General features: G+C 42.8%; 4 protein-coding genes and 2 non-coding genes across 10 annotated transcripts; 1 reads left to right on the top strand and 5 right to left on the bottom strand.

Moving 5' to 3' along the window:
- Positions 1-1,418: 1,418 nt before the first annotated feature.
- Positions 1,419-23,422, bottom strand: LOC110492278 (wee1-like protein kinase 1-B). Of its 2 annotated transcripts, none has more exons than XM_021566469.2 (9): positions 22,237-23,422; positions 20,952-21,175; positions 20,554-20,620; positions 20,192-20,364; positions 19,754-20,022; positions 18,513-18,700; positions 18,231-18,401; positions 4,505-4,650; positions 1,419-3,426 (listed from the first exon to the last, which is right to left on the bottom strand). In XM_021566469.2, the coding sequence occupies exons 1-9, from the start codon at positions 22,711-22,713 to the stop codon at positions 3,288-3,290; spliced, it is 1,854 nt and encodes a 617-aa protein (XP_021422144.2). In that variant the 5' UTR covers positions 22,714-23,422; the 3' UTR covers positions 1,419-3,287. The 2 variants fall into 2 exon arrangements, with proteins under 2 accessions (XP_021422144.2, XP_021422152.2); XM_021566477.2 differs by having other exon boundaries at positions 20,964-21,175; positions 22,237-23,419.
- Positions 23,423-29,971: 6,549 nt separating this feature from the next.
- c2h11orf16 (chromosome 2 C11orf16 homolog) lies at positions 29,972-38,131 on the top strand. The gene is made up of 8 exons (XM_021566455.2): positions 29,972-30,438; positions 30,739-30,958; positions 33,021-33,398; positions 34,938-35,059; positions 35,454-35,613; positions 35,855-36,107; positions 36,311-36,895; positions 37,072-38,131. Exons 2-8 carry the CDS (start codon positions 30,746-30,748, stop codon positions 37,287-37,289), a joined length of 1,929 nt encoding a protein of 642 aa, XP_021422130.2. The 5' UTR covers positions 29,972-30,438; positions 30,739-30,745; the 3' UTR covers positions 37,290-38,131.
- A 163-nt stretch (positions 38,132-38,294) lies between these two features.
- On the bottom strand, positions 38,295-39,886 carry akip1 (A kinase (PRKA) interacting protein 1). 4 transcript variants are annotated; one of them, XM_021566728.2, is made up of 5 exons: positions 39,769-39,886; positions 39,314-39,670; positions 39,096-39,182; positions 38,898-39,008; positions 38,295-38,729 (listed from the first exon to the last, which is right to left on the bottom strand). In XM_021566728.2, the coding sequence occupies exons 2-5, from the start codon at positions 39,461-39,463 to the stop codon at positions 38,586-38,588; spliced, it is 492 nt and encodes a 163-aa protein (XP_021422403.1). In that variant the 5' UTR covers positions 39,464-39,670; positions 39,769-39,886; the 3' UTR covers positions 38,295-38,585. The 4 variants fall into 4 exon arrangements, with proteins under 4 accessions (XP_021422403.1, XP_021422417.1, XP_021422410.1 ...); XM_021566742.2 differs by having other exon boundaries at positions 39,314-39,517; positions 39,769-39,883; XM_021566735.2 differs by having other exon boundaries at positions 39,314-39,532; positions 39,769-39,871.
- Positions 39,887-41,097: 1,211 nt separating this feature from the next.
- rpl27a (ribosomal protein L27a) lies at positions 41,098-43,954 on the bottom strand. The gene is made up of 5 exons (XM_021566755.2): positions 43,867-43,954; positions 43,228-43,291; positions 43,065-43,140; positions 42,247-42,421; positions 41,098-41,270 (listed from the first exon to the last, which is right to left on the bottom strand). The coding sequence occupies exons 1-5, from the start codon at positions 43,867-43,869 to the stop codon at positions 41,142-41,144; spliced, it is 447 nt and encodes a 148-aa protein (XP_021422430.1). The 5' UTR covers positions 43,870-43,954; the 3' UTR covers positions 41,098-41,141.
- LOC118944168 lies at positions 41,832-41,962 on the bottom strand. The gene has a single exon (XR_005039480.1). It is a non-coding gene; the product is annotated as a small nucleolar RNA SNORA3/SNORA45 family (small nucleolar RNA).
- LOC118944169 lies at positions 42,762-42,893 on the bottom strand. Its single transcript, XR_005039481.1, has one exon. It is a non-coding gene; the product is annotated as a small nucleolar RNA SNORA3/SNORA45 family (small nucleolar RNA).
- Positions 43,955-54,823: the final 10,869 nt, after the last annotated feature.

The following is a 54,823-nucleotide window of genomic DNA, read 5'->3' as shown; positions in this document are numbered from 1 at the left end:
GGGAAATGCCGCCCTCGTCAAACTGTCACTCTAGCAGGCTGCCCAATCCTGCCTAATGGGCAGGCCGGCCGTGGGGCCTAATCATATAATTATATTTAGAATCCCTATTAATTCAATGGTATCTCTTTGGGCCTAATCATAAATATTGGTCCTTTAACACTCCATGTTTTCATCCGATTGTCTAACAATCACTTCAGAGGGCTCCTTTACTAGGCTACCCGCACACGTTCATCCACTCACAACATACTGCACTGCAAGCCTCCAAACAAAGTGGTGAAAGAAAACAGATCTGTTTTGTTACGCAAAACACCAAAAAGTGTAAAGACATTTGGCGATTGTCATTAGGCCAGAATTAATGCCTCCACTGCTGCCTGCTCGCGTCTGTTTCAGCCGCTCATCTTAGCCTTGGCAAAATGCCAGTGTTCTTTCTATACTTTCCATAGAACAAACTTCCCATAGGCAACCAAAACGAATATGTCATGTATTTGTGTTATATTAAATATAGGGGGGTGAGTAAAATGTAGGCAAGCAACAAATATTTCAGAACTACTAGTCGAATAAGACATGGGAGATGACGAATTATGGCAGCGATTTATTTATAGTCTAATACACTTGAAACAAATAGCCAAACTATAAACTGCAGACATTACTAGTGCCTCCCCCGGAGTCAAACCAACAAAAAAGAAAATGAAACACAGCCTAGCGTGATCAGAAATCTCAACTAGCAAGCAAGTCGCAGCTATGAAGAATTGAGCACGTGCGCGTTAACGCTACGGGGGGGGCACATAACACCGGTACCGCATACCCCCACTACTTATTTTGCCAGGAATCTGTACCAGACCATACCATTCCTTACTTTCACCCCTGACTAAAGTTATGATAAAACATGTATTTTTTATCTTCTAATTGCGTTGGTAACCAGTTTATAATAGCAATAAGGCACCTCAGTCGTTTGTGGAATAGGCCCAATATACCACAGCTATGGGCAGTTCGTATACAAGGCCATGCCTGGATACCGCCCACAGCTGTGGAATATTGGCCATATACCACACCCCCTTGGGCCTTATTGCTTAATTATAAACCAGGTGGTTCGATCCATGACTGTATAACATGGTTATGCCAAACCTTTACTTTTGCAGTTCTAAATAAGTTGGCTTTATACAAGGGGTGGGTCAAATCCTGGATGCTGATTGGTTAAAACTGCATTCAAGCCCGTGTCTATTCAACAAGCCCTGTTAAGTCTGCTTAAGAAAAAGCCCTTACCCATGGTATATTGGCCATATACCACACCTCCGCAGACCTTATCGCTTAAATATACAATAGGCAAGACCATAGCTTACCATTTTCCTGTTCATGGTTTTATAGTACTTAAGGGGCATACACAGGTTTATGTAAAATAAAGTGAGATGAATAAAGAATGCATTTGATAAGAATTTATTAAAATAAAATACAGGCTATAAGTAATACCCTTTAGCAATGTTAAACAGGCTCCCTGCAGTGACAGTAAAATAAAAAGGCAATTCATTGTCACAAAACAGGTGAACCTACAGAACAATGATTGTTTTAATGCAACACAGGCAGGGTTGGCGGCTATAAATGTACCAGTTGTAATATTGGCAAATGAAAGTAAAACATTTTTTAAAACAGGTTTGATACACACACACTTTTCTTACATGTATTGCATGATCCATTTAGACTCAGAAGAGAAAAAAGTGAACATTTCTTCAAAAGTATATAATTATGGTACACAAAATATGATCACCTTAATAACAATGATTTAAAACCACCCCAATTGGAAAACAAAAAAACATCAACCCCCTTGAACACAGACAAACATGAATAGCAGCAGGTTGTGTGTGGCAAGTTCCCCCGTTGCCTTCAAAGTGCTCTTAATTAAAAGCGTGGTCAGATCCAGACCCTCGGATGGCTGACATCAGGCAGTAAGGTGCGCACATCTGTGGTCTGCTACATTCACACACTGAGAAGGGCTTCTCTGTGCCCCTCTCCAACAAAAAGCAAGACTAGGCTTTCAAGGAAGTGCAGGGACTACAGTGGAGAGCCTTGCCAATCTACTTAGACTTGGGGCTGACAAAGAACAGGTACAGTAAGGAACGAGAAGTCCACCACCAGGATTATTGGTAATTTGATTGAAAGGGCCAAGTCTTCCTACAGAACTGACTGTTTGACAAGTCAGTACTGATTGAGTACAACAAAGTCTCAGAGTTGGACAAGAAAGGCCCACCCACAGCATTGAGACAGGGTAAAGTCCCCTGTGACCATTGGAAATGAGGCCCATTTGGCTGTACAGTGGTCACCAACTGGGCGAACAACTGGTCGATCTCCAAGGCATTCCTAGTAGAGCGCCAAACATTTCTGTAAAAAAAAAACAGATAAAGCCCTGCGTTCCTATTTTTCTTTATTTGTTTTGCGCTGTTGGCAGTAGGTGCACTTGATTCAGCAGCCATAGAGCCGGGAAGGCGACGTGTTCCCATGTGTGAAAGGTAGAACTCCGCCTACCCGGCAGGCCCAGAGAACAAATCAACAGCACCTATAGGCCTACCGCTGGCCAAGCAGATAGCTCAGATCATTGTCTGCTGTTTCATCGAACCATACTGTAAAAATAAACCTTGAACGCACACCAAAGTTGATACTGTGAGATTCCGGAAGTTTTAAAACCATGACTAGAGAGAACGAATACATCAAAGAGCTGTTGTTTTTATGTTTAAGTTGTTATTCAGCACCGTCAACACTTCGTGCATTTTATGGCTTATAAAAATGTGGAACATTCTCCCTACTTCCATTCATGCTGCAATGAACGAGTGCAGCAAAGTGTTCTGATAAGCTTGCCAAATTTACGGCTTGTCTATTACCAGCATGATGATATACCACATTTAAAAATATATATAATTTCTAAATGGTCTGAGAACATTGGCAGGGCAATTCAAGCATAACCAATTTGCAGTGATAATGAATTGGGCCTATAGACTACTGCACAAACCTCATTGTTACAGAACTGTTTTCAATTGGTTAATGTTGCATAGGCTTAATACGTTTTTAAGTTAAAAAATAAATTAAATTAAAATTAAAAATAATAATAAATCTGCACGGAAAATCGCAGCTTGCATTTTGACCCAGAAAAGGTTGGTGACCACTGGCTTAATTAAGTAGAATCCTTGCCACTTTCTTCGAACAGAATACGTAGTCGGAACCTCAAGATTTTTGTTTTCAGTCCATGATCCAGCACCATTATTGCTCCCCACTCAGGGGGATCTGTGTTTGAGTCAGTCTCAGTAAATGTTCAGGCTCATTGAGCGGTTCATTTTCTTGCCGACGAGTCTGGAGGTTTTGGGGTTGGACTGGACAGTGGAGTGGGTCAGAACTTTCTCCTCAGCTGCAGTTTTGTCAATCTGGGCCTTCTTCAGCTCCCTGGGGAAAGCAATGTAGAACAGTTAGACAAACCCTGAATTAGGGATGCACATTTTTGTAAATTCTGCTGCAGACTAACCGACCCTTATTAACCGGTAAAAACATTTTCCAAACAGTAAAATTAGGTGACAAACAGAAAATACTATGCATGCATACAAGGAACTGACATGTTTCATTAAAAGAGTTTAATGGAAACGTGCAACAATAGCAAGCCCATCGTCTTACATTCAAAAGGCTATATAGCCTATTATTGAACATGCAACTCCTGTAATGAAGCAGCTAATAAAACTTCATTTTCAAACATTTGCCAAAATGCAATTGGCGGGAAAACACTGTTTTAAACAATTCTCCTAATGGGAGTTGTGTTAGAAACTTAGGACGGGGAATCCAATAGCAACAACTAGGATGGGTTGCTAATATGACTAGGATTGTGCCTTTGGCTTCTGGACAACGGGAAAAAAAAGTTGATATGAAAACCAATAGAACAGGAGAGAAATGCTGCTTAATGGCATGGGGAAGTCTTTATAAAATAATTCCCTCCACGTTGCTATGGTTGGATTTTGGCTAGGCTACTACGAAGCAAGGTAAGACGCGCCTCATTATTTGAAGTAAACCGTTCAGGTTTAAAACAATTATACTGCCTCAAGCTCTTACCAGTGGTGGGTGACACGCTGATAGCCGGCCTACCACTGACTATAGCCTATACACTCGAATGGAAAGCGCACTTTAATTATGAGTCGCGATTAAGAAATATAAATATTAGCTATTTTTAAATATCGTGGCAATCAAAAAAAACTGTTTAAAACGCGATTGCATTTAGAATTATGTTGCACACTGACTGGGCTTACGAAAAGCACGCTTTCACTCCAGTATACATCTTTTTTTGAGGGGCTGTTCTCACGCGGTCTGACAGGTTGTAGCCTATTCCGCACCTCAAACTTGCCTCTGTATGCCGATGTAAAAGCAAGAGCAAAAAACGAGCTAACCACTGCCTTTAGTGTGTTGACAGAAACAGCAACCTTCCAGGAAAAACATTCTGCTGCAGTCGATCGTTGTTTCAGTGCCTTTCTGTACTTACTTCTGAAGCTGGGCGTTCTTGGACTTCTCTGCGTCGAGTTCCACACGGAGCAGGTCGGCACTCATTCTAGCTGCCGTCAACAGCACCGGGTGCTTGAGGAGGTCAAAGGTGGACGGCCGCCTGGCGGGGTCAGGGTGGATCATCAGCTGCAAGGTGAAGGAGAAAAAAAACATGAGTACTAGCTAGCAATAATGAATAGGCTAACACAATCCAAGGGATGTTTGAGTGCACAGTTCAAATAAATAAAATTGTTATCCCATGCACCGAATACGACAGGTGTAGACTTGAACGTGAATGCTTACTTCAAATGAACTAGATCCCTTTCAATATCACACAGCTTCATCAGTTTGTCTTACACAAGGACAGTGAGCACCACTGAAGGGCAGTGGTACAGAAGTGTATAGGTAGAGAACGAATGATGTGGATTTTTTGGGGCTGATACCAATAGCAATTTCCGGGGGTCAAGGAGGCCGATATTTTATATCATTACATTTGAAGATTTTAATGACAACATTTCCCATGTACACAAGAAACATGGCTGTTCTCTGCGACTTTACTATTACACTTAGCTATTAGTAGAAAGTCATTATTCATGTTATTTATTACCTCTAAATATTAGTCTAGTATACAAATTAAGACATTTCAGATTGGAGGGTAATTAAATAAGATAGAGGATTCCAATTGACGCACTAAACCATTCAAGTCCAATGCTTCCCCCCCCACCCACCTTTCCGAGCAAATCGCATAACGTCACCAACGCTGCTGCGGTCATTCTCTGTGGCAATATGTTGTTCAAAGTGGATAAGGAGGACGCATTAAAATGAGAGAAATCATATACGACTGGAAAAATATGCTACTGAAAATATTAGGGTATAAGGCTATGCATCCAGTGGGATGAATCATGAAAGGAGCTGGTCTACGTTTCATTCAGTTGCACCCCAATTAACAAGAGGAAACACAAAACTGACACCCGTTGTCATTTCTCGCACATACGCTGAGCCTGCAACAATACCTTTGTTTCTATCGGATTAAAGAGATCAGACGCTAGGCTTGTTTTAGGAAACTTTCTGAATGGACATAGAGAATTAGTGAACTCATACACGCACACCCACCCACCAGAAAGGACCCATCAATCAAAGCCGCCTGCAGCGCATCCCACTCAGACACACAAGCATATCACATTTGTCCTTTCCCAAAATTGTATTAACCTTGCCTTAACTTCAAATTAGGGATGGGTGGTATACTGTATTTTACTGTAACTTGCATTGCCCAGTTTGAGATTTTACTTTACCTTCTATAACAGTATTTCATTGTTTGGTTTGTTAAATGTGAAAGACAACTCCGGCAGGTATAACGTCCGTTGTTATAGTTTAATTGTTTGCTACGAGTCATCTCCTTCTCCTCCTGCATGCCGTTAACCACAACAAGCCCTGCCGTCACTCAAGGAGAGAGCATTTCGACCATGGAGTCACAAGCACTCCTCATGCCTTTTGCACACCCTGTATATAGACTTTCTTTTCTCTACTGTGGCATTGGCTTGTTTGTTTACTCCATGTGTAACTCTGTGTTGTTGTCTGTGTCACACTGCTTTGCTTTATCTTGGCCAGGTCGCAGTTGCAAATGAGAACTTGTTCTCAACTAGCCTACCTGGTGAAATAAAAAATGTTTTTGTTGCCTTTCACTCTGCATGGTTAGATGGATGTAACAATGTTAGTGACATGCTGCTTTCCACAAGCATTCTATAAATGACCAGTTAGTGTATCTGCTAGTTTGTTTTTTCTTAACAAGGTGCTGCTAAAATAATTTGTTAACTGCTAATGCTAATTGTTATTTAGCTTGCTAAGTGTTTTTGCTTTGTCATTATGGGGTAGTGTGTAGATTCATTTTAGAACACTTTCATAAGCCATAAAACACACATTCCCCCAACAACCAGCTTTGCAGCTGCAATTAATTTGTGCATCCTGTTTCCATTGAACATCCTTGAAATGTTTCCCAATTGAATTTACCAATCAAGTTGTATTGGACATGATTTGGAAATGCACACACACACACCTCACTATATAAAAGGTCCCACAGTTCACAGTGCATGCCAGAACCAAGCCATGAAGTCAAAGTAATTGTCCGTAGAGCTCCGAGACAGTAGTGTGTGGAGGCACAGATCTGGGTAAGGGTACCAAAAAATGTCTGGAGCTTTGAAGGTCCAAGAACACAGCGCCCTCCATCATTCTTAAATGGAAGAAGTTTGGATCCACCAAGACTCTTCCTAGAGCTGAGCAATCAGAAGAGAAGGGCCTTGGTCAGGGAGGTGACCACAAACCCGATGGTCACTCTGACAGCGCTACAGAGTTCCTCTGTGGAAAACCTTCCAGAAGGACAACCATTTATGCAGCACTCCACCAAACAGGCCTTTATGGTAGAATGGACAGGTGGAAATTAGGCACATACAGCCCGCTTGGCATTTTCCGAAAAGCACCTAAAGGACTCTCAGACCATGAGAAACAGGATTCTCTGGTCTGATGAAACCAAGATTACGGACTACTGTGAAGCATGGTGGCGGCAGCATCATGCTGTGGGGATGTTTTCCAGCTGCAGGGACTGGGAGACTAGTCAGGATCGAGGGAAAGATGAACGGACCAAAGTACAGAGATATCATTGATATAAACCATCTCCAGAGCACTCAGGACCTCAGACTGGGGTGAAGGATCACCTTCCAACAGGACAACAATCCTAAGCACACAGGCAAGACAACGCAAGTCTCAATGTCCCAAGCGCTCTCACTTGAACCCGATCAAACATCTCTGGAGAGACCTTAAAATAGCTGTGCAGCGACACTCCCGATCTAACCTTACAGAGCTTGAGAAGATCTGCAGAGAAGAATGGGAGAAACTCCCCAAATAGAGGTGTGCCAAGCTTGTAGAGTCATATCCAAGAGACTTGAGGCTGTAATTGCTGCCAAAGGTTCTTCAACAAAGCACTGAGTAAAGGGACTTAATACTTTTTGCTTTGTCATTATTGGGTATTGTGTGTAGATAAATGAGGGGGATTTTTTTTTTTTTTCAATTTTCAAATAAGGCTGTAACGTAAAAAGTCAAAGGGTCTGAATACTTTCCAAATGCACTGTTTATATACACTACCGTTCGAAAGTTTGGGGTCACTTAGAAATGTCCTTGTTTTTGAAAGAAAATAAGTGTCCATTAAAATAACCTCAAATTGATTCAAAATAAGTGTAGACATTATTAATGTTGTAAATGACTACTGAAGCTGGAAACTGTAGATTTTTTATGGAATATCTACATAGGCGTACAGAGGCCCATTATCTGGTACCATCACTCCTGTGTTCCAATGGCACGTTGTGTTAGCTAATCCACGTTTATCATTTTAAAAAGGCTAATTGATCATTAGAAAACCCTTTTGCAATCATGTTAGCACAGCTTAAAACTGTTGTGCTAATTAAATAAGCAATAAAACTGGCCTTCTTTAGACTAGTTGAGTATCTGGAGCATCAGCGTTTGTGGGTTCGATTACAGGCTCAAAATGGCCAGAAACAAAGAACTTTCTTCTGAAACTCGTCAGTCTATTCTTGTTCTGAAAAATTAAGGCTATTCCATGCGAGAAATTGCCAAGAAACTGAAGATCTGTTACAACGCTGTGTACTACTCCTGTCACAGAACAGCGCAAACTGGCTCTAACCAGAATAGAAGGAGTGGGAGGCCCCGGTGCACAACTGAGCAAGAAGAAAAGTATATTAGAGTGTCTAGTTTGAGAAACAGATGCCTCACAAGTCCTCAACTGGCAGCTTCATTAAATAGTACCCGCAGAACACCAGTCTCAACGTCAACAGTGAAGAGCTGACTCCGGGATGCTGGCCTTCTAGGCAGAGTTGCAAAGAAAAATACTTTTCTCAGATTGGCCAATAGAAAAAGATTAAGATGAACCAAAGGGGCTTCCCGGGTGGCGCAGTGGTTAAGGGCGCTGTACTGCAGCGCCAGCTGTGCCATCAGAGTCCTGGGTTCGCGCCCAGGCTCTGTCGTAACCGGCCGCGACCGGGAGGTCCGTGGGGCGACGCACAATTGGCCTAGCGTCGCCCGGGTTAGGGAGGGCTTGGTCGGTAGGGGTGTCCTTGTCTCATCGCGCACCAGCGACTCCTGTGGCGGGCTGGGCGCAGTGTACGCTAGCCAAGGTGGCCAGGTGCATGGTGTTTCCTCCGGCGCATTGGTGCGGCTGGCTTCCGGGTTGGATGTGCGCTGTGTTAAAGAAGCAGCGGCTTGGTTGGTTGTGTATCGGAGGACGCATGACTTTCAACCTTCGTCTCTCCCGAGCCCGTACGGGAGTTGTAGCGATGAGACAAGATAGTAGCTACTACAACAATTGGATACTACGAAATTGGGGAGAAAAAGGGGTAAAATTCTAAAAAAAATTAAAAAATTTAAAAAAAGATGAACCAAAGAACAGACACTGGACAGAGGAACTCTTTTACTTGATCACCAGTATTTTCTAGTCAAATTTACTCCACAGACTTCCCCTTTACCTCCTGAGAAACCAGTAAACATTCCCCCGTTTCAAGTTAATTTGCCACTTCCTCTGCATCCATTTTGCTGTCACGTGTTCAGACTTTGTTACAACCAATTATTGATGTGATTATGATATGCTATGCTATAGGTCAGGCCCAATTGGTCATGTGCATGCGATGCATACATGTTTCATGTAAAGACAGCAAGGGTTGAGGGAATAGGGAATATTTTTCCTAAACAAAATTGGGGGATATCGCTAACATAACATTTCAGTCAGAAAAAGGCTGAAATTATGTTGCAGCTTCAGCAACACGGATGGCACATTAAACGCAGTTCAAGTTCTGTGGTGGTCGCTGCAGCAGGGAGGAGAGAGACAATGAGTGCTTGTCACACAGTCACTTGGTGTAAAAATATATATATTTTTTTTACAGTGCATTAAGGCTGAGCCCAGCACAATCAGATCAATTGCTGTCAGATGCCCTTATCATTTGTGTGTCTCAGGGCTTGATTTGATTAACATATAGGATGTGTACAGTTGAAGTCGGAAGTTTACATACACCTTAGCCAAATACATTTATACTCAGTTTCACAATTCCTGACATTTAATCGCAGTAAAAATTCCCTGTCTAAGGTCAGTTAGGATCACCACTTTATTTTAAGAATGTGAAATGTCAGAATAATAGTAGAGAGAATGATTTATTCCAGCTTTTATTTCTTTCATCACATTCCCAGTGGGTCAGAAGTTTACATACACTCAGTTAGAAATTGGTTGCATTGCCTTTAAAATTGGGTCAAACATTTTTCCACAAGCTTCCCACAATAAGTTGGGTGAATTTTGCACCATTCCTCCTGACAGAGCTGGTGTAAGGGAGTCCGGTTTGTAGGCCTCCTTGCTCGCACACGGTTTTTAAGCCCACAAATGTTCTATAGGCTTGAGGTCAGGGCTTTGTGATGGCCACTCCAATACCTTGACTTTGCTGTCCTTAAGCCATTTTGCCACAACTTTGGAAGTATGCTTGGGGTCATTGTCCATTTGGAAGACTCATTTGCGACGAAGCTTCAACTTCCTGACTGAGATGTTGCTTCAATATATCCACAATTTTCAATTCCTCATGAAGCCATCTATTTTGTGAAGTGCATCTGTGCCTCCTGCAGCAAAGCACCCCTACAACATGATGCTGCCACCCACGTGCTTCACAGTTGGGATGGTGTTCTTCGGCTTGCAAGCCTCCCCTTTTTCCTCCAAACATAACGATGGTCATTATGCCCAAACAGTTCTATTTTTGTTTCATCAGACCAGTGGACATTTCTCAAAAAAGTACGATCTTTGTCCGTATGTGCAGTTGCAAACCGTAGTCTGGCTTTTTTAATGGCGGTTTTGGAGCAGTGGCTTCTTCCTTACTGAGCGACATTTCATGTTATGTTGATATAGGACTCGTTTTACTGTGGATATAGATACTTTTGTACCTGTTTCCTCCAGCATCTTTACAAGGTCCTTTGCTGTTGTTCTGGGATTGATGTGCACTTTTTGCACCAAAGTACATTCATCTCTAGGAGACAGAAAGCATCTCCTCTCTGAGCGGTATGACGGCTGCGTGGTCCCATGGTGTTTATACTTGTTCATCTGTACAAACAATAGTACACGTGGTACCTTCAGGCGTTTGGAAATTGCTCCCAAGGATGAACCAGACTTGTGGAGGTCTACAATTTTATTTCTGAGGTCTTGGCTGATTTCTTTTGATTTTTCCATACATCCACAGGTACATCTCCAATTGACTCAAATGATGTCAATTAGCCTATCAGAAGCTTTTAAAGCCATGACATTTTCTGGAATTTTCCAAGCTGTTTAAAGGCACAGTCAACTTAGTGTACATAAACTTCTGACCCACTGGAATTGTGTTACAGTAAATAAGTGAAATAATCTGTCAAACAATTGTTGGAAAAAGTACTTGTGTCATGCACAAAATAGATGTCCTAACCGACTTGCCAAAAACTATAGTTTGTTAACAAGAAATTTGTGGAGTGGTTGAAAAACGAGTTAATGACTCTAACCTAAGGGTATGTAAACTTCTGACTTCAACTGTATAAATTAATTAAAAATATAAAACATTTCAACCGATCGATTGAACAGACGACCATCTTGGTCGACCAATATTTTTTTTGTCGGGGACAGCCCTAATGGAAATGATAATAAAAGTGCAAGAAATGCAGAAATTCATGTAAATGCATAAAATTACTTTTGTTTGGAATTGGATTGAATAGTACAAATTAGGGGTGACTAACATTTCATGGAGGGCCTAGTGTCTGCAGGTTTTAGTTTTTTCCCTTCAATTAAGACCTAGACACCCAGGTGAGGAGTTATTTTATGAATTAAAGGTCACTAATTACTAAATCAGGTACAAGTGAGGAGCGAAAACCCGCAGACACTTGGCCCTCCGTGGAATGAGATTTACACGTGGTATAAATAGAGAAAGCCCCGTTGAAATCACTTAAAATTGGGTCTCCTGAGTAGCGAGTAGGGGGCTGAGTGGCGGGCTAAGGCACTGCATTAGCGTTGCGGTGTCACTACGGCCTGGGGTTCAATCTCCGGGAGTCCCATAGAGCGGCGCACAATTGGCCCAGCATTGGCCGGGGGGGCCATTACTTGGCTCATCGCGCTCTAGCGACTTCCTGTGGTGGGCCAGGCACCTGCAGGCAAAATTTGGTAATCAGTTGAACAGCGTTTCCTCCGACACATTGGTGCAGCTGGCTTCCAGGTTAAGCGACCTGGTGTTAAGGAGCGCAGCTTGGCGGGTCATGTTTCGGAGGACGCATGTCTCGACCTTCTCCTCTCCCGAGCCCGTTAGGGATGCACCGATATGACATTTCTGGCTGATACCGATATCCAATATTTTTCTTGACAAAAAAAACCCTGATGCCGATATTTTTTTTAGCAGCCTTAAGCATTCTAGTACAGTTAAATAGTTGAAACACACACTGACCAAAAATTATTTTGTTGGCATTTACACATGTCCCCATTACCAGTAAAACATAATCAAAACCTATTTATTTCATTTTACTTGCTGTGCTGTTTTGATGTTCAGTCGTTTCAGCTCTGTCTGTCCGTGGCCACTTCCTCTGTGCACACTGTCACTAGGGCTGGGCGATATGGCCAAAATATATCACAGTACTTACATTTTGTGTGTTTTTAATTGAATAAAAAAGGATGGTATTTTTAGTTTTTGAATAATTACAGGTCTACATTTGCTTTATGAGTAGTGAGTGATCCTAGGGTGGCAACACATACATTAAGTGATTTCAATGAGTCTTTCTCCATTCTGATTGTTTTATACTGTTCAATTCAACCAAAACAAATTTCAGCACTTATCATTTCTGCATTTCCTGCACTCAATTGCAGTGGTGGAAAAAGTGCCCAATTTTCATACTTGAGTAAAAGATACTGTTAAGGGAATTTTTATCAATGATGACTAATTATGTATACATTTCAATCAGGACTGACGAATCAGAATACTATTATGTTACTGTATATGTATGAATTTTCTTTTTAATCTTAGTACTGTATATAATGTGTGCAAATATAATCAAGAATTAGAACAATGACTGTCTGTTCCTTGGTAGAAATGAATGAACTATATCTCCAGACTGGCTAGAATGCTTATCTACACTGGCTGACCTTGGCTCTAGGCGAGGCGGGAAGGCTTGAGAACTATAGAGCCTTTCTACCAGTGTCAAGAAGAGACGGAACATTTAGAAAACGCTGACGTCATTTTCAGTTTATAACCTGTGGTAAAATGTGTAAGGAGCAGTACTCTCGTGAATAAATGCTGCTTGACTTTAAGACTGGGTTCTGTCCATTTCTATAAAATAAGGGTCATACAAATCCTTATGAATTGACAGAGTGTTTAATTTTAATTGTGTGTTAAAACAGAGGAATTTAATTCCTATAACAGATACGTAAATAGAAAATGACTCAGGTAAAAGTGAAAGTCACCCAGTAAATACTACTTGAGTAAAAGGCTAAAAGTATTTGGTTTTTAAATATACTTAAGTATCAAAAGTAAATGTAATTGATCAAATGTACTTCAGCATCAAATAATTTCCAATTCCTTATATTAAGCAAACCAGATGGCACCATTTTCTTGTTTTTTATTTTATTTACAGATAGCCAGGGGCACACCAACACTCAGACACAATATACAAACAAAGCATTTGCGTTTAGTGAGTCCTCCAGATCAGAGGCAGTAGATGACCAGGGATCTTCGCTTGACAAGTGTGTGATTTGGACCATTTTCATATAACGAGTCCTTTTAGATGTCAGGGAAAATGGAGTAAAAATAACAATATTTTCTTTAGGAATGTAAAAGTTGTCAAAAATAAAAATAGTAAAGATACCAAAAAACACAACAAGTAAAAATACTTTCAAATACTACACACCACTGCTCATTTGAGAATTTCCACACTGCCACGTAGGGCTGCACGATATGGGGAAATAACCGAGGACTTCCTTTTAACCAAATGTTGCAATTGCTATTGGACTTGCGAATTAAAGCAACTGTTGAAATCATAGAAAAAAAATGACTATTCTAATTCTATGGTTAGAATATAATAGTGGGCACTTTGAACACTGTTGTTTGAGATGACAACTAGTTAAAATGGTGTCATTATAGAACGCTAGTATCAAATCAAATCAAATGTATTTATATAGCCCTTCGTACATCAGCTGATATCTCAAAGTGCTGTACAGAAACCCAGCCTAAAACCCCAAACAGCAAGCAATGCAGGTGTAGAAGCACGGTGGCTAGGAAAAACTCCCTAGAAAGGCCAAAACCTAGGAAGAAACCTAGAGAGGAACCATGCTATGTGGGGTGGCCAGTCCTCTTCTGGCTGTGCCGGGTGGAGATTATAACAGAACATGGCCAAGATGTTCAAATGTTCAGAAATGACCAGCATGGTCGAATAATAATAAGGCAGAACAGTTAAAACTGGAGTAGCAGCACGGTCAGGTGGACTGGGGACAACAAGGAGTCATCATGTCAGGTAGTCCTGGGGCATGGTCCTATAAATAGTAGATTTATATTAAGAAGCAAAGTGAAAACAGCATTGTCGTCATCAACATTGTTACATGTGCTGCATTGACCAGACTGAACGCAAGTGCCTCATGGTTGAGGAACATCAAATGCACTCCTTGATTGACAGGGGGCGTGGTTAGGTCTGTGTGGAAAGTGGCACGGCGAGAAAGAGCGGAGAGAGATGACTCAAGTAGTGAAGTAAACTATAAAAATGTATATTACACATGGCGTATCACATTTAACAAACCAAATATTCAAATAACAGTATAGAAGGTAAAGTAAAAACCCAAACCGGTCCCTTCATCAATACTGGTATATCATAATATACGATATCCCGCCCAGCCCTAAATGTCACTGTGTCCATTTCCATCTTGCCCAGCTGTGTAACATTTCACGTAAACTCGGTTTCTTGTCTACATTGAAGTAGAGGTCCATGTACCTAGAGTTGAGCATGGTGGCGACACAGAGGCTCAGAATGCAACCGAATCGCTTGTTCACAGCCTCTAGTACAGTACTTTTGCAAGTTAACCCCACGGTCTGTCAGCAGTTTTGTTGAGCAGGCATTTCAATTCCATGACAGAGGGGATCACGTCTGCTGTAGACGCAGTTGATGAACTTATTTCTCAATTCAGTTGTTCGAATAGAGCTAGGTGTGTGTTCATGGTTTCAATGAGAGTCCACTGGATTGTACTGATTGTTGCATAGTCGGCTGCGTACAAGCCAATTACTTGTTTTTGTTCCAGAAGGATCTCCATCATGTAACAAGTACTATTCCAACTGGTGGAAATGTCTTGCCTTTCCGTTTTCACTCGAAGCCGCTCCTGTATTGCTTGCAGGCTATGCTAGCGGTGAGTGTTAAAAACAAATGACCCACTATCTTCCTACCGGTTGCCACTGTGTCAGATGGGTCAAAACACCTTAGTTCACAGCCAAACGCAGCCAGTTGCAGTGTGTGTGCTATGCACGGCAAACTGGCATCTCCGCATTCTTCCAAAGCCTTTGTCATGTTAAGTGCATTATCACGTAGCACAGTGTGTACTTTGTTCTTGAAGATTTTCCTAGTTTCAAACATGCTCTCAAATGCCATTGAAATGGCAGCAGCGGTATGAGAACCAGCACATTCTTGAGCATGCAATAACGGCTTTGTCAGTCAAAGCTAATAGCAGTGACGCCCATAGCAAGTAGGTCATGGATGTGCGTTTCAACAATACTGTGTAACTCCAGAAGGGGAACATCTGAAAAAGTGTCTACTTGGTAGAGTGTACTGGGGCTCGACCAGTCGGCAAAAGCCAACATCATCCACGACAGAGAACAGTTGCAATGAAATCCATTATCTTGCCGTTAACGGATTTCGTCTTTGAGTTGTCTCGCGGGAAAATGTTCTTACTCTTTCAAATGACTGAACTTGTTGGAAGTGTGCGCTTAGTTTTTTTCTGCTTTTGTTCGAAGTCGCTGAACGTCTGGGGGTGATGCACTTTCAAATTACTAATTACTAGGTTTGTGGTATGGGTGGCAATGTTGACACAACATTTTCATTTGAGTGAGTTATCCGTGGCACCACTTACTGATAAGGGTGAACTTCGGCCTAACCTTTTTTTTCCCCCCCTCTGTATTTTAGGGTTGCCTATAGCACAGGTGGTCGCCTAGATTCCCTTTAGCAGGCCTATAATATATAGCCGAATATATTCAATTCAAACGTACACGTCGTTCTTCTTCACTGTTCCCTTTTTGCACAATCCACGCTGGCAAATCTCTTCAACGAGTAGCTTATACGGTGCTTTCAGAAAGTATTCAGACCCCTTGACTTTTCCACGTTGTTACGTTACAGCCTTATTCTAAAATGGATTACATATAGCCCGCCCCCCCCCTCAATCTACACACAACACCCCATAATGACAAACCAAAAACTGGTTTGTCCTTTAGGTGCCTTTTGGCAAACTCCAAGCAGGCTGTCATGTGCCTTTTACTGAGGAGTGGCTTCCGTCTGGCCACTACCACAAAGGCCTGATTTGTGGAGGGCTGCAGAGATGGTTGTCCTTCTGGAAGGTTCTCCCATCTCCACAGAGGATCTCTAGAGCTCTGTCAGAGTGACCATCGGGTTCTTGGTCACCTCCCTGAACAAGGCCCTTCACCGATTGCTCAGTTTGGCCCAGCCAGCTCTAGGGAAAAGTCTTGGTGGTTCCAAACTTCTTCCATTTAAGAATGATGGAGGCCAATGTGTTCTTGGGGACCTTCAATGCTGACATTTTTCAGTACCATTCCCCAGATCTGTGCCTCTAAAAACCTGTTTTTGCTTTGTCATTAAAGGGTGTTATGTGTAGATTGATGAGAAAAATGTATTTAATACATTATCAAATAAAGCTGTAACATAACAAAATATGGAAAAACTCAAGGGGTCTGAATACTTTCCTAATGAATATAGACAAACAGCAATATAGTTTGAAACTTATTTGTAATGTGATCACATTGGCCAAATTGATACAGTGCTGCATTGCAAACGTAAAAAATATGGACCTGTTAGTGGCAGTGTATCAGATCATTTATATTGGTCAACAACTTATTTTCACATGTGAAAAGACGGGCAAAAAAAATCTAATAAAAAACGTGTTCCCGAATAAATAATTGACGTATTGTGGCAGGACGATACTTCACAATTGGTGTGAACAGAGTTTTAAACAAGACATTCTAGTATTTATTTCGGACGAAAATAAGCCTTTTGTTTTCAAAGTTCATCAAAAAAATAAACCATGAAAGTCAGCCTATTTAAAACAGTTTTGACCCTTATTTCATTTCATGGCAGTCTCCATCCATAACCGTCAGTTACAGTTATTCAATTACCGTCACCGCCCTACATGGGTGCTCTAGTTCCTCAACGGCACAGCTAGGAGCTCAAAAAAAGTACCTTTATAGTTGAAGACTCTTCCTTGAGTCATAAAAGTGCATTGAAATTGCTTAAGAACTGTGCACACTTTGGAAAGAGGTGTGTGGCCAATTGGAGACACCAGTTAGTCCAATTCCTCAAACCCTTGTGATTTTTTGGTCTTACGTTGCGCCTACCCTACATTTTCCAGGAATAGTCTTATGTTAGTAAATTTATCCAGAGTATTTTCAGATTTCGTATCAGCAAATGCAGCAGTAAATGTAAAATGCACATAGAATCAACAGTATAATGTTTGGACTCGGTCTTGTGTCAGGTGAACTGTTGTGTCCTCACCTTTGGTCTAATAATGTTCCCATAATCCCCAAACTGTTCTCTTTCAATTGCTACCATCGTTATGCATATGCGTTTCATATTTCTTCTGTAAGAAACAATTCAATTTAGCCCTATCCATATAGGCCCATTCCCACAAGTGTAAAGGATTAATAAATACATTTTTAAAAGAAACAATAGATTTCACTTTGTTTTTACCAATCTAACTACATAACATAATGGTAAAGCTCTCGATAAACTGGGTAAATCAAGATGGCATAGGCCTACTCACAATACAGGTGAACGCATTTCAACAAGTGTGTGAGCATGCTTTGAGGTATTGAGCTTGTTTTGGCGTATTTCAGTGGAGTCTGTAGTGCTACAGATGACAAGCGATCCGTTGTCCTTCCATTTTGGGACTTGCATTAGCCTACTGATCAACAACATTTGTATAGAAGCAGCCTAATCTCTTCTTTCATAAAAAGGTGAACTGTCTCTAAAACTGGAGCAGACCGGTCACTCAAGGTACTCCTCTCACATGCAACAGTTCCTCAAGAAAGAGAAAGCAATTTAAACCAGTGAACGGTTTTGGACACAATCATCTTGCTTTGAATATTAAAACAAATAAACTTTTAGGAGGGTGAACTGCCGTTAGCTTCAGCTGTAAGCTAGCAGGCAAAGTTATGCTAGCTGAATGCAACCTATTTTGCTAGCTAGCAAAGTTATGCTAGCTGAATGCAACCTATTTTGCTAGCTAGCAAGACAGTTAAGACCTGTAGCCTGTATATGGACATTTTACCAAACAGTAAATCAATGATCACGTGTTATTATTCAAGTGTGCTTAAGCCAGGAGCTCCCAAACGCAAGCCAACCTATATGCAACAGTGCCCTCGCTCTAAATGGACTTCCGGCTGCGCAGGGCCGATTAGACTAGGAAAGGCTAATATAGTTCTTACCTTGAGTAGACTCAGGAATTGCTGAGAGAGAACTTGTGGGATGGGTGGAAGTTTTCCCTGACGGATCTGGTGCCACTTGTCCCCATTGCTGGGCATAGGCTCCGCCCCAGAGGCACTGATCACAGTCAGCGCCAGGGAAAAGACGTCTGCCTTTGTCAAGTTACTGTAGTCCTGGGAGAAAAGATTGACGTGATTAGGAAAGCTGTAGAGAACCATTTTAATGATCAAATACTACACTTTAGCCAGGGAGAATGTTAAGTTTCTCTTGGAGAGAACACTCACCTCTTGAAGGACTTCGTTTGCTAGGAACCTGCTGTCACCTTCCTCAACTTGAGGATTGTGTAACCTAGTCACGTGGCCAAGGTCACCTATTTTGTACACGACACTGGTGGCCAGTCCATCCTTTTCGTCCTCCTCGTCACACGCATCTACTACACTACCAACCGTCTTGCGTGAGATAAAAATATTGCCTGAAAGAGACAATACGCAAATTAGTTTTCTAACCAGGTTTCCATCCAACCTTTTTATGAGGGTAAAGTACATGGACACATTTTTTTTTTTAAATGACAAGGCCTGATGAAAACAGAACATTTCCCGGTAAAATTCCAAATGTCGACAAAATAAAATTACGCTAGAGAAGGTGGGATCTTGTCGGTAAAATGAATTATGCGAAGTAAACTTGGAGTCACACAATCACGTGTGGTTCTGCTACTATGACTCGTTGGGAAAAGCATGCAGTTTATTAGGCTACAGATTAAATAAAGGATGATGATCGTCACCGGGTGGTGAAAGTGCAAGGTGATGATCTTGATGGTCCTTTCCAATAAATATTAAGGGTCTTATTCCGGTGACAATCAGACGCTTGGCTGCCGTTTGACAAACAAAAATAACCTCGCTCTTTTGTCCCATCATAATAATAATAATCTCATGTAGTAAACTATGCGTGCTCTCTAGCCAACAGCGTGCAGATAGCACTGTTGGCTAGAAGCGCACGTACCAATACCAGAGTGGTCTCACTCGCTTTATAACGCAAAAAAAAACAACAGATTGTGACAAAACCATCAGTAGAATTGAAAATGTGATAAACCCATTTAACTTGTATTTTTTGTGTGTGTACATGGTAATGTAATGCCCAAAAAGTATTTATGTGCACTACATCATCACGCACAGCCTTTTATCTGAAACAAGTCAATTTGATGGAAACACATGTCTGGTGGGAAAACAAGTATATTGTTTTTATGCGGATTTTGGAATAATCTCCTGAAAATCTGTTGCCAATTGGACAGAAACTAGCCAATGACTAAGACATAAACACGTCAAACAAATTGCATTAAGCATTGAATTAGGGATGTGTTTCACAAGATTTCCTGCTGTAAAAAAAATGTAACTTGAAAACAATTTGACACGAGCAAGAGCAGTGTGCTGGTTTCTCTTATTTGCTGTTAAAAAGTTAAACAATTTGTTGTACTTCCAATTCACCTCCTGATACAAAAGGTTCATGCTTTCCCCTCAGTGGTACTTACTAGGCTTGATGTCCATGTGGACCAGCGAGGAAGAGTGGATGTACTTGAGGCCGCGCGTCACCTGCAGCAGAAGGCCCTTCAGCTCCAGCTCCGACAGGAAGCCGAACCGCCGGTAGTTCTTGGCCGTGACGTCCGAGAGGGTGCCGGCGTTGCAGTACTCATTCTGGATGAGCATGCGGTCATCCTCAGCCCAGGCCGAGTAGTAGCGCACCACGTGAGGGTGCTGGCCCAGCACGGCGTGGGCGTACACCTCCCGGAGGGCATTCTGCCTATGGTGGGAGGAGGGAAGTACAGATGTGGGAAGATTGAGCATTTCTTCAAGTTTGATGTTTACCGTGCCTGTTAAGACTGTGGATATGACATCTCGCTACTGCCAGCTTTAAGTCTCGAGACGGACTTCAGCAAGTGTCCATGTGCAATAGATCAACTCCAACTTACTCATCCACAGAGCCGACCAGGGGCTTCTTTGAACACTTGATAGCGTACACGCAGCCATCCAGTCTTTTCACACACTTGAAGACTGCACCATACTCCCCACAGCCGATCTTCTCCAGCTCGTGGAACTCTGAGGCATACCTGGAATTCATGTCGCTCTCCATCATGGTTATTCTCTGAGGATAGAGAGTGAATAGAAAATCATATTAATCCAAATAATATATAGTTACACCATGTTATCGTTATCTCACAATAGACTATTTAACTGCATACGTGCAAATGCACATTAGGTTGAGAGCTTTGCTGATGGGATAAAATAACATGACCACAATGCTGTAAAGAATTCAGGACAAGAAAATAACTACCTTTGGTGGGAAAAGGACCTCTTCCTCTGTTTCAGCATCACTCACCTCCATGTCCTCACCACAGGAGCTGAATAAGACGAGACAAAGAGCTTGTTAGCGCACATTCTACACACCAACAGCAGAGTTCATTAGTGACCATGATGGGTTCTTGGTTTCCTGCCAGACTTTTGCCGTACTCATGATTGTCAACGGATTTAACGAACCAGGCTAGAAATAACAATGGGCTACAATCTGTGTGTCCCGACATACAAACAAACACATGCAGGTATCACGTAATAAGATAAAATCATAAGTGTTAAATTATTGTCTGTTGAAAATTGGACTAAGTTATATTGCTAGATAATCCAATAATTAGTTGGGAAAAAATAAAGTCAGTCCTACATTCTAACAATGCTTACTGAGTGACATACTCGTTACAGTGTGCCCTCTTTCTGCTGTTCCTGAGTTGAGTTGTAGACTGGATGAGGAGGGATTCGGGGGTGAAGGGGTTGATGTTGACCAAAGGGGTCTGGATTCTCCTGCTGTCCGGACCAGGTTTTCCTGTGGATTCTACATTCCCGAAGAGGGCTACTCTCCTACTTGAGGACGCTGAGCTGGCAGTTCTGGCTTTGTTCAGCAAACTCTGCAAATGACATAATTAACATATTCAAGACATGTCGAGACATGTCGAGACACTTACACAAGCCTTTTGATAAAGTTAAAATACCCTTAATGAATTGAAATAACATTATCACATATAAATAACTAATTGAGTAAAGTTGAAGGGAAATTGAAGTGAAAATCAAAATATGCCTTTCAATGTAAATACTGATGTCTGATTTGGAATCTGACTGACGAGATACACAGTGGGGCAAAAAAATATTCAGTCAGCCACCAATTGTGCAAGTTCTCCCACTTAAAAAGATGAGAGGCCTGTAATTTATCATTGGTACACTTCAACTATGACAGACAAAATGAGAAAAACATTTCCAGAAAAATCACATTGTAGCCTACTTTCTGAAGTGATTTGTTTGACAAAAATCAGATGAAAACATCACAACACCCATGATACGCAAAACAGCCTGTGCAGCGAAAAACACCAGTAAATGGGATAAGATGTTTACATGCAACAGTATCCCAGCTAAGATCAGCATCTCAGGCATATTATTAGGGTTTTGCATAACTGGGACAAGATTCTTCGGGTTATTGTAAACAGGATATGATGTTCATACGCGTCAACTCAAAACAGAATATAACGGGATATGTGTGTGTATGTAAACGTGGTCAATGAGGCTGACTGACTGTTGTGTATGTAATTGTACACCACTACAAAAGTGGGTTCTTTCGAAAGCTAGTTGTTTTATTTTCTTACTTTCTATAAAGAGAGTGGCAATTGGTGCAAAAATCATGCATTTCATGAAATGTATATTATAAAATGCATAAACTGGCAAACATTGCTACTCCAACGTTAATGCAATATAAATAGTTACATCTTCCTTACTACAAGGGTGGCACATGGTGCACAAATCATATCAGAAAAATATATTCTATATCAGAAAATGCATAAAATGGCTACTACTAGTTACTCCATAAATGTTAGCTAGCGTTAGCTACATCGCACCAAGTTGTCAAAACAATATTAGCCAATAATAGTGGGTATGCTTCTTATAGGTTGCAGGTTTTCTGCATGAAAAGTTATCTAACCTTTGGTGTGTGTGGAGTATGAAAAAGGAGTAGTTTTTTGAAGGTTTTGTGTGGCGGTGTGTCGGGGCAGTCTGGAATAGGTGAGCTCGAGCAGTCCCCGTCTTCCTGAATGCATGACCGCTCCGGTGAACTCCCGTACACCCGAGAGTTTTTCCGTGGTGACGCCGGGGAGCCTTTCATGAAAATAACGCTACTGGGGGACTGAAGGTGAGACGGATGACTGAATCCTTCTTCGCCCATCCGGCACCGTTCCACATCATCCGCAGTCCGATTCAAAGGGCTGTCGTCCTCCAGTCGTTTAATATCGACACGGTCCAGTCGCATTGGAGGGTCAATTTCTGTAAAACCCGATACGTCTCCTGTATTGTCATCAATCCGGGCGTCTTCTTCGTCGTTCGGTGCAAACGTTAACTTTTTACCTATTGGTCGGGCGTTGGGAGATACATTTCCATGACGACGATAACTGTAACGCTGCATTTTTTCATTTAAACCCTGGCTATCACTTCTTTAAAAAGTGGGTTGTTTGTATTTAGCTAACAAAACGATTGTAACCAACTCAACTGTTAGCTGATCCGCGTAAATTACTATGCAACTATAACGTTAGCTAGCTAAATTATCTACCCACCAGTATAGATCACAATACGATTATTAGCGTGTGATAAAGAGTCACTGTGCACCAGAAAAGTCAAGAAACCGACGTCGGCTAGCCGCGCAGCAAAATTGACATTAGCTAGCAAGCTCCAGTAAATTAGCTACTGCAGCAAACGAGAAGTATGGCAAAAAGTAAACACACTTGCTCAGAGATCTCCTAGACCTTACATTCCGAACACTTTGTCATTAACTTGACTTGATGTATCGCACATTTTACATAACTAGCAAGCCTATGTTCATCTGATAAATTTGCCCCGAATACGTGTATATACATTTCTACGTTCGTTAATATAAATCTAGCTAGACGCCCATGCCGTGGCCACTCCTACTAGCTAACGTTACATGCACAGATAACACAATGAGACAGATATTTCACTGGATGTATAAATGTGAAGCATCCGTTTTTCGGTTCCACTCACTACCAAATATGGTAGTGAGAGGAAGCCTACTCGGAGAAGTGGAAACAAGATGGGTTTTGGCCGACATTCTCCAAATAGTTTTCTGTTACTAAAACTCCGATGTATTATGAACAATGGTGGAATACGTTTTGTAGACCTTAGCCTTTACAAAAGTGTTTAAAATGGCGCTGTTTGGGGGGGGGGGCAAGAGTTATTGCACATGCGCACTTCCCAGAGTAGGCGTTTCCTAACGGAAATATGCAGTTATATACTTGCACGCGCCAATAGGGTATCGCTAGCGCGTGCTTGTCTCTTCCCACCTCTTTGCTTGTTCTACCCACGATGACTCATTTGTTCCCATTGGAAACGAAAAGCTGTGGTCTCTTGGTTTAGTTATGAAAATCTTTGTTACGAGTTAACCAAGTTATTTTAGCTACGGCAGAAAATGGCTGCGCGGCAAAGCAACTCCTTGTCCAGAAACAGTAACCCCCAAAAAAAGAATCGGATATTTTAAAACATTACAAACTAGAAAAAATTTATTTTCTAGCTAGCTATGTTTACAAAAATGGTTTTAATGTTCCTCCTATCACGCGCATCGTGCAGTACTTCCCCGCGACCGTTGAGATGACCTACTCAGCAGCCAATAGGTGCGACCCATGAGTTTTCAAAAGAAGAGCGTTCCGGTGTGTGTGACCAAAGATGAGGTAATATTTTGACAAGATGGTAGGTAGGCAGGCAGGACCATCTCTAGCCAATGAGCAACATGGTTTAAGAGCATGTCGGATTATTCTGTAGGTAAATCCGAGCTCTCCCTTATGTTACATTTTCTATGTATTTATTTTTGCATGTCCATCATCCGTTTTGTATAATGTGTTACAAATTTGCAAACGTACAATACGTTACAATCGTATGATATGTTACAAATGTAAACATCTACCAGCCACTCGGCCAAAATATTTTTTTTGTGCTAAAATTACACCAACAAAACACAGAAAACAGATGAGCATCAATCAATCAATCAAATTTATTTTATATAGCCCTTCGTACATCAGCTGATATCTCAAAGTGCTGTACAGAAACCCAGCCTAAAACCCCAAACAGCAAGCAATGCAGGTGAAGAAGCACGGTGGCTAGGAAAAACTCCCTAGAAAGGCCAAAACCTAGGAAGAAACCTAGAGAGGAACCAGGCTATGTGGGGTGGCCAGTCCTCTTCTGGCTGTGCCGGGTGGAGATTATAACAAAACATGGTCAAGATGTTCAAATGTTCATAAATGACCAGCATGGTCGAATAATAATAAGGCAGAATAGTTTAAACTGGAGCAGCAGCACAGTCAGGTGGACTGGGGACAGCAAGGAGTCATCATGTCAGGTATTCCTGGGGCATGGTCCTAGGGCTCAGGTCCTCCGAGAGAGAGAAAGAAAGAGAGAATTAGAGAGAGCATATGTGGGATGGCCAGTCCTCTTCTGGCTGTGCCGGGTGGAGATTATAACAGAACATGGCCAAGATGTTCAAATGTTCATAAATGATCAGCATGGTCGAATAATAATAAGGCAGAACAGTTGAAACTGGAGCAGCAGCACAGCCAGGTGGACTGGGGACAGCAAGGAGTCATCATGTCAGGTAGTCCTGGGGCATGGTCCTAGGGCTCAGGTCCTCCGAGAGAGAGAAAGAGAGAAGGAGAGAATTAGAGAACGCACACTTAGATTCACACAGGACACCGAATAGGACAGGAGAAGTACTCCAGATATAACAAACTGACCCTAGCCCCCCGACACATAAACTACTGCAGCATAAATACTGGAGGCTGAGACAGGAGGGGTCAGGAGACACTGTGGCCCACTCCGAGGACACCCCCGGACAGGGCCAAACAGGAAGGATATAACCCCACCCACTTTGCCAAAGCACAGCCCCCACACCACTAGAGGGATATCTTCAACCACCAACATACCATCCTGAGACAAGGCTGAGTATAGCCCACAAAGACCTCCGCCACGGCACAACTTAAGGGGGGGGGGGGGGCGCCAACCCAGACAGGATGACCACATCAGTGACTCAACCCACTCAGGTGACGCACCCCCTCCAGGGACGGCATGAGAGAGCCCCAGTAAAGCCAGTGACTCAGCCCGTGTAATAGGGTTAGAGGCAGAGAATCCCAGTGGAAAGAGGGGAACCGGCCAGGCAGAGACAGCAAGGGTGGTTCGTTGCTCCAGAGCCTTTCCGTTCACCCTCCCACTCCTGGGCCAGACTACACTCAATCATATGACCCACTGAAGAGATGAGTCTTCAGTAGAGACTTAAAGGTTGAGACCGAGTTTGCGTCTCTGACATGGGTAGGCAGACCGTTCCATAAAAATGGAGCTCTATAGGAGAAAGCCCTGCCTCCAGCTGTTTGCTTAAAAATTCTAGGGACAATTAGGAGGCCTGCGTCTTGTGACCGTAGCGTACGTGTAGGTATGTACGGCAGGACCAAATCAGAGAGATAGATAGGAGCAAGCCCATGTAATGCTTTGTAGGTTAGCAGTAAAACCTTGAAATCAGCCCTTGCTTTGACAGGAAGCCAGTGTAGAGAGGCTAGCACTGGAGTAATATGATCAAATTTTTTGGTTCTAGTCAGGATTCTAGCCGCCGTATTTAGCACTAACTGAAGTTTATTTAGTGCTTTATCCGGGTAGCCGGAAAGTAGAGCATTGCAGTAGTCTAACCTGGAAGTGACAAAAGCATGGATTAATTTTTCTGCATCATTTTTGGACAGAAAGTTCCTGATTTTTGCAATGTTACGTAGATGGAAAAAAGCTGTCCTTGAAATGGTCTTGATATGTTCTTCAAAAGAGAGATCAGGGTCCAGAGTAACGCCGAGGTCCTTCACAGTTTTATTTGAGACGACTGTACAACCATTAAGATTAATTGTCAGATTCAACAGAAGATCTCTTTGTTTCTTGGGACCTAGAACAAGCATCTCTGTTTTGTCCGAGTTTAAAAGTAGAAAGTTTGCAGCCATCCACTTCCTTATGTCTGAAACACATTCTTCTAGCAAGGGCAATTTTGGGGCTTCACCATGTTTAATTGAAATGTACAGCTGTGTGTCATCCGCATAGCAGTGAAAGTTAACATTATGTTTTCGAATAACATCCCCAAGAGGTAAAATATATAGTGAAAACAATAGTGGTCCTAAAACGGAACCTTGAGGAACACCGAAATTTACAGTTGATTTGTCAGAGGACAGACCATTCACAGAGACAAACTGATATCTTTCCGACAGATAAGATCTAAACCAGGCCAGAACTTGTCCGTGTAGACCAATTTGGGTTTCCAATCTCTCCAAAAGAATGTGGTGATCGATGGTATCAAAAGCAGCACTAAGGTCTAGGAGCACGAGGACAGATGCAGAGCCTCGGTCCGATGCCATTAAAATGTCATTTACCACCTTCACAAGTGCCGTCTCAGTGCTATGATGGGGTCTAAAACCAGACTGAAGCATTTCGTATACATTGTTTGTCTTCAGGAAGGCAGTGAGTTGTTGCGCAACAGCCTTTTCTAAAATTTTTGAGAGGAATGGAAGATTCGATATAGGCCGATAGTTTTTTATATTTTCTGGGTCAAGGTTTGGCTTTTTCAAGAGAGGCTTTATTACTGCCACTTTTAGTGAGTTTGGTACACATCCGGTGGATAGAGAGCCGTTTATTATGTTCAACATAGGAGGGCCAAGCACAGGAAGCAGCTCTTTCAGTAGTTTAGTTGGAATAGGGTCCAGTATGCAGCTTGAAGGTTTAGAGGCCATGATTATTTTCATCATTGTGTCAAGAGATATAGTACTAAAACACTTGAGTGTCTCTCTTGATCCTAGGTCCTGGCAGAGTTGTGCAGACTCAGGACAACTGAGCTTTGAAGGAATACGCAGATTTAAGGAAGAGTCCGTAATTTGCTTTCTAATAATCATAATCTTTTCCTCAAAGAAGTTCATGAATTTATCACTGCTAAAGTGAAAGTCATCCTCTCTTGGGGAATGCTGCTTTTTAGTTAGCTTTGCGACAGTATCAAAAAGGAATTTTGGATTGTTCTTATTTTCCTCAATTAAGTTAGAAAAATAGGATGATCGAGCAGCAGTAAGGGCTCTTCGGTACTGCACAGTACTGTCTTTCCAAGCTAGTCGGAAGACTTCCAGTTTGGTGTGGGGCCATTTCCGTTCCAATTTTCTGGAAGCTTGCTTCAGAGCTCGGGTATTTTCTGTGTACCAGGGAGCTAGTTTCTTATGACTAGCATGCTTTATAATGTTTCCAAAACAAATGTATTACTAGTAAGAAGTCATGTGTTATAATTGTTTAATTTCATTTTTTGGGACCTGAGTCTTAACCAAAATATTACAGATTACCCCAAAAATGTGTTCATGTTACTGGAGTAATGTGACTCAAGTCATGTTTGTGCCTGTGAGATTGAGTCTGACTAGTAGAAGTGTTGTATTTTCTTCTGTCGTGGAAATTCTCACACAGGGACACTCAAAGTACATTTTTAATTAATCATTGTTTATTTGTCAGGGTGCTGGAGAGGTTAATAATACAACAGGGGCAGGCAGTAGACAGGTCAAGGCAGGCAGGTTGTCAGTTAACCAGAGGTGGGGCAACGGTACCTGACAGCAGACAGGCTCAGGGTAGACAGAGGTCAAAAATCCAGAGGTGGGGTACAGGTTAGCAGGCAGAGTGATCAGGCAGGTGGGAGTCAGGACAGGCAAGGGTCAAAACCAGGAGGGTGAGAAAAAGAGAGCCTTGGCAACGCAGGAGCTGAGACACAAAAACACTAGTTGACTTGACAAACAAGATCAACTGGCAACAGAGAGCACAGGTAAAAATACACAGGGGATAATGGGGAAGATGGGCGACACCTGGAGGGTGGAAACAATCACAAGGACTGGTGAAACAGATCAGGGCGTGACAACTGTTGTGTCATCGGCAAAGAGACATCTATTACAAAACACCAAAAAGTGAAATGACCATCTAAGATGGTCAAGCCAAGCCTTTGATAGGGGTTAAGCCTAAAAGGTAGAGAGGGATGTATTTTGCAGAATTTTTTTGCATATATTTTATATAATTATAAATATCAGATTTCCCTCTAGCTCATCATTGTCTGCAGCCTGCTCTGATCATAGTGTAATGAAACAGGCAGGGAGAGTGAGCTCTTTTGTGGTGGCTGGTGAACCCTCAACCTTATGGCCCTGCTTAGTATCGACTGTGCCCCAAAAGCATGCTGAAGTGGCAAAGTCAACATCCCGGTTTATAAACACAGGGTCGCTACAGTTATTATATGTGGTCGTAAACATTATTTTGAGTTAATACTACGAGGGGGAGGGTGTTCCATTTATTTTACAGTACTAGGGGAGGGTCATGTGCGAATATCTGTAACTTTGGGGAGGGGGGTGCATTTTGTTTTATGACACCTTTAGTTGGACCAGCCCCTCCCCCACAGTACATTTAGCTCTGTCCCTTAGAAACACCTTTGGTGTCGGTTACAGCTGTGATTCTTTTTGGGTAAGTCTATAAGAGCGTTGCACACCTGGATTGTGGAATATTTGCCCATTTTTATCGAAATACATCTTCGAGCTCTGTCTAGATGTTGGGGATCATGGTCAGACAGCAAATTTCAAGTCTTGCCATTGATTTTTTAAGCAGATTTAAGTCAAAACTGTAACTTGGCCACTCAGGAACATTCACTGTCTTCTTGGTGAGCAACTCCGGTGTAGATTTGGCCTTGTGTTCATTGTCATTTAGGTCATTATTGCGGCATCACTACAATATTCTTGATCCATCCTCAGTTTTCTACCATTACAGACATTGAACTCTGTAGCTGTTTTTAAAATTACTGTCCTGCAGCTCAGTTCAGAAGGGCGACAGTATCTTTAGTGCGACTGGGTGGTTTAATATATAATCCGCAGCATAATAATTAACTTGACCATGTTTAAAAAGATAAGAAATGTCTGATTTGTTGTTGTTACCCATCTACCAATCACTGCCCAAATAGCTCCCTGGTATTTGTAGTCTGTGCTTGAAATTCAATACTTGAATGAGGGAGCTTACAGATGTATGTATGTATGGGGGACAGAGGACGGGTTAGTCATTCAAAAATCATGTCAACCCCTATTATTCCACACTGAGTGAGTCATTGTAATTTATGTGATTTGTTCAGCCAAATTCTAGGCTAATTTATGCTTCCCTAAACAAAGTGGCTGAATACTTATGCAACGACTATATCAAATAATTCTTCCAATTTGACATTGCAGACAATTTTGTGTAGATTGTTGACAAAAAATGACAAATAAATCCATTTTAATCTCACTTTGTAACACAATAAAATGTGAAGAAATCCAAGTGGAAGTAATTTATTCTGTCATTACATTACAGTTACTGTGCATTGTCTCCTATCACTTGTATGTAGCAGTAAGGCAGCACTTAGAAATAAAAGTTGACCAACTCATGGTTTTTTTTTTTCTATTTTTGTAATATTTTATTTATTTGACACAAGGTCTCATTTTCTAAAATGGATGCAACATCTTTTGAGTGCTACCTCTTAACACATCTAACACACTCAACATTGGCAGCCACGCTCATGAAATGTCAATCTAAGTGAGTTAAGATAGTAATTAAAGGTCATTTCACGTAATTAAAGTGCCCAAGAAGAGTCGGTGGGGGAACAAGAAGTATCCAGGGGCTCCTAACATGAAGCCAATAAAGGCTGTATTTGACTTTGATAGCATAATCCTCAAAGACAAACACAGGCCAGTCAAATCTCTCAGGGCTTCCTTTTCACAGAGACACAACATATTTGCCATATATTTATTTACCTTAAGACTAAGCAACCAAGTTGTAACGTCTGTGTTATATAACGTTACCATCTCATCGCTTTTAGTCTGGTCCTAGATCTGTTTGTGCTGTATAGGCAACTCGTATGTTCGTTCCTGTGACAAAGACCCTAGGAGTTGGCTATGCAGCACTAGATCTGGGACCAGAATACTCAGCTTTCACTAGTTGACTGACAGTTATGCGGCCCAATGAGGCCACGATAACATTCAACCAGACGTCTCCATGGCAACCCAAGTAAACAATGGAGTTTAGTGGCTATCTGCAGACTAGAGACAGGCAGGAACACTCTTGGGGATTCACAGAGGTACAGTAGCCTATCATTTGATACTATTAAACAGCTAAACGTATAACAATGAAAGTATAATTAATTTCTGCCTCAAATAAATATATATTTTTAAATCATATTTGGAAAACATCCCTGTCACTGCAGAATTGTTTTTAGGAGGGAGCTCTTCATTTATTCCTTTCATTGTTTGTTTACAGGTCTTGGTTTATATGTCTCTTATACTTTGAGGATACAGTATACACAACATGTAGGCCTAATATGAGACATTTCAATAGGTATTTTGTTTTTCCTCTACTTCATTAATACTTCGACATCTAGGTCAAGGATGGTGTCTGTCTCCCAGTCACCTGGTGAGCCTCACAGGAGGCTCCTTCCATTGTTCCTGGGCCTGAGGAACAGGAATGTGTCCTTTGTATTGGACACCTCAGAGGCCATGAGTACTGCTCTGGGGTCAGTGAAGCGCCTGCTCATCCAGACCCTGCTGAACAAGGCATCCCTCAGAGACTCGCTCTTCAACATCATAGGCTTCTCATACAAGGTACTGTGCAACTCACAATGTTAATGCTGTAAGCATTATCATCAAATCAAATGTTATTGGTCGAAGATGTTATCCCAGATGTAGCAAAATACTTCTGTTTCTAGCTCCAACAGTGCAATAATACCGAACAATACACACATCTCAAAAATAAAAATAAGGAATATCAGAATGAGCAATGTCAGAGTCCGGAATATAAATATGTATATGATGGTGTGTGTAGACAGTATATGAATAGAAAAGGTGTGTACAGCAGTAGTTCTATGGGATGCGCCTCAACTAGAACACAGTATAAACATATGAAGTGGGTAAAACAGTGTGTAAACATGATTAATTAAAGTGACCAGTGTTCAACGACTATGTACAGCTGAAGTCGGAAGTTTACATACACCTTAGCCAAATACATTTAAACTCAGTTTTTCACCATTCCTGAAATTTAGGTCAGTTAGGATCAACACTTAATTTTAAGAATGCGAAATGTCAGAATAATAGTAGAGAGAATTATTTATTTCAGATTTTATTTCTTTCATCACATTCCCAGTGGGTCAGAAGTTTACATACACTCAATTAGTATTTGGTAGCATTGCCTTTAAATTGTTTAACTTGTGTGAAACGTTATGGGTAGCCTTCCACAAGCTTCCCACAATAAGTTGGGGGAATTTCGGCCCATTCCTCCACACAGAGCTGGTGTAACGGAGTCAGGTTTGTATGCCTAATTACTCACACACTCTTTCAGTTCTGCCCACAAATTTTCTATAGGATTCAGGGCTTTGTGATGGCCACTCCAATACCTTGACTTTGTTGTCCATAAGCCATTTTGCCACAACTTTGGAAGTATATTTGGGGGTCATTGTCCATTTGGAAGACCCAAGCTTTAACTTCCTGACTGATGTCTTGTTTCTTCAAAATATCCACATAATTTTCCATCCTCATGATGCCATCTATTTTGTGAAGTGCACCAGTCCCTACTGCAGCAAAGCACCCCCACAACATGATGCTGCCACCCCCGTGCTTAACGGTTGGGATGGTGTTCTTTGGCTTGCGATCCTCCCCCCTTTTCCTCCTAACATAACTATGGTCATTATAACCAAACAGTTCTATTTTTGTTTCATCAGACCAGAGGACATTTCTCCAAAAAGTACGAGCTTTATCCCCATGTGCAGTTGCAAACCATAGTCTGGCTTTTTATGGCGCTCTCTGAGCGGTATGACGGCTGCGTGGTCCCATGGTGTTTATACTTGCATACTATTGTTTGTACAGATGAATGTGGTACCTTCAGGCGTTTGGAAATTGCTCCCAAGGATGAACCAGACTTGTGGAGGTCTACAATTTTATTTCTGAGGTCTTGGCTGATTTCTTTTGATTTTTCCATGATGTCAAGCAAAGAGGCACTGAGTTTGAAGGTAGGCCTTGAAATACATCCACAGGTACACCTCCAATTGACTCAAATTATGTCAATTAGCCTATCAGAAGCTTCTAAATCCATGACATAATTTTCTGAAATTTTCCAGGCTGTTTAAAGGCACAGTCAACATAGTGTATGTTAACTTCTGACCCACTGGAATTGTGATACAGTGAATTATATGTGAAATAATCTGTCTGTAAACAATGGTTGGAAAAGTTACTTTTGTCCTAACCGACTTGCCAAAACTATAGTTTGTTAACAAGAAATTTGAGGAGTGGTTGAAAATGAGTTTTAGTGACTCCAACCTAAGTGTATGTAAACTTTGACTTCAACTGTACATAGGGCAGCAGTCTCTAAGATGCAGGGTAGAGTACCAGGTGGTTGCCGGCTAGTGACAGTGTCTAAGTTCAGGGCAGGGTACTGGGCGGAGGCCGGCTAGTGGTGACTAATATGCCTGTGTGAGTGTTTTACATGTGAGGAGTGTGTTTAGGGAAGATAATGCAGTGGTTCAATACCGAGTTGTAGCAAAATGCCTTTTTCCCAACCCTGGCGTATGGCTAACGGTTTGTCACATTCTGCTCAGCATTTTGATGCATTATGAACACCTTATACATTCCTTCCTGGGTTTTACCATTGTTGTCCCATGTTGCCCAACCCTAGGTAACCCGTTGGTCTGAGCACATGGTGCCCTGTGCTCCAGACACTGTCTACGAGGCTCTATCCTGGATTCACTCCCTCAGCTCCAGCCCAGGTAGGGACCTCATGGCTGCCCTGAGTACAGCCTTCAGCGACCCAGCCTGCCATGCTGTCCACCTGGTCACCACCGGTCTCCCTGACCACCCAGAGGAACTCCTCCGGGCCTTGTCAACCATGGCAGGGGAGAGGCCAGTCCATGTGTTCCACCTGTCGCTATCTAAGCAGCAGCAGAGCAGCAGCTCTCTGGACAGCAGGACTCAGGACTTCATCCAGTGTCTGACTCACGCCACAAGAGGGAGCTGTTATGTTCTCCCTGTCGGGATGGATGGGGCAGTAGAGCAGGTGGGGGACCATGAGAGTTGGTGATTAATTTACAGTGATTGAGTCTTAATGAATTTGAGTGTCCACTCCTCATCATTGAGCACTTACTTGATTAATTAGCCATTGTCGGGGTTAGTAGAAGGAAGGTCACCTCCACCAGATTTCATTGTGTCAGTGTGATTTTAGACAGTAGCCAAGTTTGTTATTATTACACTCATATAGCAGTCAATACACACTGAAATCCATGAGCATACAAAATATTCACGGATAAGAGCAAGTAAAATGTAACCCGGACGCCAGCCACACCAATGTGTCGGAGGAAACACTGTACACCTGGCAACCGTGTCAGCGTGCATGCGTGTCAGCGTGCATGCGCCCGGCCCGCCACAGGAGTCGCCACTAGATTGCGATGGGACAAGGACATCCCCGCCGGCAAAACCCTTCCCTAACCCGGACGACGCTGGTCCAATTGTGCGCCACCCCATGAGTCTCCCGGTCGCAGCCGGCTGGGACAGATTCTGGACTCGAACCATCTAGCACAGCTAGCAACTGCGATGCAGTGCCTTATACCGCTGCACCACTCAGGAGGCCCGGAAACCCATTTCATGAAGCTTCTGACGAACAGTTCTTGTGCTGAGGTTGCTTCCAGAGGCAGTTTGGAACTCAGTAGTGTGTTGCAACTGAGGACAGACTATTTTTTATGCGCTTCAGCACTCGGCGGTCCTGTTCTGAGCTCGTGTGGCTTAACACTTCGTGGCTGAGACGCTGTTGCTCCTAGACATTTCCACTTCACAATAACAACACTTACAGTTGACCGGGGCATCTCGAGCAGGGCAGAAATTTGATGAACAGACATGACGGTACCATGTTGAAAATCACTGAACTCTCAGTGCGGGCCATTTTTTTTATTTTTTATTTATTTTATTTTACCTTTATTTAACTAGGCAAGTCAGTTAAGAACAAATTCTTATTTTCAATGACGGCCTAGGAACAGTGTTCGTTCTGCCTGTTCAGGGGCAGAACGACAGACCTTGTCAGCTCGGGGGTTTGAACTTGCAACCTTCCGGTTACTAGTCCAACACTCTAACCACTAGGCTACCCTGCTGCCCCATTCTACTGGCAATATTTGTCTATGGAGATTGCATGGCGGTGTGCTCGATTTTATACACCTGTCAGTTTGAAGGGGTGTCTACATACGTTTTGGCCACATAGTGTGTTTCCACCTACTGTTGACATCCCGGGCTGTGCTGCCAATGACTGATAGGAAGATGAGAGGGCCCAGAAGAGTTCCTTGAGCCACACCTCCCACCAGCTCCTGCCAGTCTGAGAGGCTGTCTTGGTAGTGTACCTGTTGTTTGTGGCCGGTCACAAATCTGTAGAGCCAGATTTTTTTTTTAACACATTAGCAACTGTTACATCTATAACAAACTGGTGAGCTGGTCCAGCAAAAGTATTGAATTTAACAAGGAATGTGATTTCCCAAATCTCTAAGTTTAAGTCACAAAAAGAAAAAACATTGAATAGGGAGTTATGATTAAAGTCTTGGGTGTGTGCTTCCAGGTGATTCCATTGTACACTGCTGAGAGCCAGCCCTCAGTGCCGACCTGTTCTCCAGTGAAGTCCTGCAGTCAGTCCACCTCTGTTGTTCCACTACAGCCTTTACTGCCCTTATCTCCTCTCAGGTTGGTCTCCTGGATTACCAAATTTCAAACAGCCTCACACAGAATACAATGTATACACTGGGATTGTAAACCACTAGCCTGGATACCAGTCTGTTTAGCAAACATTCCACTCATCATGCTCAACACACTTTGGCACATCACACAGAGTACAAGGAGTTGAATATTAGCTCAGCAGACTGGTACCCAGGCTAGTAAACCACTTGCTATAACCACAAAATAATCAAGCATTTCTGGGACAATTTGTCTATTGTGTGTACAGTATCTAAGCTTTTATGGACCGGATTTATGTACGGTATCTAAGATGTGTATAGACATGTCATTGGCTACAACTCTGCACTCTGGTTCCCACTGAGGTAAAAAAAATTAAAACATATTTATTGTGGTTGTGCTGCAGGTGTATGCTTGGTAATCCCTTCTGTCCAGTTAGTAGCTGTGTGTTGTCAGGGAGGGCCCTGTCGGTATGCAGCACAGAGTTTCTCCCAGGCTGCCGTGTGTTGGCCAGGAGGGAGCTGGATGGCCTTTACTATTTGGGCACTGTAACGCAGCTAGTCCAGGTAACAAGCAGACATCCCTTCACGCATGTCATCTTTTAAAAGATATTGAATATTATTATCATATCGCCTAAGCACAATATCATTCAAAAATGAAAGCACCAAACACCATGAGAGGCTTATGTAAGATGTTGGGTTGCTATCTTTAGCCTACCAGTGAATATACTGTAATGATGTGCCAATTGAGCTTGGTTCCTTGCCTCCCGATGCCATGAGCAAAAATGTATTTTCTTCTGTCCCCCAGGGTCGAAGAGGAGTGTACGTGGTTGAGTTTGACAGGCCGGGGACGAGGAGACCCGAAGGGGGAGACGATCACGCTATGAGGATGTCCCAGCAACAGCAGCTAGTCTGCTCTCCAGACATGCTGAACCACACTCAGGCCCACACACACTGTCTGGTCCCTGGGGATGCAGTGTTGTCCCCGTGGGAACCTGACCTGAGGAGATACGGTCCGGGGAGAGTGGTCTCCGGAATGGAGACACGAGATTCAGTGACAGGTAAGGTGCGGTTTGATCAGAAGGGTTGACTATTACATTGTCTCCCGCTGTGAAAGAGTCATGACTCCGGATATGAGAATTATGACAGATGTTTCACCCCTTTCATATCAGTAATGCTCAAAGTAGGGGCTGCACAGAAGACCAGTGTGTGGCACTATATTATAAGTTGCACTCTAAGCTGAGGTCTGTATTTGCCCTTGCAGTAGAGAGTGGGAAGGGGCTCCAGGTGCTGCTGTGGAATGGTAGGCTGATGCAGGTGCCTGGGGATCTAGCTGTGTGGATCCCTGCTTCTCAGCATGAGCGGATCGTCAGGGAGCTCCAGCGAATTCCTCTGCCGCCATGCTGCAATGACAATTTGCTCCACGTCCACAGCACCATGTGGGCTCCCTATCTGTACTGCACTGGAACACAGTGCTGTCCATCAGCAGGTGGACCATGCCATTGTCAAATCATGCAGCCATGGTGGCCACTGAGAGTTCCGCCTTGTCATGTGCGTGGCCTGAGAGAGAGGGAGGGGCTAGAGAGGAAAAAGCGGCAAGACCGGGCAGAGCTAGAGAAGAAGGTGGACCTCCAGTTGGGAGAGCTCAAGGAAACTAAAGAGGTCGAACCTGAGACATCATCTTCATCCCTGTCGGGTGATGAGGAAGCTGGGGCCATAAGGGGAAAGTCTGTCAGCCTGTTGGCCAGCACAGAGCCCTCTCCCCTGGACAAGCTGGGGCCAGAACACGGCCAACCTTCCTGGAGGTACTGGAGGAGAAGCCATCCAGAGCCACAGCACAGACAACCAGGTATTGAATATACTCAGCTAAAACTGAGTGATTCTTTATGCACATGCTGCTACTGGGCATGTTGAAAATAGCTGTATATTGGAAAAGCAGAGTAACGTAAGACTGATCAAACAAACCAAAAGAAAAACATGCATGTTTACACCATACATATGATCCAATGTCTGTTGATTTTTCAGAGAAAGTACCAAGGGGAAAATTCCAGTCTATGGAAATCAGCTACCCTGACGTCGAGATCAGTGGCTCACCTAATCACAGCTCCATGTTTCAGCCACTTCCTGGCTGTGAGAGGAGGGTGACCATCAGGGATGTGTTTGGCCTGACAGACTCCAAACCTCGTCCAAAAACGAGACTGCAGTTAACCGCTTGCAACACGATCACAGGTGTTTATACATGATGGTTTTGACTATTGAAGACGAATCTTGTGGGGTCTTAACTCCCACACCTGTAGAAATACAATGCCCAGAGCTTACCCATGATGTTGCACAACAGTGTAAGTCAATAAGTCATAGTTTTAGTCAAAGTATGATATATTTGATCTTGAAGTGCCAGATCCAAACGTGTGACTTCGGATGTTTCCGTGAGTCTTACGTGTCTTTTCCTATGGAGATGACGTGCAAATTACTTCCAGCCTACGTTTCATTTCAGGGCTGGGTTTTAATTAAACATTACCACCCACCAGCATGGCAATGTCTATTAATCAGAAACACTTGCTGCAAAGTTCCCTATTCAAGAGTTGTCGGAGAGCCAAACAGCTTTTCTTTGTAGTCTACACTTGGGTTTCCACTTGATAAAGTCAAAATTGGCTACATCGTAAAACTTCATGAAAACAAAAATGAGCTTTTTGTTCTTTAAGGTTAGGTTAAGGTTAGCAGTGTGGTTAAGGTTAAAATGAGAATTCAGTTTAAAATCTGATTTTAAGAAAATAAAATGTAGAAATAGACAGGGTTTATGGCTGTGTTAACTAGTGACGACCCTACACTTGACCGCCTTGCCATGGAGCAAATAAAAAATGTGAAAACTGTTTTTGCACCTCCCCTTTTAACAGCAAACTACCATAATCGATACATTTCACTTATTGAGCTAGTCTGCCTGTCACAACTGAAATGGTGCTCACATAACTTTCATGAGCTGGCTAAGGTTAGCATGCTAGCTAGTTACACTGACAGCTGTCAGTCAGTGCCCCATTTGTTGATATTTCTCTGCTACACGTGGAAATCACCACAATCCCATCCCCAATTCCTGAATGCGTATTAGCAGCCTGCGTCAGTCTTCTAGGTGGAACCTAAACAGGAATGTACACTTTAGGACAGGAATTACTCGAAATAGGGGCAACAACTTCCTCGAAGGTGGCTTTTAAACATTTGCTTGAGTTGACAAGAAAAACTGTGCCAAAAACAAATTACCATTGATATAAAATATACTTTATTATACTGATATGGTAAAAAATACATAATTACGTGATGCATTTAGGCAGACATAAGACAATAATTGAATATAAAAAATGTAATCCTGATCAGATCATCAAAATATGTCTTCTCATTTAGCAGCAAATTAATAAATGTATTACTGTCGCTCTAAAGCCACAAATTCATCCAGAAGACAAGACTCACTTGAAAATACATATGTAAACGTTCCCGATTGGACAGTTTTGTTATTTGTAGCAGAACGGTCAAAGGGGATTGGTTAGGGATTAGAGGTGAAAGGTGAGGTTCATACTCTCTCCTGCATTAATGCGTACTAGCCGGGTCTGTTGCTGCGAGTCCTGCATTCCCGCGGTAATCGCATAGGTACCTGGTGACACCTCAATGTGGAAATCCTCAGGTGATGACCGTGCCTGGAGAAACACAAGCATATCTTAGTATCTCAAACACATGACAAGTAAAGCCATTTCAAATGGAATGTTTTTGTTGACTTTCTCCATTTGAATGTATGGGATCTGTCCTAAACTTCTAAATGTACAATATGACAGGTTGCTGCACTTAAAAGGCTAACTTTGCCTTACATGTTTCCTGATCTGCAATGAGGTCCCTGGGCATTGGTGAGATTGAGAATGGTATCTGCACACATGGGTTCTCTCCTTTTCCATAGGCTCATTCTCCGATGTGTAAAAGTTCTGTAATACAAACAAAAATTCACCCAGCATTCACAAATGCATGCACCAAATAAGGGCAATAGGATTGGGTTGGAGCACATACAATACCTTGCATTGATATGTTGTCTGAGCCATGAATTCCGCTATGGTCTCAAAAGCATCATCCAGGCTTGTGTGGGCTGAGTTTCCCAGAACCTAAAATATGGACAGTTGGGGATGATATGATAAAGACACCGTTTCCAAAAATACTCATTAGCCCATATAGTTCAAAGAGATCAGAGAAAAGACGATAGCGAAGACATAAAAACAATTACACGTAGGCCTACCTCACTCCCGGCGTTGCGATCCGTTGGTGTTGTATTGGGAGACGGACTCGTCCAGTCTACGCTCCGTCTCGACGCTCGCTCCAGTACTTCCAGGCCTAGTCTGGCGGAGCGGCTCAGTGATGACTCCAGCTGCCAGGCTTGTGTTGCCATGCGAAAACACGGGGAGTCAAATCTCTGCCGTACCCGAGACACTGACAAACGACCCTTTTATGACAAGGACTAAAATTGTAGCATAATGTTAACGTGACACAACGCGGCCGTCACAACCTCCCTTGGATTGTAGTGCGCTCTAATTATGTGGTTGCGTATCATACATATGACAGAGCAGCAACGTGCAGTGACCACTCCATTAGATCCCTAGAAATTCGAAAATATGTTGAACATGAATTAATTCCATCCTATCCTGTGAATTTGTATGGACGAGACAAACAATTTATTCACGTAAAGTTACTTACCCAAACACTTGGGCCTGTTTTGGTTACTTTTGCGCGCACTAAACTTGCGGTAAAGACTACGTCGTCACATTTCCGGTCTAGGGCACCGCCCTTATCTGGATTGGCTCAAACCAGCTCATTCTCTCAGCAAATTAGTCCTGTATTATGGCAAGTGTCACTATACTTCGAATAATTTTTCAAATATTGAACATTATTTAAAAATGGGCATTGTTCATGGCCTGAATCGTCATTTGATGTGCTGTGAAATGGTTAGAATGCTGGATGTAATAATGTCTAGACTCAAAATAGTTAAATGTTCTCTCTTTTAGGTTGTTTTAATATACGTATGTAACAGACCACTTTCACAAAGATATAAAATACCCACACGACATAGGTATGCCAACTTATAGCAGACAAGTCTAGAGATCAAAATAACTGCCAAAACAGTGACAGCGGTCTAAGACACTGCATCTCAGTGCTAGAGGCACCACTAGACACCCTGGTTCGAATCCAGGCTGTATCACAACCAGTCGTGATTGGGAGTCCCATAGGGCAACGTCATCCGTGTTTGGCCATCATTGTAAATAAGAAATTATTCTTAACCGTCTTGCCCAGATAAAGTTAAACACATTTGATTCACCAGTAATCAAACCCTGGTCCTGCAAAACCATTTGGGTACAGGTTGACCCAGCCAAACACTGACACCTCATTCATCCAATTATCCAGTTAATGTGTTCAAGGCAATTTGTAGATCAGTGAATCTGTCCAGGCAGCAATCTCTCAAACACAGCTATTCTCAACTGGTGTCAGTGACGAGTATAAATGTAATGAAAAAAATACATCTGAATTTAAAACCGAGACTACGTATTATTGAATAACTTAATCTCTGAACAATTTCACTCCATTTTCAAGAGCTATTAGCACCATTTAGCAGATTTTGTTGTTCCAAACCAGTGAGTAACATTCAACATGGGCAAAAATGACATTTTATGTAACTGCTAGTTACTATCAATACAGCAGTAAAAATATTTTTTCCATATTGCATTTAGGCGACAAAAAAAGTGCTGCAAATAATGGGTGACATTGTTTAACTTGGGTCCCGAGGCAAAACCAACTGAGAACCACTGCTCTAACACCTTAATTAGCCTAGTCAGATTAGTACATGTTGAGTTGGAACAAGTCCACACACCCGGTAGTTACCAGGAACAGGGTTAGTGACCAATGGCAAAGGCATGCTATGCAGCAAATCAATACATTCTCAGTTCCTTGCGCAACAACTTTTACCTGACAATGTGTGAGATAAGCTTCAGACAACATTTACATCTTCAACAGACCACAAGACAAAGCCAATCCAATTTATACAGTTTATTCTTGCAAAAAACATTGACAGGAGCTTATGCCATCAGCACGCAGGCTCCTCCCACTGCCTTGATCTTCTCCTCTGCCCGTCGACTGAAGAACTTTGCCTTGACGATCACAGGCTGCTTGGGCAGTTTGCCTTTGCCCAGCACTTTGAAGTAGCCCTGTGGAGACAGAACCAAAATTGCTTAACACAGCTACACTAAAAGTTTGACATCTCTCATTGAGTCACCCACCTTCCCACAAAGTCAGTCTTATTAAGTACATAGCCCTACATGCTGCATCTGCTAAATGAATGATTCCAAACGATAGGCAGCAAATCCAGTTACGTAAGTATAAAGACATGCATGGCCATCTCAAATTACTAGCTACCGTCTATATCCACTTGATAACCCCTCATAGCAGCTCCTTTCACACCAATGCAGGTCTAAGATTCAGTGCCAGAGGTCAGCATGGCTACAACAAACCTGATTTTTAAGTCTAAACCATTGACACCCTGGAGCTACTGGTCAAGAAGCCCATGTTATTCAACAACCGCAGCAGGCCGTCATTTGTGCAAGCCTCTAATTAGGGATTTCATTACATCAGTTAGGTTTGAATGGCCAGCTAGTACACAAGCAAGTTCTCCACAGCCCAAAGTTAGATAATTCTGCATGACAGCGTGTAAAGGCCAAGAGCTCCTGCTCAAACATGGCTCTAGAACAGTCCTGGCAACAACGTATAACACTTGTAACTGTCCATGTGGCCGATTGACCTATTACAGGGCCAGCCGGTGAATAGGAACAGTCTTCACTCTTAGAGAACTCTAGCACACCAAAACAATGGTGTTTGTCAAGATGTGACTCTGAGTCTCTGACAGCATCACCCCGTGTGGCACACTGAACACAAAGCTATTTATAAGCTACTAACCAGGGGGCTGATGACCTGAATCAGGTTTTAGCATTGGGCTAAATAAAAGGCCCGTAGAGTAGACTGGTCATATTCAAAAAAAAATCTACATTGCCATAACCGGAGGCAAGTCAAATTGTTCCTCAAATAAAGCCGAATCTACCTTAACCATTACACTTAAAGGGAAATATATGCATGAACCAGCACCGTCACCTGGGACCAGACATATGGTGATCTGGGGAAGATACTTACAGCGCGCACGGCATCAATGATGGGCGCAGGGCCTTCGGGCTTCTTGGCGTAGTTGAGCCTGGTCTGCTCGCTCACGAGTGTCCACAGTTTGTCCAGGTTGACAGTGGGGCAGTGCACGGTGTTCCTCTTGAGATGGTAGTGTCTCATGCCCACCTTACCAAAGTACCCAGGGTGGCTGTGGAAGCACAGAGACCAGACAGGACACGCCAAGCATATTGTATTAAACCAAATTCTTACTGGTGATGAGGTTGAAGCGCAGTCTTAACACTGTCATGACAATGTAATCAACAGATGACATCAGAAGTGGTGGGACTGAAAATCCACCAGAAAGCAAAACCCATCAGCAAAAAATAAACACAGGACTTTGTATGTGTTGTCAATAGTAACTTCACAGCATGACAAGACAACCTGTCGCACAAAATGAATGCGACAAGGAACTATTTCATCCTACAGCCATAAGTAAAGTGAGCAAAAAAACATCTTATAGTACTAGAGGTGTTGGCAAAAATATCAACACTTGTAACTGCCCATGTGGGTGACTAGCCTATGAGAGGGGCCAGTCGGTGAATAGGACCAGTCTTCACTCTTAGAGAACTCTAGCACACCAAGACAATGGCGTTTGTCAAGATGAGACTCTGAGTCTCTGATAGCGTCACACACTATGCTGAGGATCACTCCCTCTTAAAAAACACAACATTGATCATGTTTTCTTACTACTCAAGCCACCAGACAATACAGTGTACACCTACAGTAAAGGTTCACAACGAATGTTACATCGTTTCTTACTAAAACAAAAAATATTAAAGTACTCTACTCACTATTTGTCGAAGTTAATTCTGTGGTGATGCATGCCACCGGCGTTACCACGACCTCCAGGATGCTTCCTGTGCTTGCCTAGGAAGAGAGAAACAGTTCACACGTTTTGCAATAGCTACCAGTACTATCCACAAGTATCACCAATGTTGACCATGCTCAACTCACCGATACGACCATGTCCGTGGCTGACGTGCCCACGGAGCTTCCTGGTCTTGGTCTTCTTGGTAGGCTGCAAGACATAATTTACTTTAGTATAACAAAATAAATATCACGATTGGACAAGATGTAGGAGACATTTATCCATGTCAACAACCAAACAGAATACTTCATGACGGGTTGCAAGAACGAGATAGATAGAACACAAACATACGATCGAGCTTCCACTTCGCTTTCACGCGACCCTACTTATGGCAGGCAACGTTAGCGACTAATAGATTAGCTAGTAAACTAAACTACCACAACATAGATGTGGTCATAATGGCTGATGTTGCAAGTATTTCGATATAAAATATTTTACAAGGACTGTTCATTTAAGTTTCGTGACAGAACTAAGAATGAACGAAATTGTAACATTGTCAGTAAACGTGGGTCGCTACCAAGCAAAGGCCTGTACAATATTCGGGAGAGCTCGCCTGTTTACAACGTTTTTCTGCCGTATTCTCCTTAATAATGACAATGGATAGGGACAATGTCTATAACATATATGACAACTAAACAAATTTGTGATTTTTCTACTCGTACAACACAGGATGGACATAGATTTCAACCTAATTTTACAGCAGAAGTATGCACGACGACACTTACCATCTTGGAGGAGAGTTGAAAGAGGAACGCGAATCTGAAATCTCACGGTTTTGTACGAGATTTACTGCCCGACAACTTTCATGGAAACCAACAGCGACATCAGACGGACACCAAGAGGAATACAGAATATACATCGATCATTTGACCTCGTTTATGAAACAGTGATATTCATTCTTGAATTAGATTGAATGAGATTTATTTTTATTTTTTAACCCAAACAAAACCAAATTATTAACCTTTGTAGGCCTGCATCAAACTGAAGTGAAAGCAAAAGTCAATAGGCAGTCTGTAATTTCTAATTAATCAGAAATATTGAAAGGGATATTTCCTCTATGATCTGTTTATGTCACACATGTAGCAGAGAGAGAGAGACTGTAGCAAAGATCTCAATTGGAGTAACACCAAGTTAATTTATTTTCATGGTAATACATAATTGGGCAGCCCATGATTTATCGTATTTTCCAGCATAGTAGGTGGCGGCATGCACTTAAACGGTTGTTTGCCGACCGCCATGATATCATAGAAGAAGACCAACACTAAATTCAACCCAAGTTATTTTTTGCATTGAAGAAGAACCCACTCAGTGGTGTAGTGCAGGGTATACGAAGGTATGCCCACGTTCTTTCAGTAGCCTAGGCATGGTGTATACTGTACTCACTTCTTAATCCCCATTGATGTGTATTAAAGTAGTGTAGTGGAGGCATATGCTGTATCAATTAATAAGGGTAATGGAACAGATCAGAATGTTTAGTTTAAAATGTTGATAAAATATAATTTCTTCACAATTTAAGCGCAGCAATGTGCGCATAGCGGTAGGCATAAGCCCAAATGTTCCAACATTCTATTCTAAAACAACATTTTAAAATGCGCAATTCACGTGAGCTGTTTCATTAACAGAGATGGTCATATCCATTAGAAAATTAGAGAGGGGAGATGAAATCATCATGGGTTACTAATATGATTGGGATAATGTCTCTGGATGCTAGACAATGAAAGCAAGTTGATTTGAAGACCAATAGAAAAGGAGAGCGCATAAGAGGAAGTGTTTATAAAATATTTCCCTCAACATTTCTATGGTTGGACTTTGAAGTAAGGTAAATAAATACATGTCTTACCTGTTGCCCCATAATCTGAAGTAAAATATCAAGGTTTCAAACAATTAAGGAACAGGGAAAATATATAGCGATGCTAATGATAGGCCTAATCTTCTGGAAAGGCTTTCCCAAAAACCTTCAATTAAATGTTAACGAGCTACAAAGTAGCCTATGACTACCTTTTTAAAATTGTATTTATTTAACCTTTATTTAACTAGGCAAGTCAGTTAAGAACACGTTCTTGTTTGCAATGACTGCCTACCAAAAGGCCTCCTGTGAGGACGGTCTGGGATAACAAATCTAGGACAAAATACACATCACGAAAAGAGAGACACCACAACACTACATAAAGAGAAACCGAAGACAACAACATAGCATGGCAGCACACATGACAACACAGCATGGTAGCAACATGACAACAACATGATAGCAACACAACATGGCAGCAGCACAAACCATGGTAGAAACATTATTGGGCACAGACAACAGCACAAAGAGTAAGAAGGTAGAGACAACAATACATCACGTGAAGCAGTCACAACTGTCAGTAAGAGTGTCCATGATTGAATCAAATTCTACCTGGCAGAATTATATGATGATTATTTGCATCAATCCAGTGGCCATTTGTTTTGCAAACGCCATCTCATGTGCACTACAGAAAGACAGCTAACCAAACAACAGTGTTGGTGCTATCAGACATGAATTAAAGGGTAACTACACTCAAAAATCTAAATGTCTTCGATTTTTCTCAGACCTCAAAAGTGGTCACCTGATGTGGTTTAAATATTGCAGTGGACTTATAATAAAGTGCGACTTTGAGAGCAAAAACCTGGAAAAAATAAATATAAAAAACAGAAACTGGTGAATTTCTGACTCCGTTGACAGCCTCATTTTCTATTTCAATAATAGGCCTACTATTAGCTTACTTGCACAGTACATCTTGGGTTGGCCTGACTGTGAAAGACCAATATAATATTTATCATTTTAGGTCCTTCAGAATACGTGTCACTGTTTCTTATATATTTTTTTGCACAGGGCGCCTTCCTTTGCCAGGTGGGCTGTCAAGGACATTTTTAAACAAAATGAGAGTCTGTCTACTTCTCCAAGCACCACTGAAACCACTTGTTATATTTATCTTTGATGGAACACGTGAGTGATTTTCTCTGTAATGCATTTTAAAGAGGTTGCTTTTTTGGACATGTTACTAATATGTTTTGACGAGGGGACAATAGGAGTAGTAGCCCGTCTCAGATGATGGCTTCATATTAAGGCTCCATTATGTGATGCTGTAGCCTACTTCCCTGTATTGTTTAAGATTAACATACAGTATAGCATATTTATCTTATTGTGATGTTGTTCTCAGTCGTATTACATCACAAGCAGTTCAACAGTGTAAGCCACACAGAGATCCTATTAAAATGTAAGTTGTAATATGTCATTCTACGGTAAGCCACATGCAGCCTACTACATTTCCATCTACAGGAGGTGCCTGTGAGTTATGGATTTCACAAAAATCAATTTTACACTGAGAATTTACTATTACTTTTGCCGTGCTGTGCAGACTGTCATGTCAAGTCAAGTCCAGAGTGTGTGTGCCCTCTGCAAGAAGAGGTAGTTGTGCAAAAAGTGCACCAACAAACACCATTCCCATCATACAACTAACAATCCTACCTGTAGGTTTGTGGCTCTGTGAAAATGCACCAGCATTATCACCAACCCCAGCAAAGAGTAGTACCATCGCTCACATAGACTAATCGCACTTAAATAGTCACATGATGGCTTGGACCATTGTAGGCATACAGCAGGCACATCTTATAGACGATGCACAAATGAACACGTCAGCCTTACCAAATGGACAGTGTCCCGAACAACATACAGCTGCAGCCATACCACGACAATTCCACTGCCAACATACACACGAGAGACGCCCCTCGGGAGCAGCGAAGGCTTCTGGAGAACCGAAGAGTCCAGGTGGAAGTGAAAATGTCTGCTGTGGAGAACTCTGTCAATCAGACGCGGCTGGAGTGAGTGTAGAGAAGAGATGCCAGCAGAGGTCAAATGGGTAGCTGAAGCTTAGCTGCCTCATATGGAAATGCTACGTTGTGGTTTGTGTCGCCTATACATGAAACTGTCTTGATTGATATACTTTTACCTGTCTTATTCTTTCTTTTCACCTTCATTTTATATTTTTGTTTGGTTAGCAATATTTAATTCCCTTATTAAAAAAACAAAACTTAAGTAAATCTGAGGGCCTTAGCGTGTAATACAGTGATTTATGTAGGTTAGAAAGCATCAAGACAATGAAGTGGAAGGCAGAGGACCAGATCAAAATGGCGAAGATACTTATATCATAGGAGCTGGATAAAGGCATCAGCCAATTAAACAAGGAACTTGAGGTACAGCATCCCATTTATGTGAAATAGTCCCCCCTCCCCATCTGTTTCACAGATAAATAAAAAGCTCAGTGGGGTCCGAGTTGCTGTGTCTCTTGTACTGTTGTTTGGGTTATTGATGTTATGTCTAAAATTAAGGGAGACTCCTAGTCGGTTGTACAACTGAAATATATCTTACCAATTTAGCCCAACCACTCTGAATCAGAGAGCTGCGGAGGGCTAATCAACATCCACGTCTTCGGCACCCAGGGAACAATGGGTTAACTGTCTTGCTCAGGGGCAGAACAACAGATGTTTGACCTTGTCAGCTCAGGGATTCAATCTAGCAACTTTTCAGATACTGGCCCGATGCGCCTACCCGCCAGGCTACTTGCCACCCCAAGTGATTTGTGGCTTGTTTTTATTGGTATTGTTTTTGTGTCTGAAAAACAAGACCTGTTTGGGGTTTTGCTCTGTCCATGACAGAAGCTTTTGCAGCAGTTACAGGCAACACCTATATATGTAACTGCAACAGGATATAGCCCTTTGCCACTAACTGGACCATGTACAGAACCTCATCACAGTCAGAGCTCACCACAGTTTAGCTATTACACTACCGGTAAAAAGTTTGGACACACCAACTCATTCAAGGGTTTTACATTCATTTAAAAAAAAAATCTACATTTGTAGAATAATAGTGAAGACATCAAAACTATGAAATAACACACAAGGAATCATGTAGTAACCAAAAAGTGTTAATCAAATCAAAATATATTTTATATTTGAGATTCTTCAAATAGCCTCCCTTTGCCTTGATGACAGCTTAGCATACTCTTGGCGTTCTCTCAACCAGCTTCATGAGGTAGTCACCTGGAATGCCTTTCAATTAACAGGTGTGCCAACTTAATGCGTTTGAGCCAGTCAGTTGAGTTGTGACAAGGTAGGGGGGTGTACAGAAGATAGCCGTATTTGGTAAAAGACCAAGTCCATATTATGGCAAGGACAGCTCAAATAAGCAAAGAGAAACAACAATCCATCATTACTTCAAGAACTTTGAAAGTTTCTTCAAGTGTAGTCGCAAAAACCATGAAGCGTTACCTCTGCTACAGAGGATAAATTCATTAGAGTTAACAGCCTCAGAAAATAAATGCTTCACAGAGTTCAAGTAACAGACACATCTCAACATCAACTGTTCAGAGGAGACTGTGTGAATCAGACCTTCATGGTTGAATTGCTGCAAAGAAACCACTACTAAAGGACACCAATAAAAATAAGAGACTAGCTTGGGCCAAGAAACACAAGCAATGGACATTAGATCGGTGGAAATATGTCCTTTTGGTCTGGGGTCCAAATTTGAGATGTTTGGTTCCAAACGCCGACCTGCCTTACAACAGGCCTGCAAGCCCTCAGTCTAGCCTCTCTCAGCCTATTGTGGACAGTCTGAGCACTGATGGAGGGATTGTCCGTTCCTGGTGTAACTCAGGCAGTTGTTATTGCAATCCTGTACCTGTCCCACAGGTGTGATGTTCGGATGTACTGATCCTGTGCAGGTGTTGTTACACGTGGTCTGCGCTGTCTTAGGCGTCTCCCAGTATGGACATTGCAATTTATTGCTCTGGCCACATCTGCAGTCCTCATTGACTCCTTGCAGCATGCATAAGGCACATTCACGCAGATGAGCAGGGACCCTGGGCATCTTTCTTTGTGTTTTTCAGAGTCAGTAGAAAGTTCTCTTGTGTCCTAAGTTTTCAGAACTGTGACCTTAATTGCCTACTGTCTGTAAGCTGTTAGTGTCTTAACGACCGTTCCACAGGTGCATGTTCATTAATTGTTTATGGTTCATTGAACAAGCATCGGAAACAGTGTTTAAACCCTTTACAATGAAGATCTGTGAAGTTATTTGGATTTTTACAAATTATCTTTGAAAGACAGTGTCCTGAAAAAGGGACGTTTATTTTTTTGCTGAGTTGATATAATGATGCTACTGTTCAAATGTTTGGGGTCACTTAGAAATGTCCTTGTTTTTGAAAGAAAAGCAATTTTTTTGTCCATTAAAATAACATACAATTTATCAGAAATACAGTGTAAACATTGTTAATGTTTTAAATTACTATTGTAGCTGGAAATGGCTGATTTTGAATGGAATATCTACAAAGGCGTATAGAGGTCCATTATCAGCAAACATCACTCCTGTGTTCCAATGGCACGTTGTGTTAGCTAATCCAACTTTAAAAAACATAAGCTGGCACACAGACAGAAACATTTGTTGGCAGCTTCAATTAATAGTACCCACAAAACACCAGTCTCAACGTCAACAGTGAAGAGGCAATTCCGGGATGCTGGCCTGCTAGGCACAGTTCCTCTGTCTAGTGTCTGTGTTCTTTTGCCCATCTTAATCTTTTCTTTTTATTGGCCAGTCTGAAATATGGCTTTTTCTTTGCAACTCTGCCTAGAAGGCCAGCATCCCGGAGTCGCCTCTTCACTGTTGACGTTGAGACTGGTGTTTTGTGGGTACTATTAAATTAAGCTGCCAGTTGAGGACTTGTGAGGCGTCGGTTTCTCAAACTAGACACTAATGTACTTGTCCTCTTGCTCAGTTGTTCACCGGGGCCTCGAACTCCTCTTTCTATTCTGGTTAGAGACAGTTTGCGCTGTTCTGTGAAGGGAGTAGTACACAGTATTGTTCCAGATCTTCAGTTTCTTGGCAATTCGCTATCAACCACCCTCCACTTTGGCCATTTTACGAGTGTCAGTTTGGCTACAACCAATGCTGTTCAGCTTTTCTTTTCGACACAAAGGAAGTCATAGTGGACACCTACGAAGGACTGTGTGATGATGGCATCTCAGGTAAGCAGCACTGGGCGTTCTTCCGTCCAACTTCTACATAGCTAGTAGTTATCTCCTACGATTCAGTGTCGGTTCATAACATTCTACTATATTATATACAGTGCCTTGCAAAAGTATTCGGCCCCCTTGAACTTTGCGACCTTTTGCCACATTTCAGGCTTCAAACATAAAGATATAAAACTGTATTTTTTTGTGAAGAATCAAGAACAAGTGGGACACAATCATGAAGTGGAACGACATTTATTGGATATTTCAAACTTTTTTAACAAATCAAGATGGAGCCAAATACAGGACCATTCTGGAAGAAAACCTGATGGAGTCTGCAAAAGACCTGAGACTGGGACGGAGATTTGTCTTCCAACAAGACAATGATCCAAAACATAAAGCAAAATCTACAATGGAATGGTTCAAAAATAAACATATCCAGGTGTTAGAATGGCCAAGTCAAAGTCCAGACCTGAATCCAATCGAGAATCTGTGGAAAGAACTGAAAACTGCTGTTCACAAATGCTCTCCATCCAACCTCACTGAGCTCGAGCTGTTTTGCAAGGAGGAATGGGAAAAAAATTCAGTCTCTCGATGTGCAAAACTGATAGAGACATACCCCAAGCGACTTACAGCTGTAATCGCAGCAAAAGGTGGCGCTACAAAGTATTAACTTAAGGGGGCTGAATCATTTTGCACGCCCAATTTTTCAGTTTTGGATTTGTTAAAAAAGTTTGAAATATCCAATGAATGTCGTTCCACTTCATGATTGTGTCCCACTTGTTGTTGATTCTTCACAAAAACATACAGGTTTATATCTTTATGTTTGAAGCCTGAAATGTGGCAAAAGGTCGCAAAGTTCAAGGGGGCCGAATACTTTCGCAAGGCACTGTACATACCGTAGAATGATAAATCAGGCAATTATTATTCTCCAGCTGACCAAAAACATTTAGCTACGAACGCCTGTTCTTGCCATTTTCAGTTGAAGTCATCTAACTTACTTTCATGACAACTCATAAGCAGGCCATGTCCTATTTGCTTCATAGTAAATATATACAGTAATCACATTTCATGACAGTGTAACGGTTAACTCTTATTTTACAGAAGGATGAAAGAATGCAATATGTCTGTCAGGGAATGCTATTCTGATATGTCAGATGAAGAGTTAGACCAGAAAGTCAGGGTCAATAAGGCAAAGATGCCCCATGCGGGCTTTAGAATGGTCAAAGGAAGTCTCAGAGCAATGGGCCATCGTGTACAATGGCGAAGAGTTAGGGAGTCTCTGCAGAGTGTAGATGGTGCAGGTATCATTGCCAGAATGATCCAGCTTCGTTGCGTTGCTCGGCAAAAATACTATTTTCCTGCTCCCCTGTCTCTCGTCCACATTGATACAAATCATACATTTATAAAGGTACTAAGATGTATAATGTCTCCATCAAATCTAAGAAGTTATTAACTTTTTTATTCTTACTTATTCATAGACACATTTTCAATGATGTATGTAATTGGAGTTGTTCTTCATCAACTGGTAATACATAAATAATGAAGCAGGTGTCACGGTCGTCGTATGGAGGAGACCAAGGCGCAGGGTGGTAAGCGTACATTCTTCTTTAATTAAAGAACTCCCAAAATACCCAAGGAATATGGCTACCTAAATATGGTCCCCAATGAGAGACAACGATAAACAGCTGCCTCTGATTGAGAACCAATTTAGGCAACCATAGACATATAAACACCTAGACTTACAAAAACCCCTAGACAATACAAAAACTAAACAAACCACCCTCGTCACACCCTGACCTAACCAAAATACTAAAGGAAACAAAGATAACTAAGGTCAGGGCGTGACAGTCTCCCCCCCCCCCCCCAAAGGTGCGGACTCCCGGCCGCATACCTAACCTGGGTGGGCATCTAACCTCGGTGGCGGCTCTGGTTCTGGATGCCGCCCCCCTTCTTTATACTGATCCCTCCGCCTTTGTAGTACTGACCCGTGGATCATCGCCTGAGGCTCTGGACTGCGGATCATCGCCGGAGACCCCAGGCTGGGGACCATCACTGCGTGGTTCATCGCCGGAGACCCCGGGCTGAGGACTGTCGCTAGAGGTTCCGGACTGTGGCCCGTCGCTAGAGGTTCCGGAATGTGGCCCGTCGTTGGAGGTTCCGGACTGTGGCCCGTCTTTGGAGGTTCCGGACTGTGGCCCGTCTTTGGAGGTTCCGGACTGTGGCCCGTCTTTGGAGGTTCCGGACTGTGGCCCGTCTTTGGAGGTTCCGGACTGTGGCCCGTCTTTGGAGGTTCCGGACTGTGGCCCGTCTTTGGAGGTTCCGGACTGTGGCCCGTCTTTGGAGGTTCCGGACTGTGGCCCGTCTTTGGAGGTTCCGGACTGTGGCCCGTCTTTGGAGGTTCCGGACTGTGGCCCGTCTTTGGAGGTTCCGGACTGTGGCCCGTCTTTGGAGGTTCCGGACTGTGGCCCGTCTTTGGAGGTTCCGGACTGTGGCCCGTCTTTGGAGGTTCCGGACTGTGGCCCGTCTTTGGAGGTTCCGGACTGTGGCCCGTCTTTGGAGGTTCCGGACTGTGGCCCGTCTTTGGAGGTTCCGGACTGTGGCCCGTCGTTGGAGGTTCCGGACTGTGGCCCGTCGGCGGAGGTTCCGGACTGTGGCCCGTCGGCGGACGCTCTGGACTGGGTACTGTCGGCGGACGCTCTGGACTGGGTACTGTCGGCGGACGCTCTGGACTGGGTACTGTCGGCGGACGCTCTGGACTGGGTACTGTCGGCGGACGCTCTGGACTGGGTACTGTCGGCGGACGCTCTGGACTGGGTACTGTCGGCGGACGCTCTGGACTGGGTACTGTCGGCGGACGCTCTGGACTGGGTACTGTCGGCGGACGCTCTGGACTGGGTACTGTCGGCGGACGCTCTGGACTGCCGAGGCGCACTGTAGGCCTGGTGCGTGGTGCCGGCACTGGTGGTACCAGGCTGGGGACACGCACCTCAGGGCGAGTGCGAGGAGCAGGAACAGGGCGTACTGGACTGCCGAGGCGCACTGTAGGCCTGGTGTGTGGTGCCGGCACTGGTGGTACCAGGCTGGGGACACGCACCTCAGGGCGAGTGCGAGGAGCAGGAACAGGGCGTACTGGACTGCCGAGGCGCACTGTAGGCCTGGTGTGTGGTGCCGGCACTGGTGGTACCAGGCTGGTGACACGCACATCAGGGCAAGTGCGGGGAAGAGGAACAGGACGTACTGGACTGTGGAGGTGCACTGGAGGCCGGGTGCGTGGTGCCGGCACTGGTGGTACCGGGCTGGTGACACGCACCTCAGGGCGAGTGCGGGGAGCAGGCACAAGACGTACTGGACTGTGGAGGTGCACTGGAGGTCTGGATTGTAGAGCTGACACAACCCGTCCTGGCTGGATGTTTATTTTCACGCTGCAAATGCAGGGCGCTGGCACAGGGCGCACTGGGCTGTGCAGACTCACCGGAGACACAGTGCGCAGAGCCGGTGCAGGATATCCTGGTCCAAGGAGGTATACTGGAGACCAGGAGCGCTGAGCCAGCACCTTCCTTCCTGGCTGGATGCCCATTCTAGCCCGGCCAATGCGAGGAGCTGGAATAGAGCGCACCGGGCACGGTGCCTGACCAGTCACACGCTCCCCACAGTAAGCACGAGGAGTTGGCTCAAGTCTCCAACCTGACTCAGGCAATCTCCTGGTGTGCCCCCCCCAAAAAAAACATTATTGGGGCTGCCTCTCTGGCTTCCGTGCTAGCCGCGTACCCTCATATCGTTGCCGTTCCTCCATTCTCCGTAATTTCTCCTCGTAGTATCGCCGTTCCGCTTTCGTTGCCTCTATCTCCTCCTTAGAAAGGCGATACTCCCCCGGCTGCGTCCAGGGTCCTGCTCCATCCAATATTTCCTCCCATGCCCATACTGACTGCTCCTCCTGAACACGCTGCTTGGTCCTTATTTGTTGGGTTCTTCTGTCACGGTCGTCGTATGGAGGAGACCAAGGCGCAGTGTGGTAAGCGTACATTCTCCTTTAATTAAAGAAAGAACACTGAACAAACTAACAAAACGAACCGTGAAGCTAATATGAGAAGTACAGACAGGCAACTAAACATAGAATAAGAACCCACAAAATACCCAAGGAATATGGCTACCTAAATATGGTCCCCAATCAGAGACAACGATAAACAGCTGCCTCTGATTGAGAACCAATTTATGCAACCATAGACATGCAAAAACCTAGACTTACAATAAACCCTAGACATACAAAAACCCCTAGACAATACAAAAACTAAACAAACCACCCTTGTCACACCCTGACCTAACCAAAATACTAAAGGAAACAAAGATAACTAAGGTCAGGGCGTGACAGCAGGTTAATAGGTTAAACATTTCATTTTTAATTCCAATGTTTTTTCTCAAGATACAACATTGTCATCTTTGGCAGTATATATGGATTTTCAAGGAAGGTAAGTATATTATTTTGTATTCATATTGCATATTTCCCATCACCTAATGAACAACCACAATACCAGTCTGGTGTTAAGCTTTCTGTGCTGTATTGACATATCCTGAAAATGAATTCTGCTGCTTTAGATTGAACGGTCATATCTGTTAGTTTTCATATCTATAAAAAAATAAGCTGTTTTCTTTACGTTC

This window comes from Oncorhynchus mykiss, chromosome 2 (assembly GCF_013265735.2).
Source record: "Oncorhynchus mykiss isolate Arlee chromosome 2, USDA_OmykA_1.1, whole genome shotgun sequence".
In the NCBI taxonomy this organism is placed as follows: domain Eukaryota; kingdom Metazoa; phylum Chordata; class Actinopteri; order Salmoniformes; family Salmonidae; genus Oncorhynchus; species Oncorhynchus mykiss.
Note: the sequence above shows the minus strand (reverse complement) of the source record. Positions and strands in the feature narration are given on the sequence as shown.

Bases quoted from the DNA above. Each gene is read 5' to 3' on its own strand.
- c2h11orf16 (XM_021566455.2), top strand. From the start codon at position 30,746: ATGGTGTCTGTCTCCCAGTCACCTGGTGAGCCTCACAGGAGGCTCCTT. The intron at 35,614-35,854 runs GTAACAAGCAGA...TCTGTCCCCCAG, and splicing joins CTGTAACGCAGCTAGTCCAG to GGTCGAAGAGGAGTGTACGT. The intron at 36,896-37,071 runs GTATTGAATATA...TTGATTTTTCAG, and splicing joins GCCACAGCACAGACAACCAG to AGAAAGTACCAAGGGGAAAA.
- rpl27a (XM_021566755.2), bottom strand. The intron at 43,141-43,227 runs GTGAGTTGAGCA...CTCTCTTCCTAG, and splicing joins CCACGGACATGGTCGTATCG to GCAAGCACAGGAAGCATCCT. The intron at 41,271-42,246 runs GTAAGTATCTTC...CTGTCTCCACAG, and splicing joins TCATTGATGCCGTGCGCGCT to GGCTACTTCAAAGTGCTGGG.
- LOC110492278 (XM_021566469.2), bottom strand. From the start codon at position 22,713: ATGCAGCGTTACAGTTATCGTCGTCATGGAAATGTATCTCCCAACGCC. The intron at 20,365-20,553 runs GTAGTTATTTTC...CTCTATCCTCAG, and splicing joins AGGTCCTTTTCCCACCAAAG to AGAATAACCATGATGGAGAG. The intron at 20,023-20,191 runs GTAAGTTGGAGT...CTCCCACCATAG, and splicing joins CTGGTCGGCTCTGTGGATGA to GCAGAATGCCCTCCGGGAGG.
- akip1 (XM_021566728.2), bottom strand. From the start codon at position 39,463: ATGGCAACACAAGCCTGGCAGCTGGAGTCATCACTGAGCCGCTCCGCC. The intron at 39,183-39,313 runs GTAGGCCTACGT...TCCATATTTTAG, and splicing joins ATCGCAACGCCGGGAGTGAG to GTTCTGGGAAACTCAGCCCA. The intron at 38,730-38,897 runs GTAAGGCAAAGT...GTGTTTCTCCAG, and splicing joins CATTGCAGATCAGGAAACAT to GCACGGTCATCACCTGAGGA.